General features: G+C 38.3%; 2 protein-coding genes across 2 annotated transcripts; one reads left to right on the forward strand and one right to left on the reverse strand.

The window, feature by feature from the left end:
• Positions 1 to 939: 939 nt before the first annotated feature.
• wnt3 (wingless-type MMTV integration site family, member 3) lies at positions 940 to 26,440 on the reverse strand. The gene is made up of 4 exons (XM_056771361.1): positions 26,361 to 26,440; positions 8,632 to 8,873; positions 4,402 to 4,667; positions 940 to 2,278 (listed from the first exon to the last, which is right to left on the reverse strand). Exons 1-4 carry the CDS (start codon positions 26,438 to 26,440, stop codon positions 1,799 to 1,801), a joined length of 1,068 nt encoding a protein of 355 aa, XP_056627339.1. The 3' UTR covers positions 940 to 1,798.
• Positions 26,441 to 35,311: 8,871 nt separating this feature from the next.
• Positions 35,312 to 42,077, forward strand: ormdl3 (ORMDL sphingolipid biosynthesis regulator 3). The gene is made up of 4 exons (XM_056771543.1): positions 35,312 to 35,584; positions 35,758 to 35,956; positions 36,614 to 36,765; positions 38,287 to 42,077. The coding sequence occupies exons 2-4, from the start codon at positions 35,783 to 35,785 to the stop codon at positions 38,420 to 38,422; spliced, it is 462 nt and encodes a 153-aa protein (XP_056627521.1). The 5' UTR covers positions 35,312 to 35,584; positions 35,758 to 35,782; the 3' UTR covers positions 38,423 to 42,077.
• The last annotated feature ends 18,695 nt before the right edge of the window (positions 42,078 to 60,772 follow it).

Raw genomic sequence — 60,772 nt, forward strand, 5'->3', positions numbered from 1 at the left:
GAGAATGATGTAAGCGGTTGAATAATAGAGTAGATGCAGACATGGGGTGAGAGGGTTGCGATCAACCTCATTGAACCATTTATTAAGCTGTGTGCCAGTGTCTGTAATTTGTTGTGAAAAGTATTAAGTTATGCGTCTTGTATTAAAATAGATGAGACCAACATATCAATAGAGCAGCTCAGTTAAAAAGCAAAACAACGAGACAAGTTGTTCTTCAAATATATAATCTTAGTTCAGTCATACAGATATATACATTGTGTAATAAATAATATTTATAAAAACATAACATTTTCAGTTTATAAAATAAAAAGGGAATTATGAACTTTGTACAAAACTTTGGATATAGCGGAAGGAGAAATGGGAAAGGGAGGAAAGATGCGGCCAGTGAGAAAGGGCTCCTCAAAGATTGGTGTGAATCTAGTCTAATGTCTGTCTTTAGCGTTGGGTAGTTAAATGTAATTAATGGGAAGCGCATAGAACTGTCAGGACATGTTGTATGGAAACCGCTGCAAGTCTGTTGCACTGTCGTGAAGCCAAACTCTCTTGCAGTTTCTTCCATTTATCACACACACAAGCCCACATCATTCTAAACAGCAGCTATGTGCCAACCCCCTTCCTCCTTTATTTACCCTCCTATTTCTTTCCTTAACTATTCTTTCTCCTCTTCATCACTTGTTCTCCGACTTCCACGTAACCTCCTTATCAGGAAAGTACTGAAACGGAGCCTTCACAGTCATACACGAGGAGCTTAATAAAAAAATAATATGTTAAAAGTTATTGTAATCTCTAGAATTAGTATAATCATTAGTAGTTTTGTAAGTGCAATTTTTTACTCATCGGGTGCACATGAGCCCAGTTTGTGTGTGTGTCATTAAATTCTGCTTCAGACCCAGCTGTCGTGCACTTGTCCAGGACAGAATCCGATGGCTTTGTATCTACATGTTCTGCTCCTATACAAAATACCAACATTCTGAAGGGGGACAGAGTTGTACCCACAGTGACTTCTCACCATTTTGCTTCACCGCCTGCAGCATCCTGTGCTAATGTATCGATTGCATCCCCTGTCCGCTATATAAAGCAGATAAACAGGAGTCTCAATGTAGCAAACAGTGTAAAACATATATGGTAATATGGAATGGGATTTGCATTGTAGTGTGCAATAGATTCCATAAAACATGTTTCTCTTTTAGATTTAGAAGCGTGTCCGAGGGCTCATGTCATTTCTGTGCTTGCCGCTAGTACTGGCCCATTTGCAGATTGAGAAATCTAGGGGGCCATGGAGAAAGCATTGGCATTACATTGGATTCAGTAGTAGTACAGCAGAGCTTATGAGAGGGCCTGCATTCAGTAGTTAACCAGGACTTTCTAGTCCTGCTTTTATGTCTTTCATGCATGCTTAGTGTCACTGTGTGTCAGTAAGCAGAGGTGGACTGATCCTGTTTCAGCCTCTGGGCAATAGGGCGAGATGATCAGAGAGATGGTGTTACAGATAAAGGAGTCTGAATGATAACAGCGAATTGTGGGAAAGAGCCCAGGCGTTGCAATGCTTGCCAGGATTTTGGAGAAGAATTACAGTAGTAAACATGACGATCACTGCGAGCATCGCCAAATATGTCGCTTTTGGGATGTGGATATCAAAGGGCACATTAGTAAAAGGTCGTAGTTCAGAAGTCCCACTGTTATCTGTGTGTCGTCATCATACATCATTGTGAGTGTGTGTAGGTAATCTGAATTTGAACGCCTCTCCATTTCTCTTTCTTTAATGTCCACAGGTCCCTGTCATCTCCACCCGCTCCTTTTATTTACACGTGTGAACGTCGTAGACTCTCACACACTCCTGGCAGCTGACATAGCAGCACCAGTGAAAGATGCAGTGACATTTCTCTTTGCGTTTCTCTGTCCGTGTGTTATGGCCACGACCGCAGCACAGCAAGTCGCAGCCCTCGATGCCGTGCGACGAAACGTTGCAGATGCGGTCGCGGGTGCCGAACGAGCCCGTTTCTGGGTTCGGCTCGCAAAAGTTCGGCGATCCCTCGTAGTACACCAGGTCTCTCTCTGTGGGGTGTTTGAAGAATGCGTATTTCGCACGTAGAGTCTCCACCCAGCCCCGGGATTCCCGGTGTTTCTCCACCACCATCTCAGAGGCACTGTCATACTTGTCTTTAAGGTAGTCTCCTAACAGCCTGAAGTCAGGCTGTGCCCACCAGCAGGTCTTCACCTCACAGCTGCCTGAGAGTCCATGGCACTTACAGCGAAGGTGCATGTTTTCCAGGATGGTCTGGTGAAGAGAAAAACATTGGAAATTGGTAGTGCTTCATTGGTATAAGCATGAGGTTATAGAGTGTTTTGAACTTTTAATTTGGATCCACATAAATGGGAGAACCCTTGTGTTTGGGTCTGTGGGACCTATTTTCAGTGTTTGCCAAAATAATATGATGATTATTGTTTCTTGTCAGCATACAATATTTATTTTTGTTCAAGATGAGCACGTTTTCTCAGCAGTATTTATTTTTGGTACGCTTCTAAAAACGAATAGAAAATGTTTCATAAATGAGAGATATTTAATAGTATTGACCATGTATGCTGTCTTGGTTGCCTGTTATTGGTATAAACTAAACGGCAGTGTACTTAAATTATTTTTACATATAGTTTGTGGCTGTATTGGTTTAAGACAAATGATTGCTTACTTAAACATTGGAAGAGTAACAAAAACATGAACACTATTACAAGGTGAAAAAAAAACTTTCTTCATAATATAGTGAACCATCCTCTTACTTATGTGACCCTGACCTGTACTACAAAACCAGTTATAAGTCTCTTTGGTATATTTGTAGAAATAGCCAACAATACACTGAAAGTAAAGATTGGGACAACTTTAAGGACATTTTTTGAATATACATTTTTTTTGCACTCGCAGATTCCAGAACTTGTCCTGTCCTTACAAACCATACATCAATAGAAAGCTTATTTATTCAGCGTTCAGATGATCTCAATTTCAAAATATTGACTGGTTTTGTGGTCCAGGGTCACATATAACCTTAATTTGTAGCTACATAGAGGTCAGGAAAATCAACAACCATATGTTTTCTGTTCCCCTGTTTCGTCGTTGAGGTGCACTTAGATATCATAAAATCTCCTCTTATTGGTCAATGACACGAGAGAGGCGTGTAAAGAAATAAATCTTTTTATCTTCTGCGGGTGTGTCACTAGCAGCTTGGCAGGTGGTTTTCACTTTCTGTGCTGCTTCTGTTCTGGCGTCATTGAAAATTAACTTGGAACTTGTGGTTACTCTATGAAACGGTGTTTTGGTCTGTAACTTTTTTGTTCATGATCTCAGGCCACAGGTGTTGTTTGGCGCTGAGCATGCAGACAGGCCCTTGAGGTTCTTTGTTAATTCTCCTCTGAAGTCCCGCTTAATGGAGTTTGCCAGTGGCATTCTACGCTTTTGTTTTGGTTTGTTTGCCTTAATTCTAAAACTATATTTAGCTGCAGAATTCCCCTGCTGCGGCAGGCAGGTGTTTGAGGGACCCTGGGGGTGCTGGTTGGGGCCACTGACATCATGTTCCTAACTCTCCAGGCCCTGGGCGGATCCGTGGGCTGCGCTGAAAACAATGGCACAGGTAAGGCAGCTGGGGTCCTTATAGTTTTGCTACCTGCTCCTGTGGTCCCTTTTGATTCCTGTCGAGCCCTGATCAAAGCGGCGGCCTGTTGCAGTGTGGTCTTGCCTGTGGCCCCTTAAGCACCTTTGTGCAAAAGACAGCAACTCTGAGTCATGACAGCGGCGGTGACGGGCTAAACCCTGAACCCCGGTGTTGTTCTTTCCTCTCTGCCTGCTTCAAACCATCAACTGAGTTTACGCTCTGTCACGGATTTAGTAGAGATGCCCGCTTTGGGAGGCGTGAAAGGGAAGTAATTACCCAGTAATTTCTCATTAAAATACCAGTTATCAAGTCAGACGTCTTTGGGACAAGGGATCAGGAGATATTTGACAGACCTGCGGTGTATAAACTCCTTTAAGTGTGCAGTAAAAGACCCACCCAGGTGCTACACAACAAGTACAGCTTTGTTCATTGTTTGGTTATCATGAACCTGCTGGTTTAAAGATGAAGTGTATTTCTGAGAAAGCTTTTTTAGTTATTTACTTATTTTAAGTTGAGCTGCTTCTGGAATTACACGCAGAGATCCGGCAGTGGGCATACTGTTCTGATGTCAACTGTACACCGACCCTTGCGTACGTGTAAAAAGTGTACACATAAGGCCTTCTAGTCTTCACTAAAATTATAGGGGACCTAGCCAAACCTGTTCACCTCAGCTTTGGCATAATGTGTACAATTATCAACGTAATTTTTTTTTTTTAATTATGAATTGCATTTCAGTTTTTATGAAAGAGCTGTTTCTTACCATCCGTCCTGCCTCATTGTTGTGCCTGTTCATGGCTGACCGAGCGTCTGGTCGGTTCTCCCGAGCATCAGCAAACTCCCGTGACACAAGAACCCCAAACTCAGCATCCTCACTGCAGCCACCCCACTTCCATCCTTCTCCTGGTGGGCCTTTATGGTGCGAGTCACAGCCACACATTGTGGACGTCCCCTCTGCGCATGAGCGCGTGACCGCAAATGCCACTCCGGCTGATGCAATGGCATGGACAAATGCAGACTCTCTTGTAGCTAGAAAGAAGAGAACAACTAACTCAATTCCATGGTCTATTTATATATACTTACAGTGACACCCTTAGGGAGGCAACACCAAATTTGGCTACCTTTTAAGATATTTTCGCCAAAATTCATGGCACATATTTTATGAAAATGACAATCCCAAAATGTTCTCTGATCCAAGATGATGTCCATTATAAGTCATTTTCAATACAAAAACTTGGCAAAAAATGTTTTTGTTTGCTTTATATGTAACTATGTATTGATAGCATTTGAGATCTTTTCACGTTGTGCAATGTGCACTGTTTCTAAGGCACCCAGAGGCTTTGAAGAGCAATCAAAATCATGAATATCTGAGGTTTCATGACAGTAAGTATGCTACCTTAGAAGGTAGATGCTTATGTGTACAGTATAGACAAGTTACTAGGTATTGAAACGGAGCTACAGTAAAGTCTATCCTCGGGTCTATCTAAGGTATCAAGGAGTTTTCACCCTTAACCTGCGGTCGCCCTGAAAGTCTCTCGTGTATCTGTGCTGTGTCTTAAGGGCATGGGTAGTTTTTGCGTTGGGTATATTGATGAGCATGAGTGCAGCGTCATAAAGACAGCAATCTCTTTGACAGCACAGGGATGTGTGTAGTCTCAAAGGTGTGCTGGTTTCTCTCTCGATCGTGTTTCGGGAGTTTTCCTTCTTCATCTCCCACCTCTCTGAGCCCTGCGGTCACATGGGTTAAGGCCAGCAATAAGTCTGCGTGTTTGGTTTCTGAAGGCATGTGGTGAGAGATGGTGTTACGCCCGATTTGAATGCAACAGCTTATTATGTAACCAGACACCATCGTTTCACAATCGCAGCACACTTACTCGGCTCGGTCTCGGTGTCCCTTCACCTTCCCACAGGAGAGGCGCAACTTAAACTTGCTTGTAAACCTTAAACATTTGTTTGGCTCTGATGACAGAGGTTCCCTGGGTCAGACAAAGTCTCTCAGGTACACAATTGGTTGTTTATTAGGCAGGTTACACTCGTCAACCACTAGATTAAAATAAAAGCAAATGTTACATGGATTTACAACTGTCGCCGTAACGCATGAAATAAATTTGTCACATTGTAATCATATTTTGGCCACGGATTAAATTTCACATGAGACTAGATTATGGCCTTTATTATTCTGCAAATAAAAAATGACCTTTGCTGTCACTGATGCCAATTTATTTTTAGGGAAAATTCCTAAAGACATGTCAATTTATTGCTAAATGACATTTGTGACCCTGGATCATGAAACTAGTCATAAGTAGCACAGGAACATTTAAAGTTAAATTAAAATTAACATTGTATGGGTCAAAATTATCAATTTTTCTTTTATGCCAAAAATCATTAGGATAGTAAGTAAAGATCATGTCCCATGAAGATATTTTGTAAATTCCATATCCCATATGCTGTATCAAAACTTTATTTTTTGAGTGGATGGCCAGTAACACGGCCCCTTATTAACAACTTCGAAGGCAATTTTCTCAATATTTTGATTATTTTGCAACGGCTATATCTCCGCCAGATATGATCATATCGTAAAAACGTATACATCAATAGAAAGCTTAATTATTCAGCTTTCAAATTGTGTAAAAATCTAAATTTCGAAAAATTGACCCATAAGATTGCTTTTCTTGTACAGTGTCACATTTGTGATTATCATTAAGAAATTGTGTCATTGCATAAGATTTTGTTAAAATCATAAAAAGACAGGTTTTTTATGATCAGAGTTTAAAAAAAATCAATTATTTAACTTCAAAAAAGCTACCTTTATTATCAAATTAACATTTTGTCCTTGTCGGACTGAAACCTTCTATCTTAATTTTTAAGGTTTTTCGTATTCATTACTGTTGATCACCCTTCATGTTTTTCGGTTGTGTGTTTTGCATAGGGATGCACAATTGTAATATCAGCCATATCGGTTTCAGACAATAAATGTTCATTTTGAATGTTATCGGTATCAGGCCAAAATATTCAAGCCGATAAATGATGAATTATTTGTTTAAAGGGGTCATATGACATGGCTAAAACAAATATTATCGTTTGTTTAAGATGTAATGCAATGTGTATGCACGATATATGGTTAAAAAATGCTGTATTTTTCACACACCGTGCTTGTTTGTAATCTCCTATTTGCCCCGCATCTCTGAAACGTGCAGATTTTTAACAAAACTCATAGTTTTGAATTGCGAGGTGTGCTATGATTGGCCAGTTTACCAGTGAGTGGTGATTGGTTGAATATTGCAACCAAATTTTTCGACCAATATATTTTTCTAAAAGGCACAATCACTGTAATATCTTCCTTTGAATTGTAATGTTTGCTTTTCTGAAAAACAGATTGCTTCAGTGACGTATGCGGCTGACAGAAGTGTCCTCCAATGGACGCAGCCTTTGAAATGGAACACAGCGTATGTTGTGACAAATCTTGTGTCATTTTGAGGGGTGCTTTTTATTGTTTGAGTCAGTAAAAAAATGTCTAAAAGTTGTCAATTTTTTTTATAGGATAATTTGAATCAAAGTAAATGTAATACGAAACAAAAATATTGACTGCAACATTTTTCTGTTAATTTCGGTCAGTAACAGATGTTTGACAGTAGATCCGTTGTTAGGGTGCAGTCAAGTTCATGTCAACTCTACTGCACTTCATTTGTAGTATGATCATGAATTAAGAATATTTTGGATGTCTACTGTCATATAGCTTGACCTTATGAATTTGCAGACTCATGTTGCCACACATATTGCTTCATTCTTGCAGGAAGCTCATGTTCACGAACAGTCCTTTTGTAAAGGTTGTGTTTGGGTGCGCACCTCTCTGGGTTTGTAGCCAGAAGGAGGCCCAGTCAGTTCTGGCAAGCCCAGCTGAGTTCGCCACAACAGAGAACTGTGAGCTTTGGGCCCCAGGAGCCCTGGCCAAGGGCCAAGAGGATCGCAGCTCCCGCTACCTGCTGGGTCCATGAATCCGCCTTTGTCTCTGTGTTGTCACACTTTATTACCCACACAAAAGGGCCCAGCTCCCCTCACCCCATAGCCCAGTTCAGTGCTGCCCAGAGCAGGGGCTGGCATTTCCAAAAGGAGCACCCCCCTTCTGTGACACACATACACAAAACACACATACATCTCATACCAGCCACTATGCCAAAATATAACCTTTTATTCCAAAGAACCCCAGTCAGGAACCATCCATACTGATGTTCCTCTCACTCAACCCAGTGGACCAATCCAAAGCCCTTCTTCCTTATCTTTACCTCACAGGCCTACTTCATCCTTTGCCCATCGCCCCCTTCCCCCGCACCCTCTCTAGATCCCCATGCCTTCCACCTCTCTTCCTTCGTGATGGGGACGGATGGAGATTCCCTTTCAGCCTGCTTTCATGACACAGTCAAAAGGGCGTGTGAATGGGGCGTCCGTGGGAGCCGGGCGGTAAGAGGCACACAGGGATGGCTCATACTGGCCTTCATGCACAGTAGGGGTCGAAGTGAACCCTCTAGCCCTTTTCTGTTGCTTGTAATCTCATTTGGCCTGCCTTCTCTTTTTCTCTCTTTCTGTCTCCTACTCACTCAGTGCTTATTCCTGCCCAGGTTCTTTACTGGTTGTAAATGCTATGGGATCTTTAACAGTGATCTGTGTGGTACAGAATACAGGCAAGAATAATTCTTACCTATTGCCAAATCTCGTAAACGGATCAATACAGTAGTACTGTTGGTCTCGGAAGAAAAGGTTGACCATTGGCATTACATTTGGTGCACATTGTAGAACTGTCCATTCAGATATGAGATATTTTGCATGATTTTTTGGGTCTATTGGACCTGTTTTCGGTTTTAACTTTGCGATTAGTTGTTTATCAACCCAAGGTATTTTTTATTCTAGAACTTTAGAGTACAGTTGATTACAATTTGTTTGGTAGACAAACCTTATCTAGTTTATATAAAAAAATGTATGTGCTGCTTAACCGTACCTTTATCAAGTACCGGACCAAATATGGCAAGATTGTCCTTGATTGTTGTGCAGTTCCACCTGCGGCCACGAAACTGGTGCTGACACTCCTGGATTCCCAGTTTGACTCCCTCTGCTACACTGGGCATGATCTCAATGTAATTGCGGCAGAAGCGCAGTTGTTTGGGCACCAGGCCGGGAATGGAGCCACACAAGATGGGTTGAGATCCTAGAGATGAGTACTGTTGCCCCAGGGCCAGGGACCTGAAACAGAAGGGCAAGAAGGGATATGGATTAGAGCTACCCTGATCTCTGGGTACTTATTAGAGATCTAGGAATTTCTATAGATGGCTGTGATCTAGTAACAAATACTAAATCCTGGAAATAATGTAGACAGGCAAAGTGTACTATGTTCCTTATATTAAATGGAGGAGAATTTAGCCAGAGCTGTGTAAGCCATGTCTGGGCCCTACACTCTTAAAAATAAAGTTTTAAAAGAACTTCACAGCGATGCCATAGAAGGACCATTGGTAACACTTTACATAAGGTGCTATTTGTTAACAATTAGTTAATGCATTAGCTAACATGAACTTACAATGAACAATACTTCTACAGCATTTATCAAAATTAATTCATGCCAATTTCAGCATATATTATTTCATTATTAAAATCAAAGTTTATCACTGTTAACACTAGTTAATGCAACATGAACTACATGGTTAATTACAGGAATTAACATTAACAAGGATTAAACCAAAATTGTTAGCTAATGTATTTGCTCATTTTAACCAATAGCACCTTATTGTAAAGTGTTACCGAAGCATGTTTGGCTCCACACAGAACCATTCAGTCAAAGGTTCTTTAAAGAACCATCTCTTTCGTACTATTTTATAATCTTCAGATGTTAAAGTTACTTTACGGAACCAAAAGTTTCTTCTATGGCAGTGGTTCTCAAACCTTTCAGATCAAGTACCATATTTAATCAAATTAGTTGTTGCAAGTATCACCTAATGACCAGCATAGAAAAATCAAATGAATCAACATTAAAATTAATAATTCCAGTTCTCATGTATTATTAATAATACAAACACTTTTTATTAACAATCTGTTTTCAAACTAATGAACGTTTTCCCGTGTTTTTCAAGTCAGCAGTTATAGTGGACACTAGTAAACACTTTTCTGTAAATTACTCTATAGGGGGATTTATTAACTTTGTGGTGACTTGCCAGTTATTAGAAACCTATATTAAAGACGGACAATGTAGAAAGAATATTTAACACAGAAGATACTTATACTTAAACGTCAAGAGAACAGCTGTATATAACAGACACTTTATCGTCAATGCGGCGTGTCAAAACTGTGCTTTTCATTTGTATAACCTGCAGTAGATGCAGATGTGTGTTGAAATAGCACTTTACAACAATAACAGCAGCTTTAAACAGTGGTTCAAGTTCAGAAATGCATAAGAAGCTTAATCTGCTCGCTCAACGGAAGAGAGGGACTCACAAGCATCTGTCTGCTCCCGCTCTGTGTTTGAGCTGTCTGTCACGCACCTGAGTTACATCGACCAATGATAAATGCACGATAATTAAAACAACTGTATAGAAATTACACAAAGGCTGTATGAGATGTATTTCGTATTTATCAATCATGTTTAAAAAATTTGACATTGTATTTAAAACACAAAATGAATGTATAGTTTCCTGTTGTCACGTTCCACCAGGGGTTTCTTCAAGTACCACTAGTGGTACACGTACAGAAGTTTGAGAAGAACCTGGTGTTAGTAACACCATGGTCATGGGTACGATCCCAGCGATTGCACATACTTAGAAACAAATGTATAGTATAATGCAATGTTAGTCTCTTTGGATATATGTGTCTGCCAAATCCAGAAAATGTAAATGTATGGCATCAAAGAACCTTTGAAGGACTTTTTTTAAGAGTGTATGAAGGCCTTGATTCTAGCTTCTAAGCTGTATTTTTTTATGAAAATTATAAATGATTAGAGTATTTCTTTGCTCCAAACAGTGAGCTAGCATCTGCCTAAACACGGTTTCAACAACACTTTATGGAAGCAAGCCCATTATGCTACTTGTGCCAGAAACTATTATACTTTCACATTAGTAATTATTTTAATTAGATTCTGTTTTGCCCATACAACGAGAACACACATACTCGATTGTTGTTATGGCCTTGTTTTAACATGCTTACTGTTAGAATTGGTATATAAACCACTGCACCCTTATTTTTGTTGCATACAGTATTTAATTAATTTTTGTGGGGGTGTTTCTCGTTTATTTATGCAGAATACACTTGTATTTGATATATGCATGAAGAGATTTCCTTCTTGCTCCTTCTTGAGCTGTAGTATTGTAAGTCACATATTCAGTGTTAGAAGTCCTGTTTGGCATTTGGAAAAGTTTCGGTTCTAAAGCAAAGGAATCTATTAAGAGTACTACCCTCATTTTCTCACAGACTGTTCTATAAAACATACCTGAAGAAACATCTGAACCTATTGAGTCCCAAAGACAAATATGTGTTTTCTAAGTGCATCCACTAACATTGTTACAACCATTTAAGAATGTTTGTTATGAAATGGGTACTGTCAAATTTTGTTTTTATTGGACAAGCAGTTTTTTGCTAAGCGATTTTACTTAAAGTTATTAAACTTCATGCGATCATGAAAATGACATTTCATCCAGTGTGTAATATTGCCGTGTTTGAAAGTAAGCAGTCTGCCAAGTTGTAAATCAAAAGGTGAATGAATAACAAAATTAATGGCTTGGAAAAAAAGAAAGTCGACTCTGAATCACGAAACGAGTCGTCCCGAGTCCGATCTGCCGCGGATTTACGTCACTACATATAGTCCCTTCTTAGTTTTGTTAGTGCCCGAAAAAACTTCACTCTTCTCCCCCAAACACTGTAGCTCGTGAGCCTCATTCATGGTAGACCAATCACAGCAAATAAAAACCATCTGACCAATCACATCAGACAAGGCTAGCGGAAAGGAGGGGATTAGACCGATGAATCGCGGAACGAATCATTTGAGAGTCAGTCAAAAAGTAAGGTAAGAATAACTACCTATTATTACGAAATAATAGTGTTTTACACCTTTTATGTAGATAAACTTGTTGTTGGACACTCCATAAACCAAAGTAGTAACTTAAATAACCTTAGTTATGTTCTCTTTAAAAGTGCCATCTTCTCATGCTTGACATGGTTAACTTGTCCAAAAACGAGTTGGACGTATTACGTAGTATTTCTGTACTCGTCATATGTTTTCGGAAATAATTGTGTGTCTTTTATAAATGTCATCAAACTAAAAGACAAGATATTTGAAGGGTACGATACTATTCTATCAATCCTCAAGATTAACATGAAATATGCAGAAACTGTCCGAGTGACGGCCACTTAAAAGGTCTTTAACCCTGCACCGGGTTGACCACTGTACTTAAGGCTTTTACTTCATATTTATGTAATCCTCGATTTGCTAGTTAAGATTGTTTTATCAGTGTTAGAGCTAACCTCTGCTGATCCTCCAGGAGGACTATATTACTGAGTGGAAAACATGTTTATTTTCATTTTTAAAGCTCCAAAATGCACAAGCACATAAAGTAAACTACATTATTCCAATGTGTAAATGTCTTTTAAGCAAATTTGAAAACATTTATTTTGCTAAATTGAAAACTAAATGAACACATATAAGGGCTATAGGTCTATACAACATACAGCATCGTTTAATCTTTTCTAGAGGTATTGTGGCCATTCCAGTCCAGTTTCTGTTGATTGTCAACAAAATCACACCTCATAAGTGACATAAAGTCATCCAACAGCAAGTTGAAAGACTGGCAGCATGACAAGACACATTAAAAGATGTGATAAAAATCAAGGTTATCACATACAAAATAAATTTTGAACAACTTTTGTACAAATATTACTGTTGTGTTGCTTAAAAGTTAATATGAATATGAACTTTCCTCAGTTGTCATTTTCTGCAAATAATTGCAAATAGAAACTATATATATTTTATTTGAAATTTGGAAGAAATATTGTAGTTCACGGATGAAACAAAAATCAATTTACCTAAACACATACCACTAAATAGTAAATTCAGAAAACGGAAAATGTTTTTTGAAATGGTCTTAAACTTCTTTGCAGCTGTATACTTAAATCAGATATAGTGACACGTTGATCCCTTAAAATCTTATTGGTGGAACAAAGTATGCAACAGTGCAATAACTAACTTTCAACCAGGGGTTTATTTTTCAGGGCTACATTTTTCCCAGGACCTTTTTCCACGATATGAACTTTGAAGTGATAATCTGGGTAACAGCAACGTAATTTAAGAGTGGCATTTGGAGCTGTATTTTTGTTATTTTTCGTGGATTTTGTGATAATGGAGATGTAGATGTACAAGTTATGCAATTTACAGAGCAAAAGGAGGGCTAAGAGACAAAGTCCATCTCAACAACATGCAGTGCTACATATTATCCAGTCTGAGAAAAGAACAGAACGCTACAGACAAAGACAAATGTTAAATGCCAGGAACATTGACTTTTGTCTTTTAACACATTAATATACTGTAAGGTAGGAGTTAATTTAGTCCTTCCAAATGTCATCCCCATAACTCAATTTGTTCTCAGTTCCTGCGGTGAGACCATGACTAAAAGCGCACTTCCACCAGCAGTTATGAAACCATTCCTTCTGTGTCACCCCTGTGTTCAAAGACAGTATGCGCACAAGTTTGTGTGTGTTTGTATGACAGCAAAAAGACACCGTATCCTTGCTCTCATGATGAGATACGCAGCTTGTCAGTCCTGGCATTTGACTGTCTTCTAGGCCAGTGCTTTACCTAGTTCCCCTTTTAGGCCAACAAAGGATCACAACTTTTAGAGATCAGCCAGTCACGATGACCTCAGGCCCCCCGCAGGGTGCAACCCTATCACAGGGCCAATTTCTCTGACAGATGAGTGTACAACTGCACCTCGTCCACACAAAAGCACCACCACTGAAGTCAGGAGAGAAGAATGCCCCTCCGAGGCTTCTTAGCTTTTCTTCTCTTCTCCTCTATCGCATCAGTCGCACATTCTCTCTGTGTTTGATGTTGTGTGAAACGAACACAGTGCTGGGAAATGTTAACGGGCTGCCAGGTATGAGGTGTGAGAGGTGGGTCTTTGTATCAGATGAACCAGGATGATTCTCAGGTGATCTTTGATGCTCTAGACCTGGTCGGTGAGTTATGACATCATCAAGGCTGTTGTTGACTTGACGTCATAAGGCTGAGTTTGTATGTGAGCGATAGAGAAAGTGGATTAGTTGACATTTGCATAAAGATATATGTGGCAGTACTGATTTATGTAACATGTCTATTCATGTGTATGTCAAGCTTCATTGTATAATATAATTTTTTTGGACATAAAGTCCAACATTAAGTGTGTCAAACATTTCTTTCTAACTTGAACTCAAAACTATATCGAAATTATATCGGTTACTATAATTATGTTGAGTTATTGTAAATTATTAAAGCATCCCTTAACCAAAAATTGTTCAAAAAAGATGTTAGAGAAATACATGTATATACAATTAAATTATTTCAGCCCATCTACAACTCAATATATTTCTGTTAAGACTGTACAAGAACTCAATTTTTTTCAGGTATTTTCTCAAGTATTTCAGGATTTTTTTTCTCAGGATTTTTTTTTTCAAGAATTTTCTATTATTTTATTTATTATATTTATACACTGCTCAAAAAAAATGAGGGAACACTTAAATCTCACTGTATTAGATCTCAATGGACAAAGGTTAAAACTCTTGACTTATATACTTTGCACAATGTTTGAGAACAAAATAATGTGACAATGGTCAATGAAAGCCAAAATCATGAACTCATTCAGGACAGAAATTACTGTAAAATCACTTTCATTTTTTTACTCAATTCTGATTAAACTTGTTTGAATTTCATCACAGTAACTCATAGGGCCCTATCGTACACCCGGTGTAATGCGGCGCATTAAGTGTTTTTGCTAGTTTCAGCCTGACGCAGTTCTCATTTTCCCATCCTGGTGCTGGTCTAAAAAAGAGGTGTTTTCAGGTGCAGTGTTGGCGCGTTGCAATTTTAAGGAACTGATATTATTTGTTTAAAAAACGCCTGCATTAGTAGAAAATGCGCCTCTGGGCAGGTCCACAACACGGTTCTACTTTATACTTATTGCACCGATGGAAGCACAGCGGCACACAAAGAATATAAAAAAATACATGGATTGCAATGTAAAAGATTATTAACGTGTACATAAAGCTAAAAATCTGGCTTGTCATGTAGATGATCTGCTTACACGCTTTAACCTCACACACTAGCACATGCGTTTCTTCACGTGCCCGTATGAACTCCCAACAATGTCTGGGCACACTTCTTATGAGATGGCACATGGTGTCCTGTGGGATCTCCTCCCAAACTTGGATCAGAGCAAAAGTGAGCTCCGGGACAGTCAATGGTGCTACTTGATGGCTTCGGATACATGACATCCCTGAGGTTCTCAACTGAATTTAGGTCTGGGGAACGTGAGGGCCAGTCAATGTCATCGATGCTTTCATCATCCAGCAACTGCCTACAGACTCTGGCTACAATTGGCTACACTTAAATAAAAAGAGGAAATGGTTAAAATTCAAATGTACTTTTCATAGCATATTTACAAAGAATACTGCCCTAAACTCAATTCAGTGTGATAAAGGAGATCGTAGTAAAGAAACAGAAGATGTATGCAGCATCAAAGGAGAGGTAAATGTTCAATAATTTGTAAACCCTGTTGATTGCCATGTGGTTAGAGCGACAACATAGTGCCAGTGCACTTGCAGCCCGACACAGGTTCGATTCCTGTCTCAAGTATCCTTTGCCGGTCTCGCTTCCCTTTCTCTATCCAATGCTTCCCTGTCTGTTATCTATTGTTCTTTCAAATTAAAAGAAGAAAGCCCCTAAAATATATTTTTAAATAAATATGATCCCTTATAAATGAATGCTTAAATTTGACATTCAGGTTTAGAGGACACTGAAGTTAAAACACCAGTGCCTTTGTTTATAATTGTATTGTATTGCTCTGTTATGTTCCTACAGTCATGTAGTATCACACATTTTATAGTTAGTTGGTCATTGCATTACTTTATTATCTATTAGCATTTTGCTCTTGTGCCTGACTGAAACCCAGTCAACAAAACACAGACATATGACTCAGTTTCACTTATGGCGTGCGGTTCATATCCGGCGGTTACGTAATGTAACGGTTTTTCATGTTCGGAAAAAAATACTTTCCGAAACTTATACGAATCTTGGGGGAGTGTATCGAGCACAGAAATACTACGTAATACTTCCACATCGTTTTATGTCAAGCATGAGAAGACTGCAAGTTTTACATTGTAATTGGGTAAGTTAGCGTTTAGTTTGAGGATACTCCAAGTTTTCATGCTCAAGAAAGGTTGGTTTTGAGCAAATTACGTCGCCATTGTAACTTAGGCTACATGGCTAACCTGCTCCGGAGCAGGTTTAATTCTGGATTAGAGATCGCAAACCAAAACTAAACCAATCAGCTGTGAGAAAGTGACGAATATCTGACGCTCCAAATTAAAAAAGTTTTGTGCTAAGTGTTTTGTGCTTGTTTTGTATATTTACATTTATTGATTATAATTCAAAACGCATTCATATAATTATTATATGCGTTGATAATAAATATTTATTAATATTAAACATAGGATTTTAATTAATATAACTATTTTTGTATAAAAACAAACTTTAATATATAAAGCAATATAAAGTAATGAAGTATACTATACATATTTTATTTTGATGTTATTGTAAACCTATATGATTCATTTAAATTCAGTTGATTCTGCATTGATATAGTCAGTAGCTGCCTTCTCAAACTTACACTGCAACAGTGTTTATTCCTGCCTTGTAAATGTGTTTCAATTCATGAATTTTTTTCATAATGAACTTGTCATCTTCAACAGAAAAGTTAATTGCGCTTATACTTGCGTGAAGTCAATCAAACTGATGACGCTTTCCATGTTCCGTGTTATTGGCTGTTTGCCGCACGTGTCACACGTGTTGACAGAGAAAGTTTATACCAAGCGTTGTGCTACAGCTGAACCTGATCTAGACCAGGGGTGCATTTCCCTCGCTGGTTAACCACCATAGCACGATGCATCGTTGGGTAAATTAGTGATGTAGTTACGACTGTCTCCCCAAGTAACTCTGATCAATTGTTTGAACCAAGGCGGTTCAACAGTCTAGTTGATGACGCCACACAGGTGATGAAGTAATGACGTCAACTAATAAATACGTTCTGATCAAATTAATGTCCGATTCTTGCTGTAAATAACATACTTTGCATTCTATTTAGTTTTTTGTTGTTGTTGTTGTATTTCACAATATTTAATTAATTTATAAGTGTCCTCTTATATCATTCCAACCCAGGGATTCCCCGATTCTTAGAGCACGCAAGTCATGCACATGCGCACTATTTCTACTAAAATATGCACATTTTAATTTGAATGTACTTAGAATGATGGATATGGAATGCACTGCGTGTTGCTTGCTTTCTTTAATCAAAAGCTTAATACATGCAAATCTACATGTCATAATAGTAAGGAACGATGCTTCTAACCACAGCTGTAGACCTGTAGTTTCAACCATGCAACTTTGCGATCGATCGTTGGAACGATGGTTTTGGGAAACACTAAAATCGTTGAACAATGCTGGAAGGAAGGAACTTGCGACCATAGTCGGCTAACTATGCTTTTGGGAAACGCAGCCGAGGTTGGGATTGTCTGGTTTTGTCAACTCAAATCTTACTCTGCAACTCCGTGTTTGTTCACCTTGCTTAGTGATACAGGCCACATAGTTCATGTTATGTTCTATGCAGAACCTCTTCATTAGTTTTAGGTGTGTCTGATTAGGTCAATTACCAGACTTGAGTGCTTTGATGTGGCATGCTTCCATTACATGCTTCATTTCACACCCAACGTTCTGTGATTCGTTGGATTTTGAGAAGTTGCAGTTAGTCTAAAGTGGATTAAAAGATGTCTATGAACTGTACTCACCTGAGGAAAATCTCTTATTCTGCAGGGAGACAAAAGAATAAATGCGCAGTGAAATGCATACATCGTGTTCGCTCTGCAAAAGGAGGGTGGGGTGGTCACATCCAAGCTGGGAACATAAACACTAGGTTGATGCGCATTGCTAATTTGTCTTTGGGAATCTGCTACTGAGAGGAGACGCAGGGAAGCTTTAGGGTCTAGCAGGTGCTTGTCTGAGCAGGTTTAGGGCCACCTCTAGCCTCTAGGTATCTCTCTTACTTTCCATACTGCTGGGTGGGTGGTGACTTCAATGCTTAAAGATGAAACTGATGTAAGAATGAATACACCATTGCAAACTGCAGTTACAGTAGAAAATAAGTGGGGAATGCTTGTCTACACTAAACAGTAAAATGTTCATTTGCCATTAACCAAAGTTAGAAAGATAAAAATTGTGTTTTTTACATTTTTTTGTTTTCTTTCGGTAGAACCCAAACAAAATTTTGAAGATTCTTCAAGCGGTTTTATGAGTGAAGAGTTTGGTTCCAAAATGAGATAAATTAGTTTTTACAATGACTCAAAAATCATGTTTTATTTATCCTGCATTCCAATTAATCTCAATCATACTGCAGTTTTTTTCATTTAAGTCATAATAACTAATAAAATACAGCTAACTAAAACAAGAAAAACATGATAACATGATAACATAATTTTTGATTTTAAACGGAGTTTTCTCATTTTGGAACCAACCTCTTCAAATATATTTACCCAAAGGCTCAGGCATTGCTCTCTTCTTCACTTAGATTTGAATATCGAATATGTCCTCAGAGCAGTTGTTTCTTCTGTACTCCATTGAAGACATTTGTGATATGTCTGGGTCTTTCTCTCAGGAGAAATATCTGAATTGCAGGACACTTAAACAGAAGTTTCCATTTTCTCTGTACGTTTACTCATTGATGTCTAAGAGAAATAACTGCGATATTAGAGAGATATGATCTGTGAGTTTTCTTACGGGTACCGTCTTTAGCGACCGCAGGCTTATGGTAAATTCTAAAAAATAAAAAGCATAACAACTTTGTGTTTATTAAAGAAATTCATAAAAAACTTACATGTGACTACTTTTGGAACTCAACAGCCCATGGTCATTATTAATTGTTTGGGGGGGACTGAAATCTACTTTTCAATTAAAAAATATTAGATGCACAACATTTCGCTAAAACTGACAGAATTTTTGTTGAGTTAACTGACTGTTCCTTTAGGTTTGTCCAATATTTGTTTTATATCTTTCTCTTTTTCTGCTCCTGTATCCACCAGGTTCTCCAAAAAGAGTTTGAGATGAGGCACCTGTCCAAGACCAAGCTGCTGAGTGTTCTGTTTTTGTACACAGGCAGAAGAAATCAGAAACTCTTTGAACTTGTGAGTTTGTGACATCCGACCCCTGGAGCTCTTGAGGTTGAGGCCTTGTTAAAGCTGTGTTTGAGTTCATTACAAGGCCACAGCTTTGGGCTGCTATCCCCGGCCCCAGACAGGTCAGCGAACATACACCGCACATTCCTGGCCAGTTCCCGCACCTTTTGGGAGCTGCTTAGAAGTGCAATGAAGACTGTTTCAAATGTACAGTATGTGGCTTCACAATTAGACTGCTCTTGAAATCATCAGAAATTAGGTAATAAACCTTCAAATTATCTTTGTTCAAATCTTTTGTTTCTCCGGAACTCAACATTGTCTCCTAACCAGTAGACAAGTGATAAGATTCTATCAAAAGTAATTTGTCTCTATTCAATGACTACATAATCTTGCCTTATCAAGTTCATCATGTATCACACGCCTACTTAGGACACTATCTTCCTGTCTGAGAAGCATGAGCTCCGTCGCTGTTTATGACTTCGCAGAAAAAGATTAAAGTGGTGGGCTCTTCAAATTTTGTAGGTAATCCAATGTTGGTTAAGATGGATAGCACACTTAAAGATCTTTGCTTAGGATCTCTGCCACTCCCTCCACTTCATACCTGACATTGTAAGACAGGAAGTAGAAGATGAGAGATTTTTGGAAAAACACGCCTTTGTGTCAAATGTATGGAAAGCATCTTCGCCTTAGGCTGCATAACCAAAGTTAGGCTTAAAGAAGGAGAGAGAAAGAGAAGAGGGATTAAAATGAGAAGCACCCTTTCATTAATAATTCTTCTGTTTAAAGCTGGTACATTTGTTTACTTCTTTTCTAAACGCAAGAACATTGCAGGAGATTCCTGTAAGGTATGACATTGGGGATCAGATTTCCTTTAATGTGCACCTTTATGAGATCTGCAGTTAAAAACATGAAAGTTTTCAACATTTACAGAGAGTTTCACATACATTTTCATTACAATATTGGAAAAGATAACAAAAGCTCTTTCAATGTCAGTTTAATCAAACTATGGCTTTGGCTCGATTTCCACGATGACAACTTTTTAAGGGGGTTTGTGCCTATAAGAGTAGGGGGGTTGTTAGCCCGAGGATGGGACTTTTCCACACTCATTCTGTCAGGACAGGAACACAAGCTCTGTCAACAGTTTTGTTTTTTTTCCCCGCCACATTTGTGACTGGCAGTTCAACAGCTCAGGGCTTATCAGATAAAAAATGTCAGAACCCTTAAAAACGTCCAAACCTGTTTTTTCTTCCCTGTTCTGGCTCTCTTTCTAAAGACTGAATCTTTGTGCCTTTTGTAAAAGATGTGTTTATTTCGTAATGAATGTTTCAACCCTGTTGCAGGTGCACCTTTCTCCTGTTCATTGAGTTTTCCTTTGAACAGAATAACATGCAAATATTATACAAATTAATCACAACAAAGGCATTGACAAAGTTGAGGTATAATTTACCGCTAACTCCATTGTCTGCTAGAAACTAACCATGTCCCAGAAGCTACAACATGCTGGATTTTCCGGCAGAGTTATGCTTGTGGTTTTCATTCAGTTTTTTTTGTACATTTACATTAGTACAATACTCTATAAGTTGTATAAGGATAACATAAGAACTTTGGTCGTCGTTGGCTCTGCCCTTAAAGGCTAAACCCTTATTCTGTTGGCATGGCTTTGCTGTGTGGAAACTGCTTTAACGTGTGCCTCTGTGGCTCTGTCTCCAGGAGCTGCCGCCTGTCACTGTTTAACCAGAAGCTGTCAGAGAGCTAGAGAGCGGGAACAGCACTGACTCAAACTCAAGCTGACACTGTCGATTAAAGTTGTGATGTGTTGCACAACTTGCTAAAATCGCTTCTGAATAAAGTGAGATTGATGCAGATGTTTGGTTCAGCCAGAAGTTTTTTCCAATTTCATCCAGAAACGTGGCCAGGCAGTAGCCAAATGACAAAATGAGGTAGCTACAGGCATCAGCAGTTTATTATAGTTTTATTATTTTCGTGTATTTATTTTATATTTATCGTGTATCTGTTGAAATTTGCCAGTGACTTCATCTTAATAATTGTAAGCAATGAAGATTTTGGTACTATAGAACCACTTTACTTAAAGTGACAGTTCACCCAAAAATTGTAATTCTGTCATCATTTATTCATCCTCTTGTCATTTTCGAACACATATGACTTTCTTTCTTCTGCAGGACATAAAAGATATTCTGAACAATGTTTTTTTTTCTCCATACAATAGAAGTGAGTGGGTGCCGGCGCTGTTCCGTTACCAACCTTCTTCAAAATATCTTCTTATGCCATACAGGTTTGAAGCGGCGAGAGGGTGTGTAAATGATAACAGAATAATTTTTTGGGTGAGCTAACACATGAAAATTCTGTCATAAATGACTCACCCTAAAGTCGTTTGTCAAGCCTAGGACCTCCGTTTATCTCCTCAACGCAAATTAAGATAGTTTTGTTGAGGTCCCGGAGCTTTCTGACTCCATAGACTGCACATTACCAAACTTCAAAGCACTGAAAGTAAGTAGAGACATTGTTGAAATAGTCCATGTCACTCCAGTGGTTCAGCTTTAATTATATAAAGCGTCGAGGATACATTTTGTGCACAAACCAAAAAAATACAGACTATATTCAACAATTTCCTGACTTTTGTGTTAGTTTACGAAAACTATCAACTATCTTAACTTGCGTTCTGGAGATGAACGGAGGTCCTAGGGTTGACAAACGACTTTAGGGTGAGCAATGTATGACAGAACTGCTTTCTTTCTATGATACACACAGACTCTTTCACTCCCAAACACAGACACGCTCTCAATCTGTCTTGCCCGCTATCACTTTTTAAAGTATTCTGTGTGTGTGTGTGTGTGACTAGAGATAACCTCAGGTGGTCTGAATGATCTAGAGAGCACAGGTGTAGCCCTTCATCTCGAGATCCTGAATGTGTAGAACTGTTTCATTCACTAAAGGATCTAAACTCCTCCGTGTGTCAGTCATAGCAAATTTAGCCTTCTGGCTGTTTGATTTAAGAGTCTAGTCCTATTTATTTATAGTATGTTCTAAATAAGTACTTCCGATAAACTCAGTTAAACAAAAAAAATTCTCTTTAAAGAAAACGTAATCCCATGTAATCTTGTGAGATAAATGTGACCCTGGACAACAAAACCAGTTTTGGAATAGAGATGTTTGCATAATCTGAAAGCTGAATAAATAAGATTTCTATTGATGTATGAGTAGTTGGAATAGGACAATATCTGGCTGAATTACAACCATTAAAACTCTGGAATCTGAGAGTTAAAAAAAAAATAGAAAATTGCCTTTGCATTTGTTAATCAGGGCCACTGTAGCAGGTCATCCACTCACAAAAATAAAGTTTTATATTTTTAGGTAGACAATATACAAATTATCTTCATGTAACATGATCTTTACTTAATATCCTAATGATGTTTGGCATAAAAGAAAAATCAATAATTTTGCCCCATACAATGTATTTTTGTCATTTACAAAAAGGTCCCCTTGCTACTTAAGACTGGTGTTGTGATCCAGGGTCACATATACCAACGCTGTGTAGCAACATCACTGTTATAATGCATTATTACCGAGGCACTTTAAAATCAGGTTGTGCTACTTGCTCAATACTTTTACTTAAAAAAAAAAACATTGAAACATTTTTGTAAAAATTTAACAGTTTGCAATTAGTTTCCACATATGAAACAAAAGTTTACTTCATTTGTTAACATTGGGCTCACATGAATACTTTTTGTTTGCTTTGTGCAGGAAATTTTTCGTTTCCATTAAACTTTACATGGGACGTATTGAGAGAAATCATGTTTAATTAAATTTTGTTTAACGTCTCTTTAGTGTGTGTTTTTAGTTTGAAGAAAGAAGAAGACATAGATCAGTGTTTCATGAGTTTGTGTGATGAGTTTTGGGGATGAGAGTGGAGGGCAGGGCTGAGGACACGTTACTGTAAAACTGTGTGTTGTAGGAAATCATTTCAGCCTAGTCATTTGTGTTGTTTATTTCTTTGTTAAACAGACCCAAACATAAAATAGAAATGTCATCATTTATTTAACCTTTATTCTGTTCAGAGCCTGTATATTACTTTTCTTCCGTGGAACACAAAAAGATATTTTGAGGAAGGTCTCAGTGGTTTTGTGTTCATACAATGGAACTCAATGGAGTCCAATTTTGTTTAGTTACCAACATTCTTTAAAACATCTTCTTTTGTGCTATGCAGAAGAAAAGAAGTCACAGAGGTTTGGAATAGCATGAGGGGGAGTACATGATGAAAGAATTTTCATTTTGGATGAACTTTTCGTTTTCATGTTTTGTTTCCAAAAGGAGCTCACAGTTAAACTTTGTTTCAGTGCCACTGTCCAGAATAGATTGAAGTGGATTTTCTTTTACTGATATTAATTCAGTATTGTATTGTACATGTAATATTCTTCCGTGCAGGCTATCTTTTTTCACTCACCCTCCTTTTGGCCCCCATTATCCCTTAACATCCTTGATCTTTTCACACTGAATTGCAGCTGGTGGATTTTCTTGCGCTATCATTAAAGCAGTGACACTGGCTGACGTGCAGGGGGGTTTGGCATGAGGGGTCTATAATGACATTCCTCTCTCGCAGAGATGAGTCAAGTCCCATTGAAGCCAGCAGGAGACCAGAGCAGGTCAGAATGCTTACTGGCTTCCCGGTGCAATCTCCTTCATGCCAATTGTCACAAAAAGAAATTTCATTATTTCAGAATTAGGGTTACATGTTAAGTCTTTCTGTATGTTTCCATCTGAATGTTATTTTATGAAAGCTTAAATGCATGCCAAATAAGTAATAACTTAAAGAGCAACTATGCTTATAGTACTTAAAATGAAGTGCATATACTTTAATGGTGCATTATTGTTATTTTAGACCTTGTTAGCCCCAGTTGTTTACAAGCAATAACTTGATCAATGAGGATCCATCCTCTTCAGAGCTGTTGTGCTAACTGAGCTCAAGTCCTGATAGATAACAGATGAACATCAGTGAAAACGGCCAGCTGGATGTGAAGGGACGGTGGCTTTGTGGTGCTGTTGTGGGATGATGCCACAAATACTGTGTTCCTTTCTGTCTGGTATTTGGAGTGACTGCAGACGTGTCTCGATCTGAGAGCTCTGCTCATCATCTGTCATGCATGTGAAATTGAACAAAGCTGGCTGATCTGTTTCAATACCTCTCCCTTCTTATGACTAAGACTTAATGAGTTTATCCTGAGAGGATAAATTCGGATATTAGTGGCCTGGGAAGCTGTTAAAATAGATTAGGAATTAAATTGGTCTGATTATTGCATGCTGTTTATCAGTGAAAATGTATTCAGACACGGGCAAATTTAAATTGGTGGGGTTGATTCAATTCTTAATATATTTTAATATAATACAATTAATTATGAATATGTATTTGCTTTAATTTGATCAAATTACATTCGTTTTTTTGTTTATTTTTTAGTTCTGAAAATATCTTAATCTTAACTATTATGCATATTTTGGCTACATACTGTATGACTGTATCACCCAAAGCTTAAAAAAGTATAAATAAAAAACCCTCTTTCAGTAGATGTTTCAACTGCTGTATACACATAAGTTTGTTAATAATCAATGTTAAGTGTTCGAAAAACCACAGGCTTTCGAAGTTCTCTTCCTGAAGTAGAAGATAAAAGATTGGATGATGCTGCACCTTGGTCTCCATGCCCTCAGCATCTGCCCATTTACTTGAAGCCATGTGTGTTTTTTCATTATTGACTCTCTCTATCCCTCTTTATTTTCATCCGTTTCAAATTTGTTATCCAAATCAAAGAGCCTATGCTAATGGCTGAATATTACATCACTGTCACATAAACCATGCGGCTTCAGAAAGAACAGCTGCGGGTCAATAAGCCAGAGACTCTTCTGCTTTTTGTCTACGTGGTTTGATGGCACTGGATGTCAGTACGTGTCCAAAGCCATGCAAATATTATCAACGCTTTTGCCCTGTGGCCTTTGTGCGCGTGTAAATGTACGAGTAGTACAACTGCAAGTTTGGCAGCCCCTGTTTCATAAACGAAACCAGAAGATGCTGGTGGTTTGGAAGGAAAGTGCAGTGGGGACCACATGCTAACTGGGACTACTAAAGCACATTAGTTCTGACAAGTATTGTATCATGAGCCAGGGGGGCTTTTGTCGTACGCCTACACAAATATTTGTGCAAAAATACTCGTGTTACAAGAGAATGCAGTGAGGTCAGTAGCATATTGAGGATGGGGTAATTAGTGGAACTATGACATATCAGCAGCCTTCTGAGGTAAATCTGATCCCTGCAGAATGTAGCTAAACCTTTGTGAAGCGTTTTAACAGAAGATGTCTGATGTGAAATCTGAATCGTTCACACGAATCAAAACAGAATATTATTTTAGTAATAATAATAAACGATATCAACTTTGGTAATTTAGTTAATACATTGTCAATGTGTACATTATTAAAGAAAAATGTGTAAAATAAAAGTTGTTATGAATAGGTGCAAAACACACAACTTTATATAAATATAAAACGTCAGTGTTTTCGTTTTAAATAAAAATAATTGAAAAGTAATTTTTATGGCACATGTGGAATCTTGACTCAATCCCATTTCACTATACGTTTTGTTGCAAAATAGCCTCACTCATTGTATTTTGTGTTATTTTCAAGACAAATTAATTGAATTTTCACTTATTTTTCTCTTAAAAATTTGCTTATTAAACACTTAAACAAAATGACACAACTTAATGTTCCTAAAAGCAGTTTTGGGTTTAAAGTGTAATGATGCTTGGGGTTAAACCGCAATGAATTTATTGAGACCCAAGCCAAGGGACATCCACACTAATTCCCCAATTAACACTCCTAACACGGCCAGAGAACTGAAGCTGTCGGTGAAGACAACAATATACCTAATCCAGCAGTGTGCGGGCTAACACCTTAACCTTATCTCTGACAAACAGTCTCTGACTTGTTTTTAAGAACACCGAGGGGCAAAAATAAAAAAAACCTTTTTTGAATCAAGATATTCATGTTTAAAATAACCCGAACCGGGCGAAATATGACAGCGAGGAAAAGACTGGATAGCCTTTTCCGTCCCACCAGCGGCTGAGGTTAAGATTCTTTGGACCGAGCAGGCAACCTTTTTTCCACGCAGTCAACTGAAAGTGTTCTGTATTAACTGCCCTCTGAAAAATGATCACTGACCATCATTCCCCCCCAATGCTACTGGAGAAAGTGATGTAGAAAGTGGTGATCGTCGCTACTCACCACCAGATGGGATAGCCTCCAAGCACCCAAGAGCTGGACAACCACATCCACATGAGATATCCAACCAGGTACAAATCCATGAGGTATGTCTTGTGATGATGGAAATGTCTATTGATCAGCACATAGAATTCCTTGAGAGGGGCTCAAAATTAAGTCCCGGTAAGCAAGTCTTAAGGAAAAGATTGATGAGTAATTACAATTTGTGGGCAACCACAAATAAAAAAATCTCCTGTGTTCGCTGCTGCTTTGAGTTGTGTAAGGAAAGTGTGCCTGTCTCCCAGTAGTTAGGAGAGTAAGTGTCTCTTTCACACACTCACACACGCTCCTACCCGTCCTCTGATTCCCTCCCTCTCACTAAGGTTCTTCCCTAAGGTACATATCTTTTTCTCTCCCCACTTTTTTCCCCTTAGGATCATCAGGGGCAATATCAGGGAGGGGGAACGACAAGCGAGGTTTGGAGATGTCAGCTGGCAAGCCAATCACAGTGCATGGCCTTAGGTTACGCAAAAAAAATTATTATTCCTGCCCATCTGTCAATCACGCACCACCCCCTGGTAATGTAGCAAAGAAAGAAAAAGACAGCAGAGAGAGAGTGAGAGAGAGAGGGAGTAGGGAGGGAAGAAGAAAAAAAGGGTGTCAGGATTGGAGTTTCAGAGAGATAGATTTGTCTTATTAAGATCTATATTGTCTGTATTAATGTCAGGAAAGCCAGCTGTGGTGGACTCGGCGGTAAATCGGGCCTGGTGTAGGCTCGTTCTGAAAACAGGAGCTCGTTTTTAAGCAAGGCGTACCTGAGCAAATGTTTACGGATACATGGGAGGCTTACACTAACACGCATTGAGAAGCCTTGGAGAATTTTGATGAAAGCTTCATGCGCTTGTGATGATCCAACACAAAGGGAACACAATAAAAAGCCATAAAAGGTGGCGTGGCAGGGCCAGGCATGCAGACTTCTGTGGCCCAAAGGCAGCACATTTTACATAAACACTATTGTCATTCGGATGGGTTGAGGGGAGACGGTGTTGAGAAAGAGACAGGGCACTAAAAGATGACAATGCATTGAACTGGAAAACAGGCTCTGTCTTAGAGCACCTTGACAAAAGGTGAACTCAACAGTTTCAGGTGCAGACTGTGGAGGACTGTTAGGAAAAATATTTTTCCTTTATATATTCCCGAAAGTGGTAACACTTGAGGTACCCTTTATAAAGCATCAATAAATGTGTTCAGTAATGATTAATAAGTCATTTACAAATGCATCATGAAGCAGTTATAACTGCATGAATAAAAAGAGGGATTATAGCAAAACATCTGCCAAATAGTGAGCCATTTTAAACTTGCATGTTATAAATGCTTACTTAATGTTTTTATTAATTATTTATTTGACTCGAAAGCAGATGCATTATTATCTTGATGTAGTTATTGCAATAGAGGCTGTCAGACTGGACACTGTAGGGTGTTATGTTGTTTTTCTGTTCACTTTTAGGCAGGTCTTTCGTTAGAATCCCCCTTTATTTTCATGCAGCTATAACTGCTTTATAATGCATTTGAAAATTACTTATTAATCATTAATAAACACATTTATAAATGCTTCATAAAGGGTACCTCAATGTTAAGTGTTACCGTTAGATGAACACAGTGAATGATATTTGGTAGAATGCTTGTAACGAAACAGTTCTTGGCCTACATTGAAAACAATAGTAGAAATGTTTGTTTGCTACATTTTTCAAAATATCTTATTTGGTGTTCAACGGAACAAAGAACTTTTTCCTACTATGTTAGTCAAAAGTGGCCAAGAACTGTTTGGTTACAAGCATTCTTGCAAAAATCTTTTTCTGTATTTAAATAAATTACGACAGAATTGTTCCTTTAAGGTCTGTAACATCTTTTAACATTTATACTTTTTTGAGTTCTGAAATCTCTGACACGTGATTCGATCTGAAATGGTAAAGTGGACACACATGAGCGTATTACGATCAGGATAAAACTGGAAAAGCAGGTGACATTATTGTGTTTATTTGCGTTTCATTAAATCTAATCACTTTTTAAGAGAAACCTTAAAACATCCTCATAAATAAATAGTAAACGTTACATATTCCATGTTTACCTACCTCCTGTTTACACATAGTATAAAGTGCCCACCATGAATGTTTGATTTGTGGTATTGTCCAGTGTTGATGTTTGAATAAAACGCTCTCCTCCAATCCAGCAATCAAAGACTGACACTTCTTTCTTTCTCTGTTTATCTATCTTATGTATCTATGTGTCTCACACTCAGCAGGGAGATAGGTTGTGTGCAGCCACCACAGGAGTCATGGGGCGACACAGACATCTATGACCGCAGTCTAGAGGTCATATTTCCATCGCTCCGTTCTTTGCCTTTATTCTCCCACATCAAAAGAGGCCAGAGCACAAGCTGGCTGTGGCTGTGCTCGGAGGCATGGGAGGTCATTCTGACATCCAGCAAGTTGAATGTTTGTCAAAATTTAAGCAGAGTGGAGTTTAACAGGTATAGCCATTTATTATTTCATGTTGTGTTTTTATATTTATCATAAAACAATAGGTTAATATACTAGTGCTGTCAAATCGGTTCATCGCGATTATTCAAAAGAAATGTTGACATATTGAAATTGAGTAATATTTTTATTATACTTATTACACGGCTCGTTAGAGTACTTGATTCGGATTGGCCAGTTGCGACATTTTTCAGGTTTGTTATTCCCAGAGCCATTGCGAGAGACTCCAATCTCTGTTGACTCCAATGGAACAGTTTTTTCACAGTTTCAACAGTTCCCTGAAGTTACTAGTCATGCATGGAGCTGAGACTAAACAAACCAACTGAGGTTAACTTTCATCCCATTTAAAGACGAAAGCCATTTAACGAATAAAAATGAAAGAAATACAGCATTTAAAGAGAAATCATGACTTCCTGGAACTATCTGAAGGCTCCATGAATCACGTGACGCACCAGCGTTTTGGACTTCCGTTGGCTGAACTCTCTCTCTCAATGGCTCTGGTTAGATCCAGATAACAACCTCTCAAAACTAATAACACACTGCAACCCGGATGCAGTAAATCATAAGGCAGGTTTAATGCCAAATTAAATTTAAACATATCTTTTAATAAGATGTATAACATCATATTTTCAAATGATTAAACCAATTTGCCTGTTCGTGGCATTGGAATGTCATTTCTTACCTTAAAGCCGCAAGTACACCGCTCGTCCTCGCGGAACTTCAACATTCGGAAATGAGCCAATAAAATATTTCACATTCATGTCCACTTTATTTCTCATGTGGCAAGTAGCTGTGTAATAAGTGGGATAATGTACAAGCAGCCAGCTGTGATCGCTAAATAAGCCCCTTCAGTTCAAACTCTCAGGGCCTATTTCTGCGATAACAACCGGCTGCCTGTACATTATCCCTTACATAATGTAAATTATAATGTAATTATTATATATACACGTGTATGTGTGTGCATTGATAGACATACAAGCCACACACGTTGTATAAACACAATCTTTATTTTTAAATCGATTAATCGCAATTATTCGTTGCTGTAATATATCATTAACATATTTTTGATTTGTATAGGTCTTATATTCAATTGACAGCTAAGTTAAAAAGTGGTTGTTAAAAAAAATTATATTGCATGTATAAAACGCAGTCTTACTATATGATTTAGACTACATGTGATTATTGAAAAACATTTGAATGACAGTTAAAGGAGTTTTCCAACAAGGGATAAAGTTGATAGAAATTGATCTAAACAGATATGAACCTGTCGGTTAGAGCGCAGGAGCATTTAGTGTGTAAGTGCTTTTCTCCTGACGTTGGGAATAAAGATCCGCTTTCCATCAGCTGCGTTGTGCCGAGATCAGTGGTTTGATCATATTCTGCATTCTTAAGAAGTGACAGATGCGGTTCTGCAGGCCAAGATTGGCTGGGAAAGCGTGATTGGAGTGTAATTTACGAGTAGATGCGAGGAATGGTCTGCGGTCAGCATCTCCACAACATTAAAACCACGTTTCCCAGGTCAAGACCATGAGGTCCGTAACACGATGGACCGTCTGGAAATGAACCGATGATTACAATCTCAAGGATCTGAGCCCCAGCATGCGCTGCAACAGTGTGAAGCCAGAACAAAAGCCATAGGGATGCTTGACATAGCTACAGCACAAACAAGACTTCTCTCTCCCCGCATAGCCATTGTGCTGCGGAGGAAGTCTTGATTCTCGTATCAATCGCACTTAATGAATTTACTGAAGTAGCTCCTAGAGCATGGAAATGAAGTGCACCAGCAGATCAATGGGAATAAAGAGACTGGCCCGGAGCTTTGACCTCTGGGTCAGGAGTCTCTCATCCTCCCTCATTAAGTCATGTTTGTGGACACTCCTGCTTTTTATTAGGGCCAGTCCAATACATCACCCTACACACCCACAAAGTAGTCCCTGTAATCTGGGAATGATACCCTTTCGGCTTCCTGTTGTTCCTCTTTTTGAATGACATCATTAACGTTTAGATAAGTGGACGAGCCGTTGACGTGCACATGAAAGATCCTCCAAACCTCAGGAAAGATGGTAAAAGCAGATCATTGGGTTAAAACGGCACCAATGCATTATATGCATTTCACCGTTAGCCGTTCTGAATCTGTGGATTAATCTGTGTGTTCGGTAGCAGCGTGTGCAGAGAATGCACACAGGACCCCTGTGGTGTATGTTTCTAAGGCGACCCGAAAACGGCCGTAACCAGGTCCGGCTCTTTCTCAGGCTTTCCTCTCTCAAAAGGGACATGCGTAGACCCCCACTATCCCTCACACACTCAATCCGGACAGCGTGGCCGGACATAGGCAACCAATAAAACCTGGATTAGTAGAGTGTTCACACATAACACTAGAGCGAGAAAGTTTCTTAACACGGCCGAGCCCACCCTCTCGTCGCGCAAGTCTTTCCTCTCTTTCATTCCATCCATCATTCTTTCTTTTGTGTCTGTGCCTCTCCCCTCCTCTCCCTTTGCTCGCTTCTCTTCAGAATGTCATTGTTTGTTATTGCCGTGTTCGAGATAAAGGAGGTCTGAGGAATTAGCTTGTTCTTACAGTTGCGGAGAAAATCCGCTTAATACCCAGATCCCGCAACCCCCAAATTTTCTTAACCCAGAAGGCCCTGCGCTCGGGAATTTAACTAAAATGCATGTGGGTATCTTTGTTTGTGCTATGTTGGCAGGGGGGGAATTATTTTCGAATGTGCCAATGTGGCAACGCTAGCATGCTTCACATGCGGCTGAGACTGAGCAGTCTGACCCGTCTCCAGGCCCCTGATGCAGCATCATGTCCTGGAAATGGATGCATTTGTATAATATCACTGCTATTGTCCCCACTTTGTAAGCTGAGGACAAAGTCCAGACACTCCTCCACCCTCCCCATTCATCACCCCCCCAAACAAACCATTTTCATTAGTGCAGCAAACACTTTCCCCTTCAATAGCCCAATACTACGCATCATCCTCGCCATTGGTGAGCTGGGCATCTCCGCAGGACCCGAGCCCTTTAAGCGCCTCTCTTCTCTCGGGACACAGAGCTCGCTTAATTAAACCGCACTTAAGCCGGACAATAAGCTTTCGCGCAGGTCTAGGCTTGGCAGGGCTCTCCGTGGGCTCGCCCCGGTATTCATGGCCGTCGTAAAGCAGAAGCTCAGGGACTGTGAGAGAGAGCTATATGCCAGATACTTTGTTCACACAAGATGAAGAGTCAACAGCCACCCCCACGCCATTTCTCTCCTAATAACCACCTTTAGAAAGGCTCCGTCCCAACACAATACTCTTCCACTCCCCTCTTCTCACTCTCAATCACCCTCCAGGACAATGCCTAAAGCTCCACAGCCCCCCAGGACCCTCGGCCCCACAACAGACAGTTCTTTTATTGAAATTCTTTGGTGTTCTAATCCTCAGCTTCCTCCATAGGACAATAATGGAGTGTCAGTATTTTAGGTTTTTTTAGGGTGCTATATCATTAGGCTGGTCCCGGTCACAAGGCCTCTCTTCCTCTCAGGATATAAATTATTCTTGACTCAGGGTTATTGAAGCTGGAAACTGAATGCATTACAAGTGCATATTCCATATTTCGGGTTACTGTTGATCTTGTTCTTAGAGCAGAGCGTGTTGTCTGGCACATATTCTTAAGCAAATATTAAATCAGATGTGAGGGCATATTTATTTTCACAATGCAACAGTCTAAACCCTAGGCCTCAAAGTAAGATATGTGAGAGGTCTGAATGAATGATTTTGAAAAAAAAGTCGTGGAAATAACGTCACTCTTCAAGTGCAATTGATGTCTTGAATATGACATCTAAGAGATGGGCCATGGTCACAATCAGAAACATTGGGCCTTGTGGGATTTTTATGGAATTGCCTACTCATCTGGGACAGGAGTCCCTCACTTCTAAACTAGTAAATCACAGGATTTAAAACTTCAATTTCCTGTTCTTATGACTTTGACAGAGCAGTCCAACAGCTAAAGGGATCTTACCTAAGGTATATATTCTTAACTGAAAGCAAACTTCATGGTGACAGTCTTTCCACAACTGTCCTTCAAACCTCTTATGCTTTTAATTAAGAACGAATAAATTAGAAACTAATATACAGACATCATGTATATTGCTGCTAGTGACTAGTTTGTTGGTTTAGAGGATATATTCAACCTTACCTCAGCAAAGAACCACATAAATGAATGAACATGAAATCAGCATTCATTATACTCGCTGTATCTGTGATTCAAGTGCACTTTAACACGAGTTCACAAAAATACAGAAACAAAAAATATATAAATATGAGTTTTTTAAATGAGTATAAAAGTTTGGTGAAATAATAATAATCTGTCAATCATATGAAAGAGGTGAACATCATTTATTTGCTAGCGGAACGATATAACTTCAACAATGTGTCAATACTGACATCTGCTGGGTAGTCTTAGTACTGTCAGCACATTTTCTCATGCTTTGACATTCAGTTCACATTTGAAATTCAGTTATAATTATTTACAGTAATGTTTTAATTAACATGAAAACTTCTACAGAATTTATTTATCTTAGTTTGTTACTTTAAGCAATTGCTAATGTTTTAAATCAAATATTGAAACATTAGTTAATGTACTTTCAAGATTATTGTGAATTTGTGGCATTAACAAAGATTAACACATGCAGAAATACTATAGCATTATAAGCGTTGTGTAAATTAGGTTCATGTAAATGTTCGTTAATGCATTTACTAATGTTAACAGTTATGACCTTATTGTGAATTTTTGATGTTTGATCTTATTGGATTTTGAGCATTGTAGTGTCTCGCAAATTGTGTTACAGTCAGTGATTCTTTGAGGTTTTAGTCATATTTATTTGGTTTTCATCATATTTATTTTGGAATATGACAAACCTCAAAAAAATCAATAAAAGTATTTTAACATTAAGGTTGAGGGAGAAGGTTGGGTTTGGTTTAAAATATCTGAGGCATCTATTTAAGGAATCTTCCAAATTCTAGTTAAAACCCTGTGGCAAGAATTTGAATGTTTACGGGAACATGAACAGACATTAAAACTTTAATCTGAACCTCATATAATTTCCCTGTCATCCTCTGTAAGATTAGTGTTAATTATTGACGCTCCTAAAAATGAAAAATGTGTATGTGCTTGTATGCATAACATCATCTAGAAACCTCAAAACAAAGTCTGTTACAAATATAAGTGCACAAAATAATTAGATTGTAGAGACATAAAACATTATATGGCAATCTATTATGTTAAGAAAAAACTTTAGTTCATTTTGATTTTATAATATTTTCCTGGGCTGTACTTTATTTTGGAAATGCTAAATCTGCAGTGTAAACTTGAGTCAGTGGTTTACTCTGCATGAAGTCATCATATAAAGTCAATTCATATGACAAGCATGTGTGCCTCAAGTGACAGAATGATATAGTGCTGATGCAATTCTATAGGACACTAAACATAATCCAGGCTGATTTTAACAGGCAGATCTTTCTAATGGAATCACACCATGTTAAGAAACATAAATCATCAGGCCTAAGGGTTATATTGTTACAGAATATCAGAGTAGCATGTTTTATGCTCCAAGATATAATTTTACAGCTTTTAAAATGTAGTAGCTCGCCAAGATCACGGTAAGAGCAAGAGAGGGAAGACCGCAATGCTTTGAAGTTTTCTTGCGTTTAGCTAGTGTGATCATCCGTTCAGAGACATGGGTCGAGTTTCAGTTCCTGAGGGGCAAAAAGAAAGCGTTTGTGTGGCAGAGCTGAAATTTCACAGTAAAAGAACATCAATTGGCCCTTGGACCAGATACCGTTCCTTATTAATACAAGCACATATTCGTCCTTTTGGAGCATTTTTGAAGCTAGTATGTAATGTGAAGGATGAACAATACAGTATCTTCACAAGGAAATGTATTTAAAATGTCTATAATCATTTTTAAACAAACAAAGAATAAAAACATGATGACTTTTGCACGTCAAAACTTGTATAAAATATATATAAGGCTATATACGTTTATTATAGCCTACTTATTTCAGCAAATCTGCTGTTGTACTGATGTAAATTGGGTCATCAGAATGTATCATGAACAGTTCCGCTCATCTAACATGTTGTAAATTCAAACACTTTTTATCGACGCCATGCATTCTAAGCCCACTTGAGTTATTCAGTGACAAATGAACGTATATAGTTACGTATCACGATGTCTAAATAAACTACCGTTCCCACAAATCTATGTATCCTTCTCATAATATCCTAATCTCTCCACTAGCACTTTCTGTGACGTTAATGGGGCGTGAGCATTCTCAGCGAATTATCAGCGCACCCAACGCCCATTGGCGCTAATCCTCCACGTGATTCACCGCGTCCAATCAGCCTCTAGTCCGATGAATACATTTCTATCTCGCTAAGGTGAGTTCTGAAAACGATGACGTGAATCGATGAAGTCTTGCTGTGTGTTTTCACCATCTGTTTGTACAGGAACAAAGTGCTATAAAGCAAACGTGACGGAATAAACAGACGTGTCAGCTTTCGACTGGGTTTCCGAACCATAGCGACTTTGAAGAGTGCTCTCCGGAGCAGGAGATTTCCATATAAGGTTGACCAGCCAGGCAGAAATAGCGATTATTTGCGGACTGGTTTACGTGAGGACTCGGAATTCTGGGGGACCCTTAAAGGAGACTCGAAAGAGACTTTACTGTAAGTGACCCGTGCTTTATTTTCAGTAGATAACATAACTTGAAACAGTCTCTGAAGTTCTGCTTTGACAAACTCAACATGTTTTATTTTTGGTTTGTGACTTTAAATCGTTTGTGTTAGATGGTTTGTGGTGAATTGTGTGCATTTCAATGTGATTCCTGTGTGTTGTGTAGGTGCGCAGTAGTTCGGAGCGCGAGGATGAATGTGGGCACGGCGCACAGTGAAGTGAATCCAAATACGCGCGTGATGAACAGCAGGGGCATGTGGCTCTCCTATGTGCTTGGGATCGGCCTGCTGCACATCATATTGCTCAGCATACCCTTCGTCAGCGTACCTGTTGTTTGGAGTCTCACCAATCTCATCCACAACATGGTAGGAGTTGCTGAATGGCACGTGGACTGTTTAGATGAGAGTTCACGATCGGATATGGCAGCGCAGTGACGCTTTGAGGTTTCATTGTGTCAATGTGGCACAGTTGCTTTCTTGAAGGGGCTTAGTCAACCACAGTCAAATTTAGACTCCCTATGATGTGGTCTAAAGGAGTTTTCTGTCACAGCTGCGTTTTCTTTCCATACAGTGAACGAAAGTGGATGCAGACAGTCAATGTTTCTATTAACGTTCATTGTTTAGAAAAATATCATCTTTCTTTTGTATTTGTAGCAAGGGCAGGTTTGGAAATATGTATGTGGGCGAGTAACTGATAACAGGCCATTTTTAGGTGAGCTGTTCCTTTAAGAGCTCCTAAAAATGCTGAGGCTTAAAATAATCCAAATGTCATTCTTTGATGACAGTCCGCCCCAGCTGCGAAACGTCGACGCCGAATTTTGGCCCATTTAGATGCTGACTCCAGGATCTGTAATTTCAGACTTCGCTGCCATCCTGTATCACCTTTCTTAGTCCTCCTGTTCCCCAAACGGATCAGCTCTGCTGTTATCGGACGAGTTTCACAACACCTGCTGATAAAGCTTTGAATAATTGTGCCAAGGATCATCATGTTTTGCTTTCACTGTGCTTGTCTTTTTATTGTAGTGCATGTACATCTTCCTGCACACGGTCAAAGGGACGCCATTTGAAACCCCGGACCAAGGCAAGGCCCGGCTGCTGACCCACTGGGAACAGATGGACTATGGCGTCCAGTTCACCGCCTCACGGAAGTTTCTTACCATCACACCTATTATACTGTAAGAGCATTCTCCTTAAAACAAACAGTTTTCTTCTTTCCGTCACGCTAATTTGTCCTTCTGGCGTTCAGCACACGCATTGTGAAACAATGCAGGACCATGAGCAAGAGTCAGTGATGCTCACTTCCTGTGGTGTTTGCTGGCAAGGAGAGCCGGATTTTGAAACAGTTAGTCAGTCACTCAGGAAATATGTTGTATTCTCTTCTCCTATGGTGAGGATATGTCTGTCTACAACAGTGAAGGATGAGAAAATTTATTTAGTTTAGAAACACATTTATTTTTTCAATGATAATATATAATATTTGCTGTAAAATGAAGGTATAGTTTAATTCGGTTAGTACCATTTATTGAAATATTAATTCAATCTGCAATTCTTGACCCGTTGTACTTCAGTAATAGTTAAAATGTGGGCGGGTTTTGATTTGACCCGTGGGAAACTGATTCGATCCCGATTCAGTGGTTGCTACCCAGTAGCCCACATCGTCTAAATAGGATAACAGAAAAAAGACAAAGTTGTCTCAGAGGAAGAGCTGAGTTATTGCAGAGCCAAGTTGTTTCATTTTAGATTATAAAGAACAACTATTTTTGATTTTTTCAAAAACGTTCACAGATCCTACATAAAATGTAATATTGACTTTAAATCATCTTTTTATTGGACAAAATATGATTTCTTCATGTTGTTACAGCAACATTTTGTGTTCCCATTGGCGTCATCGAAGAGACCATTTCAAAATTAAAAAACATAATTCAATGTCAACAAAATCAAACCTCAGGAGTGACATAAAGCCATCCGACAGCAATGTTAATGACTGCCAGCATGATGACGAATGCAATCTGAGATTAAAATCGAGGTTAACTCGGTTTAGAACTTTCCTAAATACATACACAAATATTACTGTTGTGTTGCCTAAGAGTGCACTTTAAAACTTTGCTGTAGTTTTGCAGCAGATTTGCCAGTAATTTACTCTAGATTAAATTTACAATTTTGTTTTAACATAAACTTACCTAGTTCTTATGTTTTCATTCATAAAACAAGACAAAATTTTCTTGTCATGTAAATGTATCGTAATCGACTGTTTTACTAAAAAACAAGAGAAAATGCTTGAGAAGAATGTCAGTTTTTTCAGCTTCTCTTCTTGCTCATTTTGAATCTCACTAGTCAAAGTGTAGAATTAAGCAGTTATTAAATCTACAGTAAATTACTGGCAAATCTGCTGCTAAACTATATTTGAGCTTGTTTTCTTTGCAGTATTTGAGGGCTAAAACATGTGTTTCTGTTATTTTGACCTATTTTTCATAGAAACTATACTTTTTTTTTGAAATTTGTTAGAAATATTGTTGTACAGAATACAAAAAAAATCTAATTTTACCCAACTCATACCTATAAATAGCAAGTTCAGAAAAACTTAAAATGTTCTTCGTAATTGTCCCTTAACTTTTTCTGCAGCTGTATATAATATCTGCATCTCGTGTTGCTGTCTCACATCTGACTTGATTTTATCCTTGTCCTCCCCTCTATAGGTATTTCCTCACCAGTTTCTATACGAAGTATGACTGGGTCCACTTCCTCATCAACACCATTTCCCTGCTCACTGTTCTTATCCCCAAACTGCCTCAGTTTCACGGGGTGCGTCTCTTTGGGATTAATAAATACTGATGAGGCCGCAGGACCAGAAGGGGTTCCATTACCTGTTTTATGTCCAGCTCGCTGGACGTCAGCGCTCTTTGATCTTCGGCCCAAGAGGATCCGTTGTGTATGTGAGGTTGACACACAGAACCCTTTAATGAATTTCCGTGAGACTTTTATGAGAGGGGAAGTGTGGGGTTTCATTGGGTACTCTGGTGCTTTGAGCGGCCGAATAATCTGCTATGTATCACGTTTTACGATGCTCTTTGTGTTACATCTGGTAAATATACAAATAGTTTTGTAACACCAGCTGATTGCAGCAGACGCTATTTTATGTAGATGGTCTCTGGAGATGTTAGGACCACTGTTCTATTGTGTTGAAATCGAGATATTGCTAAAGCAGTGTTGCTTATCAGCATTGCGTAAATCATCGGACCTGAGCGCTTGCAGTCACTTGGCAGAGATGCATCGACTGTAATGAATCCAGTTGGTCCAGATTTTCACGGTGTGCTGCTTTGTTGGACGATTTGTAGCTACAAGAACAGTAATTTCAGGTTGAGTGTGAAAAACAGCAACGGTAGCTTTAATCAAGTAGTTGGACATTATGTCTTGCTAAGTAAGATCTATGCCAGCCCTGCATTTGAAATGCCTTATCTATAGACACATTATAGATTTCAAACAAATCCAGTGCAGTTTTATGTAATTTTTATATATTTTTAAACAGAATTATACGCATGTGGGGTGTTGTGCTACATCTGTGATGTTCAAGAGCTGCGGTAGTGTTTTAACCAACATTTGTCTTTCGTGCAACATGAGTGTTAAGTAACAAGATGAACCTGTTAACTTGTCAACTAGACATTGTGCTTGTGGTTAGCTCTGGCACGGTATGTTCCAGTGCAAAGACCTTAACGTACTGTGCTGAGGAGGAGAACATTTTGGTGAAGCATCAAAAAAATGTGAATGGTGAGACGATCAAGTGCTTTGATGTTTACGGCCAAATAGCATGTCTCTTCATTAGAGCATCACTATAGGGCAGGGGTCAGCAGCGACGTTGAAACGTTTGCTTATAATGCGGGGCCTCAGTACCAACACATGAACAATAAAAAAGCGAATTCAGCTTCCCCTTTTTTGAAGGTGCCATGCTTCGTCTCATGGTGCCTTCTAATATTATATTCTTTGCAAAAAGCGACAACTTCGTTGCAGATAAGAAATCTAGGTTGGATGCATGCTTAGGTGTCTTTCAATTCCTCTTTGTATGCCCTATTTTCGCTGTCAACTGTCCTCTTTTGACTCTTCGGTATTGCCATTTTCTTTTAACATCTAGCTAGCTTAAATGTTAACATCACTCTGCACACAACCTAATAGCGTACACACAGCAGGCAAAAAATTACAATTATTTAACTATTATGTAATTATATATATTTATTTAATAACTACATTTTTAAAAGTAGGCTATTGTAGTTGCATTTAATTTCTTAAATTATCCTTTGACTATGTTCTGGCCCACCATCTAGCGGCAAATTAGTTTTTTTGACACGATGCCAAACTTACATGCCGACCCCTGCTATAGGGACTAATGTCATGTCTGGATAGTGGATAAGCAGTCCCTGTTAATATGATGTTTTGCATTCTAGTACACGTGGAATTATTCATATTTTGTTCTGATTTTTGTAGCAGAAAATGTTTAGCTGTTTTTTTTTTAATTGGGAAGTGTGAGGTGTTTGACTAACCTTGATATGCACTTTTACTGAGTTGAACGATGTTCTTTGCCTTTGTGTAGCATAACATTTCATCGTCTTGTTTTTTGTAACAGATTATTGTACATAAGTGGTGTCAAAGCAGTACACGGTTCGAGCATGATGCTCTATTTCGGCTTTTCTTCAAAGGTACAGAGGAGAAGTTATTACATAATCGAGCAAATTAATTGAGGTCTGTATTTCAGTAGAAAATGTACAGCATATAGTTAGTATTTGTAAATTATATTAATTATTTCTGTATATTTTTCATTTCATGTGTCATAATTATTGACATTATCAGTGTTTAAAAAAATCATTTTTTTACAAAATAATCGTATTTTTATTTATTTTTGGATTAAGGAGAAGTTTAGATCCAGTGGCATACCTGGCATATCTGATCCAGGTAGTCCACAACTAAAAAGGTGCTTACACTGGTTTTTCACATGTATTGCACCAAATAAGAATTTGGTTCATGATTTGTAATTTGTGATATTGATTTGTTGTGATTGAAGTGACTCAGTAAGTGACGATTGACTAGGTGCGTGATGTCATGATCTGGGATAACGTCCACTCATTGTTTCATGTGAAACAGAGCATGTACAGTATACAAACCTTTAATGACGTTTAATGTTTTTGTTGATGTGTACTGTTGTCACATTTGGACACAGGGATATGTTTTTTTAGACATGATAAAAATATTACAAGTGCAGTATTTCCATTAAGGGAGAGGTTTAACAAATCTAGAAGAATTCACAATCATCTCGTCCCTTTGGTTTAAATGAAAGTGATTTTTGTCGGTACGCTCTTGTTGTTGCATAAATAAGAGAATTCACAGGACTCTTGCATCTGGGTCAGAGCCTGATCTGAGTGGCCGAAGCACCAGTATTGCAACGTGATCCAGGGTCACGTTCTCTGGACTGTTACCCAAAGCCAGCAACTTTTTAAACATTGACTGGGTGAAAGTCAGTCAGAATCGGTGAGAGTGAAGCCTCATGTATCAGTCTGACTTCTCCATTACTAGCTACAGCCTGTGTAAGCTGTCTATCTGCCTGTCGACACGGCTCTACACACCTCCCCTCAGTGAGCATATCGATACCCATCGCGGGGCTTTTCCTTCCTCCGGCACACTCATCTCGCTGTGGTTTACCTGATCTTGTTCTGCGCGCAGATGGTGCCTGGGCTTTGCTTTTAATATCGTAAACCGCAGTGTTGCTAGACCCTTTTCACACTGACTGCAAGACCATGCATTTACTTACGTGGTGACACGTATTAGGCATGTGTAACATATTATAGACAGTATTCATGCAACTCATGAATATATGGGTGCACATTTTTATTTTTTTATTTTTAGGGCTTTGTGAAGTAGCTTCTCACCTTTTGAAAGATGTTTGTCCGCCTTGTTACATGTTATTCACACATGGGTAGGTTGAGCACAAAACTAGCACTTCATATTCAGTCCATCGTACTGATGTTTTTATGTTTATAACAGTTAGAGGAAACTGTTTTCTCACCGTTACACAGAACTTGAAGAGACTTCTACAGATTTATATTTAATATGTGATGTGTATTGCATGAAGGACTATAGTGCTAGGGACTCAAAGATGACTGTTATTTGAAACCTTTTTAGAGTAACCTGAATATTTAGCACTTTTAAAAATTTATTTTTAATTTACCGAAATAAACTTTTTTTACACATTCTTTTTGTTAGACACACACATATACATGCAAATATATATGTATGAACAACTTATAAATCCAACTTGTGCTTGGGCTTGGATGTGATGCTGACAGGTGTTTGTGTGAATAGCGATTGATATCTTATGCTTTACAATGCACAGAAACATGTTTGTCTGGCTTAACTGAAAGTTTGATTTGTACTTGTAGGTGAACAAATGTTTTTAACAATATGTTTGTGTGATCTTTTAAATAAAAGTTATTCTATAAGTGAACGTTTTTGGTGTTTTGGACTACAGGCCTGACGTGCTTTAAACGGCAATTTCATTTGATGACCACTAGGTGTCAGCGCGGTTCCTGAAATAAAATGTTGCTTGTCGAATGAATATAATGTGGGGTTGACAAATGGTTAATTTTTACTAAGTAATAACTATTCATTGTAGATTGTGGTTGCCATAGATTGAACTCAGCAGTCATTTGTAAGATTATTATGGCCCTCACCGTGAAAAGCAGGATTCAGGAAACAAGCAGGATGTTTCTTCTCTTGGCAGCCTTCAAGCACTATATCGCATTTTCATTGATAATAGAATTATTGCATCCTCTGGTGTCTTTGATAATGTGACTACTTTGAAGGCCACTGCGTCATACCATCCAATATTTTCTTCCCCAAAACAATCCTACGCTTTAGTAAAAAGCCAACTGTGTGTTTCGGGCATTGGGGTGCAGTACGTGCCACACATTGATGTTAATTCAAAATGGCATTTGCCACCTAAAAATAGATTCGGCGCTGGATGAAGGCTCTTCATTTATTTTATTTATTTTTTAGTCCAGGAAGCAGTTAACTAAGCTCGGTGGGTTTAATTCATTGTGGGGGTGGGTTTGGGGGTAGTGCTTTGAACTGGTTTGGCCTTGGTTTACTTCTTAAGTTTGACATTTTCTCAAGGTTAAAATGGCAGTGTTTGTGACTTCTCATCTGAAAAATGGGCTGTCTTTCGCCACCCACAGCTTTTTTTCAGTCTCTCTCTCTCTCTCTCTCTCTCTCTCTCTCTCTCTCTCTCTCTCTCTCTCTGTCTGTGTGTGTCAGGTTCCACTCATCAGTTCAGTCAGCTGAATGAGAACATGGTTGAAATCTGTGCAGTGGGAGTACACAGGGAACCTCATGGGTTTTAAAATATTCTCGATGCAACACATTTGAAGTCGCTTCTCTTCCAACGGAAAAGTGAAACGCTGCATTTTAAAGGTACCGGCTTTGCAAGGAAGCACATGGTTGTTAAAAATCCAATTTCAAAGTGCAGGATGTGAAATATAAATGCCCCATGGTGCCTTACAGCTGTTTGTGCTTGTGTGTTTCTTCTGAAACCGAACCTGGGTTAGTGGGATTACTTTTACACACATTTAAATAACCCAACAAATGAGGGCTGTTAGGAGTGTGACCTCCTCTCAAAGTGTGCGAGGGCTCGGACAGTGCGTCACAACATCTCATGTCCCACTTGTCCCATTTCGCAAACAGCAGATGCACTGGAGGCGAGTTTGCAAAGGATTGTGGGTATAAATAGAGTTGTCCCTTATTAGGTGCATTAAACATGAATGCTTGATCCCTCCAGGATCTGTAAAGGATAAATGCTGCTTTTAAAGGAAGTCTAAATCTGTGTTTTCTTGGGAAAGCATGTATGGATGGAAAGGACACCCAATAAAGAAAAGAGCTTCCAGTTTTCCTAATAAAACACTTTCATTTGCTGCATTGCTTTTCTCATTGAACACCATTTTCCTGAATACACAAATCAGATTATTTCATTTTAATCTGTTTTCAAATGAATGCTGAAATGTATAACTGCACTGGCCACATTTTACCTCATGCTCGCCTGACTAAGATGAATAAGTTTAATATCTGAGGGATGTTATGGGCAGGAACGTTAAAGCTTACTTTAATAACTCAATATTAAGGGACATTAATCTTGTAAGAATATTCAAAACTAATTAGATTTTCTTATAGTTTATAGAATATCTGGATTTCTGGATTCCAGCATTCATTGAAATTTATCACAGGACTTCAGAATGCCCCATTTACTAGAGCTATGATCACCACACATACAACCCTTTGTGAGAAAGAAGTCTTTAAGCACACATTAGGGGCAAATTACCATCTCGAGCATGAGAGATTAGCAACTAGAATGCTTTATCAGACTGCTCACATGCTTAATCAGACACTTACGAGGCGGTTGAGAATAACTTTGATATCTCTTTTTATTGAAGAAGATATTTGGAAAAATGTCTCTGGGTTTTTGTCAATAATGGAAGGGGGGCAATAATATGTGGTGCTCAAAATAATGAAAGTGGCAAATTTCACAAAAATAAATAAAAAATGTAGTGAAAATACAATGATGAAGGAACCTTCATTTTTAAAGATTTTTGTTAAATATTCAGGCTTATGGTTTCACATGCACTGTATTTTAAACCGGAAGTGGTTTGTGAGATGATTCCGGGGGACATGATCTCATTTATCTATGCCACACTGAAACCTGGAGATCACAAGGTTTCTCCTTATTGGGGTTAACGCGGCTCTTTGAATGCCCTTCATGCCTTTACATTTACACATTTGAGAAATTCATTACTTAATCTCCAGGGTGGCATATGAAAAGGTGATATATGTGGTACTGGGGGACACACAGGATGAATAAAGTATAGCAATGAGTTATAAAGGGCAGTCTCGAGGGAAGGTGCCCATCACGCTCACAGCCAATGTGCATAGGATTATACAATTGGTTTTCGCTCCATTTCTTCGGAGCACTGACATAGTTCACCCAAAAATGTAAATTCTGTCATCATATTCTCATCCTCAGGTTGTTCTGCTAAACTCAAAAGTAGATATTTGAAAGAATGTCCGTAACCAAACAGATCTCATCCCCAATTTACTGCAATAGTATGGAAAATAAATACTATGGGAGTCAATGGGTGATGAGATCTGTTTTTATTGTTTTTTATTTAGTATTTATTTAGTGTAGATCGGTTTAGTTACTGACATTCTTCCAAATATCTTCCTTTGTCTTCAGCAGAACAAAGAAATTTATACTGGTTTTGAACAACATGAGGGTGAGTAAATGATGACAGAATTGACATTTTTGGGTGTCTGAGAGAACGATGCCACAGAGAATGAATCTTATTCTTGCTTGTCCCTTTTACATCTAGCTTTCTTATTAACTGTAGATAGCATTATGCAAAAAAATTGCTGAATCGTTTTTGTTGTCATTTTTGACTAATCCACGCAATGTTGACCATCATATGAGTTTTCATATCACATACTGTATTTGTTTTGTCCTCAATCTCACCTGTACTGTGTGCTAAATTACCGTATGAATCTCGCAGATGTGATTTGATTTATGCAAGAATTGTCATGTCACAGTCACATGACAGTTGCTCCAAATACCAGATTTGCTGCAGATGGCCACCAATATAGAAAGCAAAAGAGTATTTGCTGAGGACAGCCATCTACAAACACAGCCTGTTACTCGAATCCGCCTAAAGACTTTCACCTATTTGAACCCAACCACCTCAGATGTGCTGATAGCTTTGCATTAGTTGTCTGTGTGTGTGTGTGCATCAGTGGAATAGATAGACAGGCAGGTCTGTCGGTCACGTCTTGTTAAGCAGGAGAAATATTCTGTCTCCGTTTGTGGATGACTAATATGCAGAGGTCCAGCTAAGCTCTCAATTTGTACAATTTGTTGCTAATGGCTGTTGTAAAACTGTGAAAGACCTAATTGTGCATTACATAGTTTATCAAAGACAATGGGTCTGATGTCACCTGCGCCTACATTGTTGTGATTGGCTGATGCTACTGGTGGAAATGGATACATTACTTACAAAGTAACTCATCCACCTGGAAATAACTAAGTGTCAGATACAAATCAAAATGAAATTAAGATATGTTCTGTTAGTTAGCTGAATGGAATAATGAACTACTGAGCTAAATGGAACCAAAATGGTTCTTCTATGGCGGCGATCTCAAACTGGGGGCCAAAAGATGGATCTGGGGGGCCACAGATTTTGTGGCATTGCATGAAATATAGAAATTCATCATAGATTTTATGCAATCAAACATAAAAAAATAAGACCACCAACCAAAAGAATTGACGTTCCAGCATTGTATAACTGAATATGTTTTTGGTTTAATTAAAAGTTTGAGATTAGAAGTCTTTATTTGGGCAAAGCAATGCATTCTACAGAAAGGGGGCCTTACAACAAAAAAGTTTGAGAACCAGCATCGCTGTGAAGAACCTTTCTTACCGTTTTTATTTTAAGAGTATGCAGTATTTATTTTTGTAGGTCTTTGTGTTATTCATGCTGAATTAAATAGTTAATGGTTTCCTTGCCTCGGAACTAAATACATATAAACATCTAATGAAACCGAACCATTGTTTTGCAAGACAAATGCATCAACAATTTAGAAGTCCAACATACTCGGGAAACCAAGCTTTGTGCTGCTTAATTGAGATGCGCTTATTTCATGATGGAGTCCAATATCAGTTTTAAACCTCCTCAGCACCAGCTCTGCGTCACAAGAGAGACCGTCACCGTCTGTTCTCCTCACATGCATTACCCTGACAATCAGTATTCACAGTCCCATTAGTGATAATTTACAGTAGTTTGCTGAGGAGAATGGATAGCTCATATTAGAGGAACTGTGTGTGCGTTTGTGCATGTGTGTGATACTTTAGATGGGCTCTTTGTTCATTTGCTTTGGAGGGCACCTGCCTCGAGAGAGACGTGCTTTTCAAGGAGTGCTGCAAAGTAATGTTCATGGAAGCGCGCATCGATTAGCTGTTCACGCAGAATTGTTCCTCATCTCCAGACCCGTTAACCTTTCTGTCTTCATATAAGTGCCTGACACGCATTGGCCCTTGGTCATGAGTCTGGCTGGCAGACTCGTGTCTTATATTCTGACAGCTTGTGAGGTTTTTTAGAGGGTGCTGTCGAATTTAAAATGTTTTAAGATAAATTATGTGGAGTGAAAGAATTAGAGGAATCTTAATGTTTGGTTTTATTAGGTTTAACGAAGTTCATTCTGTGCATAGAAAAGAAGCTCCCTGTTCCTGTCTTATTTTATGTTCAGGGAAAGTGATCAGTCATTTTTATGAGTTGTCCGGTGAACTTCATATTTGTATCTTATGTATAACAGTGGTCTTGTGGTTCAAAAGAAACCTGCTCCATGGGATTTTACCAGAGGTCTGTCTTTCGCTTATGATGTGTGTTTGAAAAATACGGAAAAGACGAAAAACGAATCAGAATTGCTTAAGTCATTTAATACAAAGTCATAATTTGTAGTAGTGGCGAAAAGTGATTTCCAAAAATATATTTGCATTATATTTGCTCACAATAAGATAATGCAATAGTAAAAGTTGTCTTTACCTAACCATCAAAGGAAACAACCCAGCAGTGTATTCTATCCAATATTTACCCAGCACAATACGAATAAATGAATAAATAAACAAAATTAAAAGCAACATGCAGAATTTCAGGAAATAAAGTTTTTATAATATAATAAATTAAAAGCAAAATTGTTTAGTAGGTTTATTTGTTATTAATAGTTTGTTCTTCCTATTTGATTAGTTTTTTTATGTGTTGTGCGTTGTCTCTTTAAATTATTTTTGTTTTCACTACACATGCATGCTACATTTTAATACATATTATTTAATATGTTTGAATAGAGGATATATATATGCCCACTACTATATATGCAAAAATTGATTTTGTCAAAGTACACATTTCATAGAATTTTAAACATTTTAAAGAACCCATTTAACTCTGTTCCAACTCAGTTAGTGTGCATTTGAAACATGAATTAAATAAAGGATCAATTTAAGCACTGAATCCACAAGATATTCCACCATTACTGGCAGATCTTAAAACAGTTATGACAGATATCACAACCTTGACTCAAACTGATTGCTGCCTCAAGGTGTTTTTGGTCCTTATTTGCATAAAGCTCAGCATTTGCCATCTTCACCACTTTCAGCATCGCTGTCAGTCCCTCAATGCCCTGGGAGAGCCTACCATAGAGAATGAATAGGAAAGATAGTGGTGCTCTACTTATTCTGTGCCACTCATGTCTACCATCAGCTTATATACCTTGACGTTTTTTAATGAATTACATATTAGTTTGGTGATTTAAAAGAATATGAGTGAAAGATTATTGAGTTTTTGTGATATGACAGATGTGACATATTAGTTGTGGATGTGTCATAATTTTCGAACAGAGAACCCACTCGCAGACAGCAAATAACAAGACAAAACTTTACTTAAATTAAAAGACCCATGAAGGGGCAAAAACATGAAAAATGAAAACTAGAATTAATCGTTCACTTCTTACCAACTGGCAAGCCAGGTACAGGGCAGACTGAGACACAGGATAGACACCAGAGACATTGAAGGTACAAACCAGCACAGGACAGCAAACACAAGGTTATTAAATAGGGAATACGAGGATAATTACAATAGGCAGATGTGAGGAATGAAACACTAACGGGAAGATAGACCAGGAAACGAGGAGGCGGGGCCAGGAGACTAGACAGTAGAGCACAAACAACAATACAATGGCCATGTGCTTCCACACAGAACATAACAAGCACAAAAGTCATGGTAGGCTACTGTCACAACCCTGTCCACAAAACTAGAAGATGCCTGACAAGGAGGACAGGATGATGACAGGATGATGCTGGTCATGTTGTGAAGGGTGTTTGCTGGGCCTTGGGGACGTGAGGTATAGTTACAGCCGCAGCACAAAGACGACACTCAAATTCAATAAATACTTAACATAAATGATTATCAAACAGAAGAAAGTCTCTCCCGAGAGATCTCAGGGCTGGATTAGTCTTTAGTGACATCAGTTGTCATGATGGATTTAGGTCTTTTAAATGGATTGAAAATGAGTGCGGTGACTCCCTCGGTGATTCATAACATTTTTAGCAAATTGCTTTCAGCTCTGCAAATGGTTCTGATTGCTGGCACTGTACACAAAAATACAGTCATTTGTATTTAAAATCAAGGGTTTTGTGCTAAGAGCTAAATAGAAAAAAGAAGATTTATTTTTCTGGAAAAAAAAACATTGTCTCCATACTTCTACAGGTTGTACATGTTTGCTGTTGCAAAGGTATGCTTCAGACTCGTTCACACCGAAAACTATATAAAGTAATCCCAACAAAATTGTTTCAGAAATGGGGATCTACTATGGAGGACCGGGAGTGCCGACTAGAAATAAAACTGAGGAATCAATTTATCAATAAAAAATTGAAATGTAATATATGTGATACATTTAAAACTGTTTATCTAATTCATGCTTTAAAATGTAAAAAAATAAAAGAATAAAAAGATAATTAATATATAAATTTAAATACGCATTTTAAATTGCTTTTAAAAAAAGCATTTGCCAAATGCTTTTCTCTCTCTATTTGTCAATCGAGTTAGAAATGCCATTGGACAGTACACGTGGGGGCAGCCAATCAGCTTTCGGTTCAGTTTTAGGATACATGACCTCCCCCACCTGTAATACGAAGTAAATGTAAGACGGAATTTCATTGGACAGCAAGCAAGAAAGACCTACCGCCATAAAAACATTAATGTATACCTTGTGTGCCATAACTACATAACATTGCTTTGAATAGCTTGTTCAGGTATGTTTAATCAGGGTTATGCCTTCGAATGGAACATATTGTGATCCTAGTGATGTCCAATGTGCAAGGCACTTACGGACTTATTAAACAAATAGAAAAATATACAAAATATGTAGAGTCGGGGGTCGTGACGACCAGTATTTGGAACCGCTGTTATCGGGGAACGCTATCAACAGTGTGTGTACCCCTTTAAAACAAGATATGATGTTTTATTTACAAAGTTCGGGAGGAACCTAAGTGTAACGGGCACTTCCTGGGCCCGCCTTGTAGGGGAAATTGCTAGCTTACTTTGGAACACTCAAAGAGGAAAGGATCTTGGTCCCCCTCCCAAGTACTTTTAGTGTTAGTGTATTGTGCATACACGGTTTAACTTACTCTGCTGTATAAAATACTAAAGGGACCGATGTGTGTGGCTTCAGGTTAGTTAAAATGTCTGTGTCAATGTGGTGGCTATCTTAAGTGTAAATATGTGAAGCAATATTACAAGAACAAGTCACATTCCCAACCCACCGATACATAACAGAGCAAGTGAGACGCCCCTACTCCAAAGTAAGTTCCACAACAAAACTTCTGATAAGATTTACTGTAACATTTAATTACTGGATTCGCTTTTCTTTCAGGATGTTAGGTTTTAGCAAAAGACAAATAACCATCAAGATATGAAAAATAAAAAACGAATAAACAATGCTATTCAAACAACTTTGTATCTATACATTACCTTGTGGTGCACCACAACCTTGTTCATAACACCCTCTGTAATGAACACACGACTTACAATGGAATGAAACTAAATGGTTAATATCACTTCAACATCAGCGTTTCAAATACGTGTATCAACTTTTTTTAAAGTGACCCTTACAATTCACATATATTTACAATTTCAACAATACAACTTTCATTAACTCAACACTCGCATCTGGAATTTAGTTTCAGTTTAGTGAATACCGTCTACCCAAACAAAACTCTCAAAGTGTTTTGTGTATGGGAAGATGAATAATACCAGTCCGTTGTAACAGTGAATGGGGCCAGTACATTTGGATACATTTACATGTTTTAATTATTAAATTGATCAATTGATTCGTCATTTTATTTCTATTCGGCACTTCCGGTCCTCCCTGATCTACCCAATGCCAATACAGCACTAAGACGAGCCAGGATATTATTTAAACTGACTCAGATTGTGTTTGGCCAAAGAAAGAAAGTCATAAACTGTACCTCTACACCTGTAGGGGGGCATTGGGATGAATAAGTCATTACTTAATAAAATGTGTGAACTATTTCATTTGGTTTACTGTCTTGGTGATTGTTTGATGTTTTAGTGTTTGTTTATCCAGTTGCTTAGAAAAGTGAACTGTTAGAAAGTGCTAGTTTGAGTTTGGTATATCAGCTATATCATATGTAGGCTATGAGATACGTACTGTACCAAGGTTTATCCTGAGAGAGCAGAAAAACTTTTAATATTGAAAAGGTTATACTTCACCTTAAAGCTAAGCAAATTTTATCCATTAGCATTTTATCTGATTCTGTCTCACACATGTGCATTTTATTCAGAGCTTCTTACCCAGAACCTCATGTGCATGCTGTGTCGAAGTGCCTCATGAATGCTGCATTAGATACAAAGTCCTATTTTATCAAAGCTTTATCTTTGCCCACAGCAACAAGCCACCTAATCCGCAGAATGAATATCCGCAATTTAATTTTCGACTCAGGTAATCTCTAATGTTTCGTTACATTTATGGAAAGGTAATCAGCAGTATAGCCTTCTCTATTTATTTACATTGAAGACTTTGATGTTTGTGTAACTAGCTTTGTAGTTTATTTGGATCCTGAAGCCCAAACTATTAACTTTCTAGTGATGTCGATTCAACATTGTTGAAGAAATATTGTCTCTGTGTTCCTGTCTCAAAAGGTCAGTTGTGTAATTTCTGTTCCACTAGCATCTCCAAAAATGATTTAGTTTCTTGAACACTCCCCTGTTTACGCTTTTCATGGAAATCAACCTACAAATGGTTTACTCTGCATATTATATGGGAATCAGAGAACACATTGTAACATAAAACATGACACAGTTGAACTTTGACTGTGTCACTGTCCTTGTCTTTTTCTCTTTGCTGCATTTAGTTTGCTTTCTCCTATTTTCTCCTGTTCCGTAATACGCCCTATTCCATCCATTGCTCATTTTTATTCATTGTCTTACATCCTGAGGACACAGCACCTTTCTGAGTCATGTCCTTGCAGGTGGAACGTGGGGGGGTGGGTTGGGTTGAATGTCTGGCTGAGAGCCACGATGGTCTCTGCAATATCAGACATGATTGATATTAATGTTTAAAATGATGACCACCCACTCCTTCTTTTTTCCCCCTTCAGTCCTCTTTTTCTGGCAGTAAAATAAAATGGCACTGATGTGCAGAAGTTACAGAGCATGTTCAGAAAAAAACATATACATCTTAAAATCTTAATTCTCTCCCATGTCCATTCATGACATGTAATATAATGTTTCTTTTCTGGCAGGAAACAGTAGATCATGATTTCCGAATTTTATGACCATTTCACACCATCTTTCACAGTGAAATTTTCTTCTTTACTTCTTTTAATGGGATTTTATGGTGTTTTTTTTACAAATTTACTTATCTATGAGCTTTTTTTATACCTGTGACCTCGTAAAAAATGTTAACCTCTCTTCACATCCTGTCAAGAGAAATGGCGGAAGGACAGGGCTTCTATGACTGACCGCAAACCAGCATTCAAATCTTCCATTTTGTCAGCAAACTCCTACTTCCAACCCTCCAGCAGTTCTCATTGGACGAAATCAAGTCTGGCCCTAAACGTTTATCTCATTTCAAGCTGATTCTTCACTCGAACATATGTCATAATACAGAAAGAAGACAACCGCTACTTACGTTACTAACTGACATTTTGAATAGATTATTTAATGTTAATGTAATCACATGCCTGAGATGGGCCAATTACGCTGGCAACTTGTAAGTCAGGAAATAAAAAGTACCAAACATTACGTAACTAGTACGTCATGTGTTAGCTTGGACTGGCTGAATTTTGTTTATGTGTTACAAACACTGTCTTCACATGCAATACAAAAGTGAGACATGCTGCGTGGATTTGTGAGCCATGTGTTTGCTGTAGTTTTACCTGCCCCATCCCAATAAAAACAGCCTTGTAGGAAAGCCTAAATTAAATTGTGACAGACTCACAGTCAACATGCCATTCAAACGCTGAAGATCAGACAGAAATGATTACGGGTTAGGGTTGCTTTTATTATAAATAAGCTTTTTTACTCTCATTGTTAGTTATTCTGACTTCCTCCTTATTGTCTTAATTTGTTGAATGTTGAATACCAAATCAGCATTGTTGACATTGACTTGTAGAGTGGGTGCGGGGAGTTTCGACTTTCTGTGTTTACAGTATGTTTTCATAGGACAAAGAACTCTTTTATCCTAAAGGATCGAGGACGTTTTGATTCCACCATGATAAGATGTGGACTTGAGCCAAAACCTACATTAGAGCTCTGGATAAGAGAGAACTGTCTCAAACATATCCCAGGTCAAGTCCTTTATTTCTCATTATATCAACTTGAATGTATCAGCTATGATCTGGAATAAGTGGTGTGCATACGCATGAGTCATGACCATCACTCAAGGCTATATGTCAAAAATAATAAAGCAGTCACGATAGTGAAACATCTCAAAATTGAAAGTCATCTGTCTTGGATGTTGTGGCTCACTATAGTACCCATTGACTTGCATTGGTCAACTCTATACAATAGAAGTGTTCGGCTACCAGCATTGTTAAAAATTTCTTCTTTTGCCTTCTTCTGAAGAAAGAATGTCATACACATGTAAAATGACAAGAGGGCGAGTAAATGATGATAGAATTTTCATTTTGGCGTGAACATTCCTATTAAAACAAGTTCGGAAGACATGGTTGATGCATAGAAATCATGGGAACTGGACAGATCCTTCACTATCCAGAAACTCTACTCCATCATCACAGTTATTCTGAAACACATCGAGAGGGTGGAAATCTCTCATTCTTTTGAAGGCATTGGCATTTTTTACCATGTTTTTGAAAAGTAATCTAAGGGAATCCCAGAACTCATTTGGAGATTTTATATAGCTACTGTATAAAATATTAGCCCCTGAAGACAGCACTAAGAGCTTCTCATGAAATTATTCTTTTTGTATGCAGGTGAGGTGGGATCATGCCAACCCTTGATGACACACACACACACACACATGCTGGCGTTCTCATCCAGTTGCCACAACCAGAATTACATTTATCATTTCACTTTTAGCTTTTCTCTTGACATGATCTTTCCCCTCAGCCTCTGAAAGCTCCTCGAGCTCTTGCTTTGATATTAGCTTTATGAATTTACATGAGCCGCATATACAGAACCTTGGTAATCTGCTACGGAACTGTTAGCACTATGATATATCACACTCTCTCGTACATCTTTTTGCCTGTCTTCATTAATGAAAATAATGTGGATTTACTCGCCACCAATGGGACTCTTCCAATTCCACGCAACCACTGTTTTATCTACTTTTCTGGTTGACACACAAAATTGTACTCTTAATGTATATTGTGCATGTCTGATCTTGCCTAGGGACCCAAGTGACCATTCTCCTCATTAGACCAGAAAAATTACATTTTTCTGCTGATGTGATGCATAATTTCTCTGATTGTGAGATCCCACTCGAGTTAAACAGACGTTGTGTTCGGGTGGTGTTGGAAAACAGAATCTGCATCCGTGGAGACGTGGAGATGGTGTTCTAGTGGGTTAAACCACTGAACTGGTAAATCAAAAGGTTGCTGGTTCGATCCCAGCAGCCACCACCAGTGTGTCCTTGAGCAAGACACTTTACTCCATGTTGCTCCAGGGGGATTGTCCCTGTAATAAGTGCACTGTAAGTCGCTTTGGATAAAAGTGTCTGCCAAATGACTAAAATGTAAATCTAAAATGCATCCCAATTTTGGATTTGTTATTTGTAATCATTAATAAATTTGGGCTGCTTTCCTGGAAATATTCTGAATTTTGAAGTTGCCAAGTCTGGAAAATAGTGGAATCAAAAATTCTTTTAGTGATTTTGTTCCTATCGGAGCACGGCTTGTCAGTCATTTTGCATGTTCATATGACAGTCTGTATATGGTAAGCAAGAAGCGGAGAGTGTTGGTTATGAGAGAAGTCTATTTCTCAACAGTGCCCCAGAACTGTCCTACATTCTTCAAAATATCTTATTTTGTGTTCAACAAAACAAAAGTAATTTTTCCACACTAGTTAAAAAATGTTAATGACATCAGACTCCACTCAGCATTACAACAATAATACAAAAAAACCAAATCATTACATGCACCACACATTTTTTTTTATTCTTTGTGATCCACACAGATGAAGTCGGGTATTCATCAATGGTCTTCCTTTGGGTGCTCCACAGATGGCGGAACAATTTTTGGAGGTGCATTAAGGTTTTTTCCACACACAAAAAGTTTGTTTGTGATGCACAGTGAACCTTTTTCATGCAAAAAGATTTCCTTTAAAAATGAAAAATACACGAATGAAAATAATTTCCTTTTTGTTTGGGGATGCTTCAAAGGCTCTAGGATGAAATGGTAAACTGTTTGCTTTCCTACATTGTTCAAAATATCTTCTTTTTTGTTCAATAGAATTTTGTCCGTAACTTTTAAATTTTGTTTCTATAAATGATCTATAAAATCAGTGATATGATTGTTTATACCATACAAAATAGCGTGTTGAGTTTTCAGTCAATTTATTATATCCTGTGGCTCCAAAATGATTCACAATTCAAACAGTTTCTGGTCTATCAGCATTCAAGTGGAACCCTCAAGGTTTTATTTATACACCTTAGAGTGAGTTATCTTCCTCTGCTGGATCAGAGGGTGTCACAGTGTGACCTGAGGGTTAAGGGAAAGATGAAAAGCTGACAGGCTGACTCGGTTTTGACCTCAACTCAGCTTTCTTTATTCTGCACTGGTTGCCATGACGATGTATTACATGCCTTCTTCATGTTCTGTGAGGCTGCGGCAACACGAAAGGCTGGGAGAATTCCATTGCCACAACAATATAAAAACTATGAAGATACAAGGGTAGAAATACTTGAGAGCTTGAGAATGGAACCAGAGTAACTTGTACAATAAACATTTATACACTTTGTATGTTGAGAGCACTCAAAAATTGCAACCACAAACTGTTCTCAAAAATAGTTCTCAAACTTGAATGCGTTAAAAACTGCCTTTAAAAGCAGATGAACTGTTTAAAAGATTCAGCGAGTGATAAGTAATCCAGATCTTCTTGATCTTATTCAGGCGTTTTATTACTGTTCCACAGCAGGTAATGAAACTGCTAATGAGAACTCTGCTATCTGATCTTTCTCCCTTTATTTCTCTATTTTCTTCTTAGTTTAATTCAACAATGCTTTATTCATTCATTCATTTATATTACTGTGGATGAAGTTTCTAGAATCTTTTAACCATTTCGTTTCTGTTCAATACAAATAAACTGAGAGCAACTTGAATATTTTGCAAATGCTTTTCCGATAAGAAAAACTTGAAGGAACAGTTCATCCAAAAATAAAAATTCGGTCATCATTTCAGAAGCGAACCGTGCCTTGTGAGCCTTGGCCCTCTCCGCACGCGAAACCCCCCCAACACACACACTTACCAAAGTACAGTATGGTATTTCACCTCACTGTTCTTTCCTATAGAAGTGCGCATATATCATTATACAATCACAGTTACCACATGATACACTAACAATGCTATTACAGACTTACCACGCAACAAGCCTAACAGCACAGCAAGAGAATAAGCACCAAAATAACATGCAAGACATATACAAATCATTATTACACATACTGTATGTATAGTGATCGCCGTGGCATGTCTATATGTGCTCTTCAACGGTATAATGGACTGGGTTGCATACACGATGGACACTGCCTCCCAGTCTGATCATAAAACACAGACTTACAGACACAATACCATTTTAAAAAGCGGCACCTCATGAGAATCCTTTCAGCAAAGGAAAGACTGTCAAACGGAGATTCACCAGCGAACAAATTGTGATTATAATAAATCTTGAAATTAAACTGTACACATTATTAACTAAACATAAGGAAATGACAAATCTGATACAATATGTTAAATTAAAAAATCACTGGTCTCAAATAAAGCTAAGCAACATAAACAAATGTGCACATCAGCAACGAGAATGATTTGAGGGACGGCGGACTAATAAATCATTGATAATTTGATGATCGATTCTTTATAACAAAGTCTTCCTCCTGTTGTTTTGAACAATGTTTATCAGTTTCTCCTTTTTGCGAGACTTGATGACAAAGTACATACCCATGCTGTTTTGAATGACGTTTTCTGGATTGCTTCTTCATCTCCTTTTGAAGTTTTATGGCAGTCGGCGAACCAAGTTCGGGTGCTTCTTCTGCTTTACGAGACTGCTGGTGAACAACCCCCAAGATGGCGGAAAAATAGCAAAAAACTACTGCCGGTTTAGAAAGATGATGTGATTGAGCTTTACTGTCACTCAAAATGTACCATTAATTTACAGCACTGTCAGCAGAAATAGCTAGTGGAGTATATGCACATGAGACGATGTCGTACTTCCGCTTAAATCTCAGCCAGTTAGGTCAATTCCACTCTCATAGCACTGAGGGGATTTTTCACCATGTGATAACGATGTGTTTAGTAAGAAAACGTTAAAATATTGGCGAACCAATAGCACTACGGGTGAGCTTTCTTACGTGCCTCTGTGATCATGATTTTAGTACGTGCAAAATTTCATTTGACTTTTTTTCATATTTGTTACTGTACCTTCTTCTTTTTGGTTATCGGCGTTTGGCAAAGTGATTGAATAATTAGACGTTGTTGATTCTTAATCTATTGTGCATCCTGAAGCGTTGTTCCCTATGACGGCGGATGTAACAGCCTGGGTGAGATTGTAATAGAAGTACGCCTTGGATCCGTCTGCAAATACCCCATTGAAGGCCACCGACGTTAGCACGCATTTGAATTCTTGCAGCATGCGCAGGCTGCGCAGACAGCGCATGACATCACAGAACTGCGACTGCTCAGTGATCTTGAATTACTCTCGTGAGACTTGGATATCTCACGTGGATAGACGTAATATACATTATATTTTAGAGTTATCAAATATGGTATATTGTGATAGTATAGATCATCACAGAGGGCCTAGAGATTTACTCACCCTCTAGTTGTTTCAAATCTGTATACATTTCTTTGTTCTGAGGAATTTAAATTTTTTTGGGGTGAACTGTTCCTTTAAATCATAAATCTGTCTCTAGCTCAAAACTGTCTTACAGTGCACTCAGAATTGCTAAAATTCTTTATTCAAATATGTTCAAGACTGAATTATCTGAGCTGTCCACATTCATCATATTCTCTTCTCTAACAGTCTGTGAACAATTACCACATCTGTGCATTTTCTAAGAAACATCTAAGACAAAGTTTAAAAAACACCATAACTGAAAACTTAATTTGGACTCCTGAGGCATGCAAGAACTGAGCAGTAAAACTGCGCACAAATTTGGGAGCAAGAAAAAAAATGTCACATTTTGTATAAACGTTTTTCTAATGTTATGATATTTGGGCCAGAAAAATCTGAAAAATCAGTTTGGTTTAGATCACAGTGTCTGCGTATCCTCGCTCTCTCTCTTGAGCTTATCATCAAAGCTGAAAGTATCGGAGGGAGCGATGAAGTGATCAGAAGGCATGGAAAAGGAATGGACTGAGAGTCAGATGAAAAGGAGGACGTAATGAATGCAAGCGGAGAAAGTTTTATTCCATGCGGGACGGGATGGGTTGGGGGCGACATGTGTTCTTGATTTAGCGAGATGAGCGAGAGAGAATGAAAAGAGGGCGAGACAAAGTACAGAATACTGTCTGTCTTTGATTTGAGCGAATGCTCTTTAAGCTCGGGGATATCTCAGCCTTGATCTTGGAGGAGATTCAACCTTCATTTGGGGCGGTGGTGGATTACCATGATGTAGGACGTCAGTCTCATGTGTTTATGGTACAATTCTTAGTGTACACTTTTATAAGGTTTTGATAGATGGTATGGTTGTGGTGGATCATTTATATGATGTATGTGTCTAGGAACACGCTGTGAGGGTTGCAGTAATCTTGTCAAGTAAAATAAACTGAAAGGTGAACATTTTCTATACAGTTGTCTAAAATTAAGAAAGGTATGGGAAATAAAGGGGGCTAATTTAGACAAGAAACAGATCCAGAGTTTGGATGACAAACCTGAGAGAACTTTGTAACGTTTTAGTTTGTTCTTTTTTGATAAAAGATTTGATCCCTGTCGAGCATAACTGTTACACACCTCAGGAGACAATTCATTCCACAGCCATCTACACATGTTATCGCCAAACAATAAATAATCAGAAATCTCTCTCTTGTACTTCGATTCGGTTTATTTATTGTGTCCTATTGTCTTTCTCCCACACAGATTTGCCTTTTAGGCTACATTTTTTTGTATTCTGGACTTTATTTGGTTATTGTCTTGCAGTCCTCTAGACCCAATCACGTTATTCCCCTTCCTTTCCTCAGTAACAATATTGTGGATGCCTTCTTTACCCTGGCAGGACCTGATCTCATGCCCTCCATCTCCAATTGCCTCCCTACAGACTTTACCCCAGACGCATGGCTCTACGCCCCACTGTCATATTGATTTGTTGCACATGAAATCATTTCACGAAGGAGGGCAGAACACTGCTTCCTATTTGCACTTAAAAACACATCACAATCTTCTTCTCATGACAAAAATGTGATTCACTGACGTGCAGATGACATATTAATAATATATCGTATTAACTCCTAGAACTCCTAACGCCTAGAAACTCTTGAGTTGACACCTTAAACTAAAGTGCAAATCGGGGGTGGACAATCTCCCACTGGTCAGGAAAGTTAAAGCAAGGAAATGCTTTTTTAACTTGACTTAAAAAAACTGAGGTGTAACACAAACACATTCACATTCCTTGGGAGCAGTCATGTACTGCTTAAAAATGCTGGTATTGTTTTCTCTGTCTCTGATTTGTTTTCATTTCATGTTACATTTGTTCACATAGTTTTGCCATGTACTCAGTTTTTAAGAAATGAGGGCATTCAAAATATAATCATAATTCATTTCCTGTATAATGTCACTGATATGCAAGTGAAAATAGGGTTTCTAATCATTCAGTAACAGCAAATAACCTCTTTAAATTTCCTTTCTGTGATTGTCCGGATCAAGACTTCCTGATTACGGAGACCGGAGAAGCTACATTTTTCTGTTGAATTGAGTTTGAGATGTAAACAATCTGATATTTGACATGTTGTTTCACAACAACATCTGCAATTTGATTATCTAACCGAACAACAACAATAACGAATGAAAAGAAATGCACAACATTTATACAACATTGTATACAGTGATCAAAAAGAACATCTGTTGAAAATTATTAACCCTCTCTATGACTGACACCAAAATATATTGGTTTCCTATCTGTTCATGTTGTAGAATTGTTGGCTTTGTATAACAAAGTGTCTAACGCTGTATTATCATGTTGTTCACTTGGCCCTAGAATTAGAATATGGTCGCCACTTATGGGTTGGTCTAATGAGATTATTCCTGTGACTTTGGGCACCGTGCCCACTTGAAAGCATGTGTCAAGTGACACACATTCGCATAAACACTCATTATGTGTGCTGCATAATCAGGTTACTTGCTGTCATTTGATAAGCCAGCGGTCTGAACTCCTGTACATGGCGAACACAAAGTCCTATTTGTTCACCTCCGCTCTATAGTGAACTGAACGAAGAAGGTCTAGTCTAGATTGAGATGTACAAATTTGTGATGGATCCTAACCTCATGGATACTGTAGAAGAACAGATGGATAGATAGACACACAGGCAGACAGACTGACAGATAAAGTGGATAAATAGGTAGACAGATACAAAGACAGACAGTCGGTTGTTCGGTCGGTCGGTAGGTGGGTGGGTTGTTGGTTGAGTGGGTGGACAGACAGACAGAGAAAAGATCATCAAACAAGTCAACAGATACATTAGATTGGAAATATCAACAGATAACAAAATAAGCATGAGTTTCAGAAAAGCATGCGTGTAGTGTCAGTCCAGAAACATTTCCTTTCATTTATATCAAGTAGAGTAATTAATATATCATAGAGCATGTTTCACGATACACCTCACACGATGTGTCTTGTTCCGTCACATTTTTTTTTTCTTTCTTTCTCCAT

This window comes from Triplophysa dalaica, chromosome 17 (genome assembly GCF_015846415.1).
Source record: "Triplophysa dalaica isolate WHDGS20190420 chromosome 17, ASM1584641v1, whole genome shotgun sequence".
Taxonomy (NCBI): Eukaryota; Metazoa; Chordata; class Actinopteri; order Cypriniformes; family Nemacheilidae; genus Triplophysa; species Triplophysa dalaica.

What these genes read in the sequence shown, in the direction of transcription:
- wnt3 (XM_056771361.1), bottom strand. Translation starts at nt 26,440, where the DNA reads ATGGATTTGTACCTGGTTGGATATCTCATGTGGATGTGGTTGTCCAGC. An exon ending in GGAGGCTATCCCATCTGGTG is followed by an intron (nt 8,874 to 26,360) that starts GTGAGTAGCGAC and finishes CTTCTGTTTCAG; the next exon opens with GTCCCTGGCCCTGGGGCAAC. An exon ending in ACAATGAGGCAGGACGGATG is followed by an intron (nt 2,279 to 4,401) that starts GTAAGAAACAGC and finishes TCTCTTCACCAG; the next exon opens with ACCATCCTGGAAAACATGCA.
- ormdl3 (XM_056771543.1), top strand. Translation starts at nt 35,783, where the DNA reads ATGAATGTGGGCACGGCGCACAGTGAAGTGAATCCAAATACGCGCGTG. An exon ending in CCAATCTCATCCACAACATG is followed by an intron (nt 35,957 to 36,613) that starts GTAGGAGTTGCT and finishes TTTTTATTGTAG; the next exon opens with TGCATGTACATCTTCCTGCA. An exon ending in ACCATCACACCTATTATACT is followed by an intron (nt 36,766 to 38,286) that starts GTAAGAGCATTC and finishes TCCCCTCTATAG; the next exon opens with GTATTTCCTCACCAGTTTCT.